This window comes from Ostrea edulis, chromosome 2, assembly GCF_947568905.1.
Source record: "Ostrea edulis chromosome 2, xbOstEdul1.1, whole genome shotgun sequence".
Taxonomy (NCBI): domain Eukaryota; kingdom Metazoa; phylum Mollusca; class Bivalvia; order Ostreida; family Ostreidae; genus Ostrea; species Ostrea edulis.
This window is the reverse complement of record NC_079165.1, coordinates 87930740-88002828: the sequence shown is the minus strand read 5'-3', so window position 1 is coordinate 88002828 and position 72089 is coordinate 87930740. Positions and strand designations below refer to the sequence as shown.

The 72089-nt window shown below is 35.7% G+C and overlaps 2 protein-coding genes across 5 annotated transcripts in view; one reads left to right on the top strand and one right to left on the bottom strand.

The window, feature by feature from the left end:
• LOC125681421 (nuclear receptor subfamily 1 group I member 3-like) overlaps positions 1 to 25446 on the bottom strand; it is a 124292-nt gene extending 98846 nt beyond the window's left edge. Inside the window, exons 1-3 of one of the 3 annotated variants that reach the window (XM_056155340.1) lie at positions 25344 to 25446; positions 17829 to 17958; positions 15580 to 15656 (exon numbers count right to left, since the gene is read on the bottom strand). In XM_056155340.1, coding sequence (XP_056011315.1) covers positions 15580 to 15582 — 3 coding nt within the window. In that variant the 5' untranslated portion in view covers positions 15583 to 15656; positions 17829 to 17958; positions 25344 to 25446. Of the gene's footprint in view, positions 1 to 12785; positions 13616 to 15579; positions 15657 to 17233; positions 17311 to 17828; positions 17959 to 25343 lie in introns of those variants that run through there. The other 2 variants (XM_056155342.1, XM_056155339.1) reach the window with 2 other exon arrangements.
• Positions 25447 to 55252: 29806 nt separating this feature from the next.
• Positions 55253 to 71874, top strand: LOC125681420 (NF-kappa-B inhibitor zeta-like). Of its 2 annotated transcripts, none has more exons than XM_048921501.2 (8): positions 55253 to 55474; positions 65631 to 67730; positions 67843 to 67942; positions 68616 to 68730; positions 68864 to 68953; positions 69494 to 69632; positions 69748 to 69872; positions 70158 to 71874. In XM_048921501.2, the coding sequence occupies exons 1-8, from the start codon at positions 55396 to 55398 to the stop codon at positions 70413 to 70415; spliced, it is 3006 nt and encodes a 1001-aa protein (XP_048777458.2). In that variant the 5' UTR covers positions 55253 to 55395; the 3' UTR covers positions 70416 to 71874. The 2 variants fall into 2 exon arrangements, with proteins under 2 accessions (XP_048777458.2, XP_048777459.2); XM_048921502.2 differs by lacking the exon at positions 55253 to 55474 and adding an exon at positions 64692 to 64872.
• Positions 71875 to 72089: the final 215 nt, after the last annotated feature.

Here is a 72089-nt window from a genome sequence, read left to right as displayed (position 1 = left end):
AATAAAATGATATCATATACATTTTAGATTGACTATAGATTTGTTTAATAATCCAAAAATTGTGCTGCACATTAATATAACAAATTTTAATAGACTGTCAATGATTTCTTTTTTCTATCACAGCTAGTGATGGGCAATCGGACCAAAAACCACAATCGATTATCGGCAATAATCGGATACATGTAATCGATTAATAATCGATTATAATCGGAATTGTCATTTAAGTGTTTTCCCCTCAAATTAGATGTAACAGAATCATTAAATGTATGGAAACAACATTTGAATTCTTCTTTGTTTCATTTGTTCACTGGTAAATAAATCAGAATTCCAATATATCAAGTAATGGAATTTATCTATAATCTCATTGTATCAAAGATATCAGAGATAGGCTCCTTTATTTGACTGTTGAATGTCATTGTTGTTACCGTCCTTCATATCTCCCGCCATTTTGTTTGCTTATTTCTGATCGGGTTTGACATAAAGAAAATAAAATTTGAACAAAGTTGAAGTGATTTCCGGATTTTGTTTGGTCAACGATGTCGGCGACTTTTATTTTGTAAACGATTAGTAGCATTGTAGGTCTCTGAACGACCGACAATCGATCATCGGCGACAATCGTTTCATCACTTCACTAATCACAGCTATAAAATGCAGTAAATACAGATAGGTATGATGTTTACAAATGATGACATAAAGTTATACAAAACTTGAACAAAATGAAATTTGTACATGCTACTCATTAAAGTTGTTAAGTTTTGTGCTTCCATTAGATAAATTGGACCCAACATGAACCGAATCGAAAAACAAGAGGCCCAAGGGCCACATCGCTCACCTGAGTTACCTTGACCCATATCTGAAGACTTTCCATATATATTTGCATGTAAAACCTTAATCTGTATTGTGGCCCCAACCTACCCCTGGAGGCCATGATTTTTACAAACTTGAATCTGCATTATGTCAGGAAGCTTTCATGTAAATCTCAGCTCCTCTGGCCCATTGGTTCTTGAGAGGATTATTTTAAAAGGTTTTTTCTATTTATTCCCAATTTCCAATGTAAAACTTTGATCCCTTATTGTGGCCCCAAACTACCCCCGGGGGCCATGATTTGAATGAACTTGAATCTGCACTATGTCAGGAAGCTTTCATGTAAATCTCAGCTCTTCTGGCTCATTGGTTCTTGAGAAGATTTTTAAATGATCCCACCCTATTTTTGCATTTTTGTGATTATCTCCCCTTTGAAGGGGGCATGGCCCTTCATTTGAACAAACTTGAAAGCCCTTTACCCAAGGATGCTTTTCGCCAAGTTTGGTTATAATTGGCCCAGTGGTTCTGGAGAAGAAGATGAAAATGTGAAAAGTTTATGACGCCAACAACGTTGCCGACAGACAACAGACAAATTTTGATCACAAAAGCTCACTTGGGCCCTCGGCTCAGGTGAGCTAAAAACCAAATCATGCTGTTCTGAATTGAAACCGAATCGAGCTAATTACCCTGAATCGTCCCAGCCCTACAGTTAAAAATATATAGATAAGATGTAAGAGTTAATGAAAATGTAACTGTTAGTTAAAGGACACATCTCGTGTTTTCAAAGTATACAAAATTATATGCATTTTGTCTTCCATATGCTTATAGAAATTAATTGTAATAGTTCGTTCACCGAAATATTGCAATAATTAGCCACATGTACAATACGGACTTAAATATAAGCCCCGATTTTAAAAAGCCTAGGTAATCACGTGGTACGGTGACGTCATATGCGACCTTCGTTGATCAACTTATTGTAAAAGCAGTGTTAGATATTTTTAAAAACTCAGGTTTTAGGGATCTAATTTATTTAATTACCATGGATAACATTTATTTCGATATTGACAAATTTCCCCAAGTTTTATATCTTTTAGCTACCGCAATGAATACAAATAGCAATCCAAATGTAGCGAGGAAAGCTGGTATGAAATCTGCATTTGCGAGTAAATAATGTTTACATGGGATCGCTGTCTAAACACTATTTGGTAATGCTATTCCTTTAAAAATCTGTAATTAGCATTTTTGTTTTGTTTTTTCTAAAATAAACAGTGCAATTATTATTAAATCTAATTTAAGATAAGTTATAGACAGGCCTAAATTATGATACGATGTATCATTGACAACTAGGCCTAGGCCTACTGTCACGAATGCATTTCGAAGAAAAAAAATGAATATAAATGAATTCAAGCAATTCTATCTATCATTATTTTTAATCTACATGTTATTAGGAAGTGGGAGCACAGCGTACTGTTGTTATTACGTACTAATTGTTTCTTAAACAAGAGATGTTTGTAAAACACATATGCCCCCCATGGTGCAAAATTGAAAATGGTTATACACACACACATCATTTAATTGAGAGTAGTATCATCAATTCAAAATATTGAGCAGACAATATCTTCCTATGTCAAGAGTGGATTGACCATGTGACCTAAAAATCAATAGGGGTCATCAACTCCTGAAGATGTACCAGTGTATCAAGTTTGATGTCTGTCAAGCAAAGGGTTCTCGAGATATTGAACGGACAGTACATTCCTATGTCCAGTTTGACCCTTGACCTTTGACCATGTGACCTCAAAATCAATAGGGGTCATCTTCTCTTGAAGATGTACCAGTGTATCAAGTTTAATGTCTGTCAAGCAAAGGGTTCTCGAGATATTTAACGGACAGTATATTCCTATGTCCAGTTTGACCCTTGACCTTTGACCATGTGACCTCAAAATCAATGGGGGTCATCTTCTTCTGAAGATGTACTGGCGTACCAAGTTTGATGTCTGTCAAGCAAAGGGTTCTCTAGACATTGAATGGTCAGTATATTCCTATGCCCAGTTTGACCCTTGACCTTTGACCATATGACCTCAAAATCAATAGGGGTCATCTACTCCTTTAGGATGTACCAGTGTGCCAAGTTTGATGTCTTTCAAGCAAAGGGTTCTCAAGATATTGAGCGGACATTATATTCCTATGTCCAGAGTAGATTGACCCTTGACCTTTGACCTTTTGACCTGAAAAACAATAGGGAGCCTCTTCTACTCATAACTAACCCACATATGAAATATCATTATCATCAAGTGAATGGTTCTCAAGATATTGAGCGGACAACACATGGTCTACAGACCGACCGACCGACCGACAGACCAACCGACCGACAGGTGCAAAACAATATGCCCCCTCTTTTTCAAAGGGGGGCATAAAAATTAATTAATAGCATTATTATAAATTTAATTCAAAGTTAAAAAATATAATATTTCATTATTTATAATTGAAAGTTCAATTATTTTTTATCTTTAACTTTTTTTTTTAAAACTACCAGTTGGTAGAAACTTCAAGCACAAGTTCTGCCTATTGCCTCTATTTATAATGTTTGCATGTAGGAGTTATCGTTCGTGTGGGACGGTATATATGAACTTCCGGTAAAGAGTATACAAGCACCCAAACACAAACATTTACATTTTATGGTATGGATTTGCTTATTAATACATTACAGCCTAAGCCATTATCTCCTAACACTACCATTGAATACATCACATATTTCAAAAATTGCAAATACAAATATTTTCTCGAGTAAGTCATTTAAAAGTAGCAACAAACTCAAAGTTGCACAACATGTGTGGGACACGGCGGTCCGCTCCATTCTAACAGATAAACACATCAGACATATTGAAGATATAAAAAAAAATGTATTCAGGTAATTGGCCAGAGAAATCGCATGCATTTCCCACATCAGATCCACACCTTATGATAACCTTCGATTTACGGTGCAGGATTATTTTGCTTACAGTTGACCCTTTAGGTCTTAAATTAAATATCGCTGAAGATTGCATCGGAGGTCAAAATTCTACAATAATGTAATATATATATAAAAAATGAAATAGAATAAACTGTAAAAATATAATCAAAATCATAACATATTCTCCCACTAGTACAGTCCCTTAAACGTTCTACTTTACCATTTTTCCGTTCACTCACCGTGCGTTCACCGTTCGCTCTCCATTCGCTCTCTGTTAGTTCACCATTCACAAAGCGTTCATCGTGCGTTACCGTTCACTGTCATTCGGAACACCAAAGTCAAAGGATCGATTTTCATAGCAAGGCAAAAATGAAAAAGGAACTTATGCATAAGAGTGAAAATATATTAAATTCTTATTTTATCAGAAATTTAATTTATAAAGTACAAATATCAGGATTATCAACTGAGAAAATTCAAGGTAAACTGCAGATCACTCATTAATATCAAAGAATAAAATAAATCATTGTTATTATCATTACAAAACACAAATATTGTTTGGGTAAAAAGTGGGAGAAGTTCTGAATGAGAGAAAAATGCAAGAGCCTTCAGTTATGAATTCAACCCTTATACATGTGCATACAGCAAAGAACGAGCAACGAGCGCTGGTACATGTACGAAAATGAGGCAGTTTCAGTTTATAAATACCTCACCCTCACCCGAATTATCATTTTAATATTTTCAAGTATGGACAAAAGCACAAATTTATTACATTTTATTTTGTCTCACTTGACAAGAATTCTATATAAGTTTATCATTTTTCTTAACACCCCCTCTCTCTTACTTAAAAAAGCTATGCTACACTGTATATATGTTTCAATGCACATTCGTGCTCAAATGTCAAATTGATTTGACAAATATTTCTTATTATTTTACGCCTATCTTTATGAGAGACATTGCCAATAAATATATTTACTCCTTTCCCCAAATTTAAAAGTTTTGAACCGTTTGTCTCTAATATAAAGAGAAATATTTCTCGTATATTTCTGCCCCACATACGATATACATATAGTTCAGTACAATAAACAGTTTTATCCGCATCAAAAATATACAAATATTGCACAATCTAAATGTAAATTCATGGTCACACTATTTATTTTGTACATACGTACATTAATTCTGGGAGATTATTTCCTCAGTTCAATATACTATATCTGTATTTACAGTAAAGTGAATTAAGCAAAATCTACGTGGGAATAAACCATTTATACTATTTAGAAGCGTTCAGGTGTCAACACGAGGTACATGATGTACATGTTCTACCTGTGCTGGTTGTTCAATGCATTTATCTCGACTCCTTTCGAGGATGTTTTTTTTAATTGCGTGTAATCCAAACGACCACGCTCGTACATTTTGAAGTCATGCATGTGCATCTGTAAATTCTTGGTGCTAATTACTAGACTATCTTTAATTCACATGCATCATTTATACTCTTGAATTAAGAAATATAATACTATGCATCTTAAGTCAAAATATGTAATTACATGTAGCATACTGAGATAAAGCACCAATATTCATGATTTATGAAAACGTCATGAATTCTAAATATTAATAAATATATGTTTCTAGTTTTCACGTATACATGTATCTGTACAGAATATGTAATACTGTAAACAATGAACATATGAAATTTTCTTTTGTTTGTCCATCATTGTTACGTGCATTGATGTGAAATTTACGATTGTTTTCATGAGAAGCATACATCCAGTATTTGCACAAAATGAACAAACAGATGTATTCATATATATATTCTCTACCTGATTATAAAGTAAGTACAATCCAAGGGAAAAATCCGAAATATACCAAATGAATAGAAAATTTTGCGTTCACCGTTCACTTTGCGTTCACCGTGCGCTCATCGTTCACTCTGAGTGCGTTCACCGTTCGCTCTGCGTGCGTTCATCGTTCAAGTGGGAAAGAGGAAAGTAGAACATTTCAGGGACTGTAATCTTATTGAGGCAGACTTCTCCTCTAGCACCCCCCCCCCCCCATAAACATTGTACGCTGTATGAAAAAGTAAATATAACGAATAGTCATCAATTCTATAAAGAATACAAAAGTAAGTGTTTGGCAAACACGACCTCTGGTGTGTCCAGAGGTGCAAGCACTGAAGATCTTGTTTATGAACACAGCAGTAATATTTAGTTAGTAGGGATGACAATGGGTGAAAATTTGGTAACCAATTAGTCATAAATTCTTTTGACCAATTACATATAATTTACCAGTTAATCGTTAAAACTTATAATTCTCAATTACTGTATTTTTTTATTTTATAGTATGACGAGTGCTTTGATAGGTAAAGACGTGAACAAAAACCGCATGAAAGCAAGAATATTTGTAGAAATTCAAATGTTCACTTTTTGCAACGCCTCGTCAGAATGGTCATCATATGATTATTTTTATTACAATATTTGGCCTCAAGTTTATGTTAAAGAAATAATTCTATTGTCTTCGAAGTTTGTTTACAAGAATTGCTATTGAAGGTGGCAGAAATCCGTTCGGACGGCACACGGCAATCAAGTTACTCAGGACGTGCGAGTACGTTCCACATAACACAGCTGACATTTCATCTCTTTCAAGTATTACTATGCGTGAAACATTGGGAACTAACTCAGAAATATGATTTAGTCTGACCTCCAGGATTTTTAGGCGTACGGGCCCCTCCATTTTTATTTTCATTCTCTAACTTTGTATAATATATCTTTCTCTCATTTCTTTACGCTGACAGTGTCGAATTTATCAGTGTGATACTAGTACTGCTTGGTAGTTTATTTTACGCAAGCATTATATAGAGCCTGACTGGGAACTTTCAAAAATTGGCCCAAAAAGGTTTTACCTACAAATTGAAAATGGATTATAAATATCGGTATTGCATGAAATTTTACTTTGAAGATTATTAAATCTGATCAGTCATTTAAAAAGTTAATATTTAAACATATCACCTAGACTTTTGAATATTACGACACACACACCCCTTTTTTTAACACATGTAATACAGGCACGACAGTATTTCTTTACTACAAATAACCCGGCCAATCGGTTTCAGATTTTCTAATCGTTTAGCATTTTTTCAAACAAGTAATCGGTTGACCGGTGAATCATTGTTATCCATAGTATTTAACACATGCATATATATATCAACCAACCAAGCTTTGGATACATACCGTCCCGCACGAACGACAACTCGTACAAGCAAGAATTATGAAAATCCGGAATATGTTAATTGTTACAAGGTGAAGGTCAGTTGGTACGAGTGTGTATTGAATTTGAAGCGCATATGCCGTAGGCCTACATGTAACAGTGCTTAGCTTCGATAGAACCATTTTCTCGCAGTTTAATTATCTACATCTTCGTCCAAGTGCTTTTTTGAAAAAAGTACAGGGACAAATACTACTGGGTTTTTTATGGCAAAGTCGTTGTGCCAACAAAATATATGCACATCTTTTCCCTCATACCTTCCTTCGAAAATTGAAAAATAAACATTTTAAATCCTCTATACTGACAGCTAGTACACCTTTAAACGACACAAAACACCCTAATGTAGTATTATTTACAAGCTGTTAATGTGATAATTGGGTTTTTTTTCGGTCAATTAAATCTAATCTGTTTATGAAATCGCTAACAACTGTTTTCAAATCTTCTCGCTCGAGGTCGCATATATGACGTCACAGATAATGGCGGGTAAAATATCGACGAAAATATGCTTATCGCAAGATTTGAATTTCATCGCTTTCAAACTCGGAAACTACGCAAACTGTTTCATTTAAAACACATGTAAAGTAGTTTTAGGCATGAAATGAATTAATTTTGCTGAAAAAAATTAAAAAGTTTAGAAACATGCGATGTGTCCTTTAAAGGGACCGATTCATGATTTTCCCCAAAATTTTCTTTTTCACTTCTAATGATTAAAATCTACTGTCTAATGTGTTTAAAAGATTTCACATAATAATTAAGGTTATACATTATAACAGAAGCTTATTTCAGAGAGTTTATTATTTGTTTTGTATAAAACAAAGATTGAGGTATGTTATTGTTTACAAAATTTTCAAAAGAAATGGATGTTGATCTAAGTTTATTATATTTCACATTTCAAGCATTCTTTGGGTAAAATGTGTCATCTAAATGTTAAAATTTGTGACTATGCAAAATTAAGATGCTTTATATTACAAAATTAATATTTTACTAGTTTGTTTGTATACATTAAAAGACCCGAAGGTCAAAATTTTTGCTGTCAACATTAAATGATTTATATTTTTAATGTTTAACATAAAAAATGAAAAATATTTTTTTCAAAAATCGTGAACCAGTCCCTTTAAGGTTAACTAACCTTCGTGCAACTGGGTCCCGAGAAATAAAGATGACATTTTTCTAAGGTGTAATGCATTTTTGATATACTGAGTATGACAACTTAGTTACACCATGAACCCTAGACCCTGGGGTCATGAATTCACAATTTTGGAAAAAGCTTGAGCACTCATCATAATCATACAAACATTTTGCCTCCTTGATGTCCAGAAGTAAAGACATTTTCCTAAGAAATAATTCATTAACTTAACCCCACCCTGCAGCTTGAACACTAAACTCAGGGGTCACGAATTTCACTATTTTGGTAAAGAGCTAAATGCCCATTAATAACCTGAACCGGGATCCAGAGGTCATGAATTTTTGGTAAAGGGTCCATCATGTATTATAATCATGCCACTAGTTTGACTACATGATGTCCTGGAGTAAAGAAGATTTCATTAATTTTAATGGTTTTTGCCACATCCCTTAAGGCCCAGATAGGCAGAAATCATGAATTTTACACACTGTTGACCCATAGATGGTTTCTATAAACTTGGTTGAAATTTGTTAAGCTATTCAAGAGGAAAAGCTGAAAATGTTCAAAAGTTTACAACAGATGCAAAACTAATGGATATTGACTTCACCTTTGACTTGAGCCTCTGCCCCTGGGGTTGCATAATTCACAATTTTGGTATACTCCTTTCTGTTTTTCCTAAATATGCATTTAGTTATTATATAGTTTTAGCAAAATTAAAGAAGACTTTCAAAAGATAAAGACATTTAATCACTATGACCATTTTGGCCTAGCCCTGGTACATGTAGCAAAGCCCCTATTACTGTAATCATGAAATTTTATAAATTACAATTTTTGTTGCAAAGAGCTACCAGTTAGGGCTGTGCGGTGCACCGAAAATTTTGGTGCATCGCAATTCATTCCATTCGATTCGATGCACCGTATACAAATTCCGGATTTCGGTTCGGTTTAGATTTTACATACACCAAAAACAACAAATATGGCGTGCGAGTGATGTGTAGAGCAATCGGAACTCCTCGAATGTTTCGTGCACTCGACATTATAGATCTCGGATGTAATACAATGGCATCCATGAGTGAATTTGATGCATTGCCAACTGCACTCGACATAGATACAGGGCTCGAAATTAGCGAGAAATACTCGCAAAATGCGAGTACATTTGAAAAATAGCGAGTAAAAATAGTGGACACTCGAAAATCTTAGCGAGTTGGGATTTACAAACTATGATAGTATCGTATCCGTTTTATACGGTGATGCGCTATTCGCTTTTCTTAAACTTGCACTCTGAATCATACAAACGCTTACATGAACCACCGATATCAACAACCATTTCTATCTGGATTTTTCTTTTATGATTTTTAAAAGAAAATCAGAGTCAAACAAATGCTTTAGTGGTCGGACATCGCACATCGCATTATGATGGAAAATAGAGACATGTGCCACGAGTCCTGTTTACTTATAGGGGTGATTAAATTAAATTCCAAGTATGAGGTTTTTGTTATTCATTTATCTTTTAAAAAATTGGAGTCTATGTTTTACCAAGTCTTCCGGTAGTTATTTTTAACAGAATCATGAGAATGTCCTATATTAATTTATTGTCATATTGAGGTCAGGTTGTAGTGATGACATGAGTGCAATACTCACCGCGTAGACTATTATTTAAAAAGTTCATGGGACTCATGATCGTGCTGCTTATAAAACCACGAGTCCGGGATTCGCTTGAAAAAATCACTAGTGACAAACCTGATGTGGCATGAAATTGAAAGATTGGATCTAGACCTGCGGTAAATAGGTTGTGGATTAGAGGTGCGATAATCAAGAGACCTGATCATTGCACCATATTACTTACGTAACTTAGTGTCTTGTCCAAACGATGCCTGTTGACCCACTAGGCTCAGTAATGATGGGGAAAACCATTGATTTAAAAAACATGAAAAAAGAGCACTGCTTCATTATTTTTATTTTAGCTTGTAGGTTTTCATTTTAGCCTGTGGATTTTTTACCCACAGGCTAAAATTCGCCTGTGGTAGAAAAAGTTAATTTCGACCCCTGTAGATATTGGATGTAATACGATGGCATCCATGAGTGAATTTGATGCATTGCCAGTTGGCAATGCATCACATTCACTCATGGATGCCATCATATTACATCCGAGATCTATGCCGAGTGCGCGAGACATTCGAGGAGTTCCGATTGATGTGTAGAGCATGTGGATTTATATGCAATAGATTTAAATCACTACTGTGCTGAGGTTTAGCATTTTCACTACTCAGATACCAACAGAATATGGTCCTTAAGATCATTGCAGTTTAATTTACATGACATATAGCATTTCTGTCAGTGCTAGAATGAAATCAACATCCTAGGTAAATACTAATGACACAGATTAAATATTTTGATTATGAGATAAGTAAATGAATAAAGGAGAAATTTTCAAAGACTCTCAATTGATAAAATTGTTGAATTTTTACATATCAATGAAAGCAATATCATATACATTTAGATTGACAATAGATTTGTTTAATAATCCAAAAATTATGCAGCACATTAATATAACAAATTGTAATGGACTGTCAATGTTTTCTTTTTGTTTTATCAATTAGTTATAGAATGACGTTATATTAAAATAGATCTGATGTTTACAAATGACAACATAAAGTTATACAACTTGAATAAAATTAAATCAAGTACATGCTTTTCATTAAAATTGTTAATTTTTGTGCTGTTATTAGATAAATTGGACCTAACATGAACCGAATCGAAAATAATCGAATCGTGCTGTTCTGAATCGAAACCGAACCGCACCGAGCTAACCCTGAATCGTCCCAGCCCTACTACCAGTGCTCCTTCTAAATATCTAGTTATCTTCAATTTAGTATCAATAGCACTAAAGAAGATGTTATTGTAAATGATTTACTAGACATAAATACTATATGCTATGCTTAGTTTAGTTTAGCTTTGCCCTGGAGACAGAACCTCTACCTTGAAGATCATGATATTTACAATTTTGGAAGAGGTGTTCCTACTTAATATGAATATATGTAATTAGTTTTTCTAACAAATATGCAGAATATTTTTTTTAACATTGGTAAATTTTTAAAAGTTTTTCATCCTAGTTGACAGCTAAAGCCTGAATGAACTACTAGACTAAATCTTGCTTCCTGGAGAGAAAAAATAAAAGCACTAATTTGTGTATCTGTGATTTCACTCGGACAGTGCAAGGTGCATAATGTTATATCATTTTGGCTGATGGTGCTGGATAGTCATACGACTCATTATTTCAAGGTATATAGGACACAAATTTATTTGTAATGGCAGATACAAACAAAAAAAATGCTGATATGAGCTATATCATAACTTTGAATTAAACTGAATACCATGACCTTAAAATGAAATGAAATTAAACTACAAATAAAATAAAAAAATAAGACTGAAATAAAATAATTTAAAAACTAATCAAATGAAACCAACACCTAGCCTAACATTTAATTTTATCTATATATATATATATATATATATATATATATATATATATATATATATATAAATTGACGATCAGATGGAGTTCAATCACATAACATTTATTTCTCTACAGGCTGTTTCGTAAGGGGATGGTTTCCCCTCACTCGTCGGGAGAAAAATGACATCTAACGAAAAACATCCGCGTGGCTGAGAATATGTTACACAGAAACATACTGGATAGTTGCTAAGCATGATTACACACAGGATTTTCTCCCGACGAGTGAGGGGAAACCATCCCCTTACGAAACAGCCTGTAGAGAAATAAATGTTATGTGATGAACTCCATCTGATCGTCAATTTATGTAGCTCCGTGAGGCCACGTCGAGCACTCTAGAAGATTATATCGGAGATTTATCCCACTATATATATATATATATATATATATATATATATATATGTATATATGACCAATGATAACAGCAATATAGTCTAACAGTGTTCGAAATTGGTTTAAAACTTGGTATAGACCACGGGTCTATGCCAAAACAAGATGGCATAGACCTCATCGAATTGGCATAGAATGCAACATTGAAAAAAATAACACAAATCTAAAACATTGTTATTTATTTCTAAAGTACTTGGAAAGCATATTTTCTTTCCATTCCATAACAATGTCCTCTTTTCCTCATAACATTTATCAGATGTCGACTTTTGGGATAACTCTACTGCTTTAAACCTAGAAAATCGGCATAGACAAGTTGGTCTATCCCAATTACAATTGGCATAGACCGGTGTCATTTGACATAGACTTGGTCTATCAGCCTATGGTTAATTTCGAACACTGGTCTAATTAACAGTATCCAGTTAATGATAAATAAATGTTGAATGACATTACCTTATCTTTCAGACCCAGTTTGGAATTTTCATATACCTTCACTACAATTATCACTGACACTTGACAACTGGCATTCACTAAAGCACATTTACAAAGATTCTCCTTTCACATTAATAGAACAATTCGAGATTTCTTACTCCAATGATTGACACAGGGACGGCTTTCCCTGCCACATTGTACATTAATCTTCTACTATAGACACTCAATGAATTCAAAAATAAATCGGAAGTTATTCCATTTTCAAAATCACTGAAGCAAAGCAGACTCCGATTATCACACTGAGACTGTCGGATACTTACGAATGGTCTGTCTAAAGAATTTTCATCCTCTAGTTGTCCCTCTTCAGTAGAAGTAGAATTTGAGGGAATCTCCATTCTAAAACTCAACAGGCATGAAGAATGGGGATGCGGAACAATAAATGGCTGTGTAGTACTAAGCCAGAATAAGGCCTACAGCCTGGGCATCCTTCTCCAGTCGATGAATTTCACTACTTTTCCTACCTTGAATTTCAAAAGAGTTCCAAATCCAAGAAAGATTACCAAAAGACTTTATTTTTTTCTCTCGAAAATGGGAGTTGTCGCACTTCCAAAAAGTACAAATCGAAAACTTTTAGTTATTTTCTACGATTTTTTAGTGATTTTTTTTTTCTCGAAAATTTTTTTGAATATTAATTTTTTTAAATTTTTAAATTTTATTTGCAAAAAAATTTAAAATTGATTTCGTGCACGATATGAATATCTAATAGAAACGCGATGCTAATAACAAGATTATGCCAATATCGCTCGCTCCTCTTCCCTTTGAAGCAAACGAGAGAGAGAAAAGTACTAACCTCGGCGATGAAAATTCACTAAAATAACTATATTGTTGCTAATATTGTATACACTTTTCAGCAACAAATTAGTTTCCTTTAAAAATGCATTTAAATTGTTAACCATTTTATATCAAGGGAATGTAGTTTTCTAATGACAGTGTTCCCTAAGACGGGTTTGGTTCACATTTGAAAAATCGCATTATTTCTGATTTGTTTAACCATTTCATTTCAATTTCTTTTTAAAATACATTTGTCCAATATATCTTTTTCCTAACTGACATATTTCTTGAAGAATTTTTCCGTAAATTTGAAAAAAAAAAAAATCTACAAGTTACATTTTCAATTTTTATTTTAAAATTTAGACCGTCTATCTGAGTCGTTTAGGCAATGCATATCATGCATAAAATCACAGCGAAATTTGGACTCTAAAATCTATTTGCAAGTAAAAGATATTTTTATCATTGCGGGGAAAAAATCACCAAAAATTCAAATAAAATAGTTGAGAGGTTGTAACACACTTTAGATGGTGAAATCATAATTCATAAAAGGTGTTTTAATTTTGGCGTAATGAGCAACTTTAATCCTTATTAATCACTTTGCTAGATATTTTATGCAAAGTTGTTTTCAGAGAAATGTCAATGATTTATAGTAGATTTCATGAATGAAGCCAATAATTACAAACTGCCAAAAATCTCTTGAGTGTAAGATATATTGAACATCTCATTATATAATTCCAACACGTCATTTCTTCCAAAAGGAGGCGAATTTAGGTTTTCTCCACGAATATCAACATGGGAAGTACAGATTGGATATCGGATGACCGTAGGTAAAATAATACCAAGACCTTTCAATTCATTTGATGTTTTACTTCCTGTCCACCTGTCTATCTTAACATCCTTCCTCTCTTTTCTTCCTTTCTTTTGTTTCGGCTTTTTGTGTGAGGGAGCTGAACAGTATAGGGAAACTTTGGCGAAATTAGAAAGCTGACAAGAAGACCTGCGATAAAAAACATTCTAAGTCCCATAACTCTGTAAATACAAAGCTGATAAATTTGAAACTTTCTCTGCCTAATCCAATCAAAATTTATGAAAATCTTACCGCATGCCTTAGAAAGTGCTGACGGAAGAGAAGATTACGTGCCTCTGTCCACTGATATTTCAGGAGCATTGCAGTGATTCGCGATTTTAGCAATTCAACGCACACGGAAATTATATAGAACAAAGAAAAATATTCGCGAGACCAACGCAACCTGTATTCCGAAGTTTAAAGAAGATCTGACCAACGTGCACATATAAATTGTATAACAAGCCTGAAGTTTATGGAAAAACGGAGGAAAGGCCAACTAAAGATGCCATCATCAACTTGCAGGAAATTGCATATGAGGACATTTCATTGCCACATATTACAGGCGCTTGTTTCATAGATTTCACAAGTTATGCTAGCGCTGTATAATGATATTTCTATTATACATGAATAACATAACTTGCGAAATCTATGAAACAAGCGCCTGTACCACATATATTCAGATCACAGGCACCTGAAGTGTGGATACCTTGTTTAGATCTGATGCACATTACCCCCACCCCCCCCCCCCTTCTCTAGAATGAAATTATTTTATACGGAACCAAAAATGTATCCGAAATACGTTATTTCCCCACCAATCACCCTCATACGTCGTTCTGAATAGTCAATCTCTACCATCTGTAAGCTTTTGAGATGACCACGTGTGGGATACTAATGTACATATATTACATGTAGTGTTACGCTAATGTACACGAGTTTGTGTCCGTGACTGACGATCGCCGTGTAAGCGTGGACACCGAGGGAGTTGAATTCGCGGAAGAATCACTCGGCCGCATTGATGGCACCGTGGCTAATGGTTAGGTGGACAATATTGTGATCGAGACAGCGCATATAATATTATTGAATTTTCAAAAAGGCAATTTACATGCAGCTGTATATAGACGGATTTCAATCGTGTTCCTAAGCAGATACACCATGTCTTAGACCAGTAGTTGACAATTTCGTGCAGTTTGTTATTACCCCCCCCCCCCCCCCCCCCCCCCCCCCCCCCCCCCATGACAGCTCGGTGGTCTCCAATTAAGTATTACGGACATTTTCATTTTTCATTTCACGCAAGCTATACGAAAGTGCTAGGACAAATCATACATATCTTCTTCCGTACAAATGAGCATTGTCAATATTATGCACCCTATACAGAGTCTAAAATCGTCGTATATTTATGAACATGCACAATATCTAATGAAAATAAGAGTTTTTACCATTGCAAACGCTGTGGAAAGTATTCCCCAAAAATATTCAATTTCTCCGTAGATTGTATGAGGCCTCACCTAAAAAGCTGAATCGAGAAAAGTTTATTGTAAATTTCCGTCAAATGAATGCAAGTGAAAACAAAAATTACATATACATTTTGTTTGTACATTGTATATTGTTCTGCAGAATGCCAGTGTGGATTTTAATTTCACATATTTACCTTTTCAATATTTTTGCCTTTAATAATATTTTTACAATTAATTGTAATGATAGCCATTTTCTCATGAATGCGATGTAGTTGTGTATTATGCGTGTGTATTCCGACAACTGCATCTGATTGAGAAAAAATCAGCCCATTGGGTGAATAGGACGTGTCTTACTTCCCTAGAAAACATCGAAGAAAGAAAGAAAGAAAAAAGAGAGAGAGAGAGATTATGTTAATTTGTTTTCATAAGGTAAAACGTCTGAAGATTTTTTTTTTAAATGAAAGCGCTTACGTTTTACAACTGTTTTACAACGTGTTGTCATATTTTATTTGATTACCAGACACTGAGGAAATTTTTCACATTTGGAGATATATATATATATATATATATATACGAAGTTAAATTTTTTTTTAAAAACTCTAAACACTTTCTAGAAATATTTCGACCGTGTTACCGGTCTTCTTCAGTCGTATTTATCTGTCATTATATATATATATATATATATATATATATATATATATATATATATTAAAGACAACTATATACCATGTCAAGTTGAAATATTTAATTAGGTCAGCAGCCGCCCCCCCCCCCCCCCCATAAATTTTCGTGGTATGTTGTTTAGAAAAATGTACTAAACGATAAACGAAGCAATAATTTCTTGCACTCCCGGAGAAATAAATGACAAAAGCTTTTGATTTCTTGAATTATTTTATTGGAATAACTTAAAAAAATTTCGAAAAACCTTTAAAATTTGCGTCATTTATTAATTTCGCCTTATAAAAAATCATAGAAAATAGTACAAATGACTAAATAGGAGACATATTTCAAGCCCTATAAAATCTGTAAAACCCAGGAGCTTCCGGGGGCTTCGCTCCCCTGGGCCCCCACTTCAAGGCGGTCCCCAGACCCCCTGCCTCAAAAAGTGGCGACCCCGTAACCACAATTCCTGGATCCGCCCCTGTAGGTATCAGTGATACATTTATGTATTACATGTGATATTGCATTTTATATCACAGGAGGAACTTGTTTCTTACAGAGTCACCTCCTCCTGGTTTTAGTAAGGATGGGGAGACCATGTATTACTAACAAATGCCTGCACTTTATATCCTATCACGGATGTTGTAGTTTACGCACAGACACTTGTTTCATGCATGGGTCCCCCCTCCTTACTAGTTCATGTAAGTCTACGCCTGAAACAGTCCTAATGATAAAGCATGTCAATCCACGATATCCTACTCCAATGATAATAACAGAGCGGTGCTGGATCGCTCTCACTTCATTCACAAAGCGTACAACATATAATTTATCCATTGTATATACATTTTCTCCCTTCCTACCTCCCTCCCCATCCTTTAAAATTACCCTTTTTACAACTTTACCCTCTCTGTTACTATGTCATCCCATTCTCAAAACCCTTCCCATTCCCATCCACAATATAATCAAACTAGGTTACCTTTCTGCACTCAGTAGATAGCGTCTTCCTTACAACACAAATACAACCTTGCTACTGTGCATGCGCGACACATTAGTGACTGTTTACGTCCAGTATGTTCTATTGATAGAAAAGTAGTTAGGAAAGGGGGGGGGGGGGGTATGTGTCCTATATGCCTACGATTTGGATACTTAATCATTATTATCATATATTTATATAGTTTGTAAAAAAGAATTCGGTATTTGATACAGTAAATACATCCAATAATAAAAGTCAAGAAACACAAAACTCGAATAACATAATGTTATTCGAGTTTTGTGTTTCTTGACTTTTATTATTGGATATATATATATATATATATATATATATATATATATATATATATATTAGAATAAATAAGGCCTTGGTATAACAAATAAGTTGAATATTTCACGATTATTCCAAGGCACTCTCTCTCTCTCTCTCTCTCTCTCTCTCTCTCTCTCTCTCTCTCTCTCTACGGCTATGCAGTGGAATTTGGGAAACAACAACGTATGTACACATATCGTAGATATGCTTGGGATCGAATTAAAGAGTACTCATTGATAGTAAATTCAAATCCAAGCAATGTAGTTACCTGTGGTACGTATGTATGCCGATGACATATGTGCACTTGAACATGCCTCGTCATCTGTTGTTATGGAAATATCGATTGGCATCTCTTCTCTTGATTGTTGTAATTATCTCATGTTTGTCTGTATTGGACTCTGAATTAAAAATAAAGAATTCAACATTTGCTTTGATATTCATTGATAATAAATACGATAAAGCCAGACTGATGATAATGCTGTGTTTAAGCGCGGACTCTATGTGCTTCGAGTACATTGATTAAAAGAATAATATATAATTGACATTTTATAAACAAAAATATTTTTCAGATTTCATGAAGTATGCCGTTGTAACATTAAATAGTGACCCCGTTGAAAAACGACCTCAGGAGTCATTTCTTAACGTTAAAAGTTGACCCCGATCAAACGTTAAATTTTGGGGGGAAACGGTCGTTGAAAAGTGATCAACGTTAAATTTTGATCATTAATGGGGTCATTTTTAACGGCTATTAAATGTTACACACATAATGTATGAATTTTCAGAGAGAGAGAGACAGACACACACACACACACACACACAGAGAGAGAGAGAGAGAGAGACAGACAGACAAACAGAGACACAGAGAGAGAGAGACAGACAGACAGACACACACACACACACACACAGAGACAGACAGACAGACAGACACACACACACACAGAGAGAGAGAGAGAGAGAGAGAGAGAGAGAGAGAGAGAGAGAGAGAGAGAACTACTCTTTTTTTGACGATTTAGGGAATGTAAAGATATAAACATGGACACATTTTTGTTAAGTTTTTAAATATATTTGCTGTATGAAATATACCATCTGAAGTCACATGCATATTACTTGTCGTGCTTTGCTTTACCCAAGAAAATTATATCCCAAATTTGTATCGTTTAGTACATGTACCACGCTCTATTCAATATATTTTGTAAATACCCACAGCAGGCAAACATATTTTATTCGTATGTACTGTAACATGTACATATTACATACACATGTAAGCAGAACTGTTATATAGTCCTTGGTCATGTTGTTGTACATGGCATAACAAATAATTTTATCCGACTCAATCGACGTTTTTAATCGAAGTGTCTATATTCATATATATGTATGGATTATCAGAGAGAGAGAGAGAGAGAGAGAGAGAGAGAGAGAGAGAGAGAGAGAGAGACGCTCAATGGATTATTGTTTCCTAGGCAAACGAAATTTAATCCCAAACATGAGGTCCATGGGCTACATCACTCACCCGAGTTACCTTGCCTCATATTTAAAGATTTTCCCTATATATATTCGCATATAAAACTTTGATCCCTATTGTGGCCCCAACCTACCACCAGGGACCATGATTTTTACAAACTTGAATTTGCACTACATGTACACTATATACATGTTTGTCAGGAATTTTTCATGAACATGTAAATGTAAACTTCTTTGGCCCAATGGTTCTTGAGAAGATTTTTAAAGATTTTACCTAAATATTCGCATGTAAAACTTTGATCCCCTATTGTGGCCCCATCCTACCCCCGGGGGCCATGATTTGAACAAACTTGAATCTGCACTGTGTCAGGAAGCTTTCATGTAAATTTGTATTTTCCTAGCCCAGTGGTTCTTTCCCTATTCATTACCATGTAAAACATTGATCCCTTATTGTGACCCCAACCTACCCCCGGGGGCCATAATTTGAACAAACTTGAATCTGCACCGTGTCAGGAAGCTTTCATGTAAATTTCAGCTTTTCTGGCTCAGTGGTTCTTGAGAAGAAGATTTTTAAAAGTTTTCCCTATTTATTCCCATGTGAAACTTTGATCCCCTATTGTGGCCCCAATCTATCTACAGGGACCATGATTTGAACAAACAAAAATCTGCACTATATCAGGAAGCTTTCGTGTAAATCTCAGTTCTTCTGGTCCAGTGGTTCTTGAGAGGAAGATTTTTAAAGATTTTCTCTATATATTTGCATATAAAACTTTTATCCACTATTGTGGCCCCAACCTTCCCTCGGGGGCCATGATTTGAACAAACTTGAATCTGCACTATTTCAGAAAGCTTTCATGTAAATCAGCTCCTCTGGCTCAGTGGTTTTTGATGAGAAGATTTTTAAATGACCCCACCCTATTTTTGCATTTTTGTGATTATCTCCCCTTTGAAGGGAACATAGCCCTTTATTGAATAAACTGGAAAGCCTTTTGGATGCTTTTGGCCAAGTTTGGTTGGAATTGGCCCAGTGGTTCTGTAGAAGAAGTAAAAAATGTGAAAAGTTTACAGACGGACAGACAGACAACGGACAACAGGTGATCAGAAAAGCTCACTTGAGCTTTCAGCTCAGGTGAGCTAAAAAGAATTTACTCTCTCGTACTGGTGTCACTTTACGTTACGCTTATAACGTCATAAATTGTGGCAAAAGAATCACGAAAGCAACGTCATATTTTAAACAAATTCATTATCTCCAAGCTGGAATATCATAATTATGAATTCTTAGAAATACTCCAAAGTATACGTATACGTACTGTATTTATTTCACCGTGCCTACAACAGCAGGCATGTCGTATGAAATAAGGGTAACCTTTTCGGTAGGTTTCGTTTCGTTTCGGTAGATTTCGTTTCATTTCGATTTCGTTTCACATTTTACAGGTAACTATCCCATGAAATAAGGCTTGCAATTCTTATGAATGACCTCTGAGAAATTTGAACACAGTAAAAAAAATAAGTTTTGGTTTTTTCTAGGATATATACCGCATGGCTAGTTGTATGTTTCAATTAATTTTTATATTTTCTTTGTGTTTCTTTTTCTCATATTTTAGCCCATTTTGCTCTGTACTTTCTCACCACCTCTGATGTTTGTTTATATTCAGTCTGATTGATAGTTTTGGTTTTATTTTACAATGCTAGCCTTTGTTCTCGGTGTTTTCGGAGTTTCATATAGCCTATCTATAGAATTCAAGCTTTTCCCTTTGTGATATTTTCTTTTGCTCATCCAATTTCTGAAATCCATAATGAAATAACAAAGGTCTTTTTAAAACTATTATAGATTTAAGCTTTTACAATCGATTTTTTGTTGGGGAGGGGGGTCGTCATGCAAGTGAAAAATGATTTAATCATAAGTTCAAACCTTTCCATATTTTTGGAAAAAAAGCTACGAGATTAATTTCGTAGTGTACATATATGAGCACCTATGGCTTATTTATTAGATCAAAACTTATTACCAGCCTGGAGGCGGTCGGTTAGGGGCGGGATCAAAAGATCGATGTGGGATAAAAATCTAAATTCAAATAGTAATGCGGAAGGGGGGGGGTGTTTAAAAACTCCCGTACGTTTCTGTCATCCGACATCGATCACGCTCCAGTGGAAAAAAAATAACCAGCGCATAGAAACTATATATGTGATTTTGCGTTTTATAAATGAATAAAATAATAATAATAACCACGGTGAGTTGAAGTGAGAGTCAAAAACTTCCAAATAATATTACATTTTAACGTTTTAGTGTTCACGTTCATTTGTGAATAAACAGTAGAAAAGGTATACAGAATGTTATTTATACTCGTATGTTTTACTTGTGAATCGATTAGTTTATATATATCATATTTAGTTTTGAGGGGGGTGATCTCGTAAAAACTATGTGATTTTTTTGTCAGACGTTGAACTTTTGATCTCGTCCCTTATATTATATGAAAGTTTGAATGGTAGTGTATATGGCGTGTAAAACGGTGCATTTACACACATTTTGATTTACATGTATATGCTATTTATATTTAATAATCTTGTTATTCATATGCGGAAATTATTTTATTCTACTGTAGAGAGAGAGACTCCTCTATACTCTTCTGGAGTACCAACACATGTGGGCGAAATATTCCAGGGGCAATCGCTCACACCCGCCAGAGATCACATGGGTCCTAAATATAACAGTGAGGTTGTTCAACACGTCACTGATACTCTAACAAGATTCTAGCATGTGCACATCAACATTATCAAATACGAATCAAATATTATGGAATATAAATCGAGATTTAGCCTATATATCGAATAAATAACAAGATTATCAATCTAATTAAAACCAGATCCTCTCTAACAGTTATACTGGAGAATAAATAACAAGATTATCAATCTCATTAAAACCAGATCCTCTCTAACAGTTATACTGGAGAATAAATAACAAGATTATCAATCTAATTAAAACCAGATCCTCTCTAACAGTTACACTGGAGAATAAATAACAAGATTATCAATCTAATTAAAACCAGATCCTCTCTAACAGTTACACTGGAGAATAAATAACAAGATTATCAATCTAATTAAAACCAGATCCTCTCTAACAGTTATACTGGAGAATAAATAACAAGATTATCAATCTAATTAAAACCAGATCCTCTCTAACAGTTGTACAGGAGAAGTGTAACGGTTAAAGAAAATCTGATTTTAATTCGATTGCAAGATTATCGAATATAAATCAAAATTTTCGCATATAAATATTAAGATTATCGAATATAATTAAATTTTTTGCATATGAATAACAAGATTACCGAATATGATTAAAGAGTTTCGTATATAAATCAAAATTTCTATAATATTGCAACATTTTACACACCATAAGTGTATCTGTTCAATACTGAATTTTTATATGCATAAATACAGTAGTACATGCAACAAAATATTGTCTGTATAATTGTCATTTGATAAAGCCAATTACAGTACATGTACCAGAGTAAAACATATCTACGAGATACACATGCTATAGCTTAAATACCTTATATACTGTTTTTAAAAATCATTTTAATTTAAATAATTTAAAAACAACAATAGCAACATTTTACGCTTAGCTAGACGTAGATCGTGTACAATGACGTCGTGTCATTGCGCGACAAAATCACACGGGACATTTATTTGGACATAAGTATCTTTTCGTTTTCCTAAATGGACGCGGGATAAAATGAAATGTTGTATATTCTATATAGTGAATTTTATGTACGTTCTGTGAGTAATATTCATGAAAATATTCGCGTTGGAATAATGCTTAGAAATAAGACATATAATGGTAGATTTGTTTAAAAAGCGCGGTATTTGTAGAATAAGGACATTTCACTGGACACCGATAAAATCAATCTACTTCATGGATATACTCAGAATTATATAATATTGGCATACACTGTGCTCCACGATATATGTACATTATAAATGTAACAAGGATAGTTTGTTGTATGTATTTGATGTATAATTGTCCAAGTTATGATACAATTAATACCAAAACTTTCATGAGTAATATGCAAAAATATAATAACAGACACCTGGAAACAATTTCTATGAAAATTCCTCAACTGGCACTTAATTACAATAAGAAATGGTAAATTTTCTATATATTCCTTATAATGATGCAATTACTTGAGGACCTCAACGTGCTGTGCGCCCTCTGTATTGGGGGGATAACTCGTGCTGTACTGTGAAAAATGGATTCCATTGGAAAGATAGTTATTAAAAAGAAGACACGATTAAACAATGTCCATTTGCAAACATACACATGTAATCACTATGACCATTTGACCCCACCCTGATACGTACCACACCCCTACCCCATTTCCAATTTTGGTAAAAGACAGACCTGTTCCTTATAAGTATCCAATTACTTTAAAGTTAGTATCAAAAGCATTAAGGAAAATGTTACTTAAATGATTTACACATCTACACACTATATGGTAAGTTTGGTTCCCACCCTGGAGTCACTGAATCAGAACCTTAGTCCTATACCCCAGGGACCATGAAATGTACAATTGTGGCAGAGGACTTCCTGCTCTAGTTTTCCTTACAGATTTGCGTTTGTAAAGAAACTTTTTGAAACTGGATAAATTTTTGTTCATCCCCTGAGGCCCCAGGGGTGCAGGTGTCCTGAAATTTACAATTTATTCCCCCTTATCCCAAGGATGCATCCGAATTTGGAATGGTAGTTATCAAGAAGTTAAAATTGTTCAATTGTTAATGTGCAACGCATGACAATAGACACAGAGCAAAAGCAATAGGTCACCTGGTTAACTCAGGTGACCTAATAAAGATGTATATTTGAAATTTGTATTTGGTGATTATCTTTGACATAATTTATTATTGCATACTAGTATGTAACTTACACAAACACTATGATCAGTGGAGTAACGACAATATAAGTGGTGTAACACACACCTTCATCATTTGTACGTACAAGCAAAAATATTCTTGTCAGATTTCTTTTTCATTGAAAGGAAATGTATGAAATTATTCAAAGGAGTGGTATTGATTAGTTTTTAGCTTTACTGTTAAAGTGTTTGGGTCCACTTCTGTTATTTTTATGTCAGTGGTGTAATTTACTTGTCAGTGGTCAAACACATTTTGTCTTTGGTGTTACATGAACAATTTTCTTGATCGCAGACAAAGATGGTCATATTTGTAAGGATATCCTTACAGTTTACAATCCCACACGATCACTAAGATCCGAATCTCTGCATCTTCTCCAGGTACCTCGGACACGTACGAAAACATATGGAGATCGACGTTTGGACAAGGCTGCATCGAGTCTCTGGAATTCTCTGCCTTTTAAACTCAGACAATGTACTTCATTGTCTAATTTTAAAGTGGACCTCAAAACGCATCTCTTTAGATTAGCTTTTAATTTGTGATTATTTTTATATACTTAGTGCTCTTACACACAGCTCTTACAGTGTTGTTAACAAAAAAAAAAAATAAACAAACAAAAAACAAACAAAAAAACTAACCTGCTGTTTGTTATTATACCTATGTCCTTTTTATGTATTTTATTATTCCTAAGGATTGTTTTAAATTGTTTCATATGTTATTAGGGTAATCATATCATATCGCTATATATCAATAATAATATTTATGCATTTTAATTCTGACACTATGAATATTTTATTCACATGTATGTGCACATCGATTTTATATTATCTTTTCTTTCACATTTGTAAAGCGCTTTAGAGAACTAATGTTGATAGGGCGCTATATAAATCTTTTAATTACAATTTTTTTTTTTAATTACAATATATCAGTATCAAACTTTTTATAAAATAAGATTTAAATGAATCTATTTAATCTGTAATAATATTTTTGTGTCATTTTGTAATAATGCAGGTATCATGTTAAAAAGAGAGGAAAGTTTTTAAAATAGTGTCTCAGATATACCATTTTGTGTCAGTTTAATTATAGAATTATTGAGTTTTTTAAACATCAGATCAAAATGTATCAGTTTTAATGCTTTTTTGCAATTATTTATACCATTTTCAAGTATATGGTATTTTTCCCGTTATTATATATTTGTTACACCATTGACAGATTTGTTCTACATATTCACCTCTGACCCCATTTTTTTTGGCAACGGGGCACATTTCATGCTTGCAAAATTTAATATGTTTTACCCTAATGTTTGATAAACATGTTATGTTTTAAAAAATTGGAATTTAGAACTATACATTTCTTGTCATTTCGAACTCTGAAAAATCTGCGAAATTTGATAATGACCCACGTATGAAAGTAACACCAGTACCGTGCGCGACGTCTCAGATGTCTTTTCCTTCGTCTCTCTTCCCTTGGGGTTGAATCTTCTCTGAACTGTAACTTTATCACGATCAGAATAAGGGCATAACACTGTCCAAGTAAAGAAATTTTCAACTCAATATTTTTATGCACATGATTTAAATTGTAAAAATCCTTTGATCATTAGAGAAACAGGAGTACGTATTTATATAAGAGGTGGAGAGGATGCGATTTAGAGAAATATAATCGCTCCCAAACGTGGTAATAATCGAAATTAGTTGGATAACCACTATGCAAAGGAGCAATAGATTGATTGATTGATTAAATATTGTTTAACGTCACTCGAGAGAATCTTTCACGCATATAGAATACTAAGGGTTGTATAACTATACTTGTATGTATAATTTACTCCTTATCACTTTCAAATAAACACATCTATAAATAAGCTAGCTGTCTCGAATACTTGGGGTACAAGACTGCCAGTCTGATTGACTTGGCAAAGGCACCGTCCCTTGGTACCCCCTGTATTCGTGACAACATTTTATAATATTGTTTCATTTTCCTACCCATGTAACATCCTTGTTGTACATCGCATTTTCAATCAGTACTATTAGCCAACTCAAGACCAACATCATGTAGAAATGGTATACATCTGTTTATCGTATTGTGTAGTTCTATTTAATTGTATACAATACTCATGTAAGCTGTCTTGAATATATAACATCTGTATATGGTATGCATGTGTACATATTGTACTTACTTACTTAGGCCTGTCGTTCCGTGAGGAACATAGGCCATCTACGACAGTCCTCCAACGAACACGATTCTGGGCTGCTTTTGTGGCGTCATGCCAGGTCATGTCCTGTGCTTTTAGTTCTACTTCTGAGTCACGCCTCCAGGTGTTTCTTGGACGTCCCCTCTTTCTCTTACCCTGTGGGTTCCAGGTCAGGGCCTGGCGTGTGGTGCTGGAAGGTGGCTTCCTTAAGGTGTGTCCAATCCAGCCCCACTTCCTACGTCTGATTTGTATGTCTATGGGTTCCTGCCCTGCTCTCTTCCATAGTTCTTCATTTGTGATCTTTTCAGGCCATCGGATGTTGAAGATGCGCCTGAGACAGGTGTTGTAAAATGTCTGGATCTTCTGCAGGGTTGTTTTGGTCATTCTCCATGTCTCTGCTCCATACAGCAAGACGGACTTAACATTGGAGTTGAGGATCCGCAGTTTGGTAGTAATGCGTATGTTCTTTGAGGCCCATATGTTCTTTAGCATGGTAAACGCTGCTCGTGCCTTGCCGATTCTTGACTTGATGTCGCGGTCTGTGCCACCCTGTCTGTCCATCACACTCCCCAGGTAGATGAAAGACTCAACTTCTTTGATGGGCTCACCACCAACTGTGACTGGTAATTGGACAGTGGTGTTGATCGTCATCAATTCTGTTTTCTTCAAATTGATCTTGAGTCCCGTTCCTGCTGATGTTGTTACAAGGTGAGTTGTTTTGTCCTGCATCTGACTGTGGTTGTGCGAAAGGAGAGCCAGGTCATCGGCAAAGTCGAGATCGTCGAGTTGCGTCAGGAGTGTCCACTGTATACCATTATTCCTGCCTGATGTGGTAGTCCTCATGATCCAGTCAATAACCAAGAGGAAGAGGAATGGTGACAGAAAACAACCTTGTCGAACTCCTGTCTTGACCTCAAAACTCTCGGACATCTGGCCAGCATGTGTAACCCTGCATGTCATGCCTTGGTAGGTGTTACGGATCAGGGAGACGAGCTTCTCGGGTACTTCATAGTGTCTCAGTATCTTCCACAGTGTCTCACGGTCCACGCTGTCGAACGCTTTCTCGTAGTCGATGAAGTTGATATAGAGGGGTGACTTCCACTCCAGTGACTGTTCGATGATGATACGCAGACTGGCTATCTGGTCAGCACATGATCTGTTGCGTCTAAAACCAGCCTGCTGGTCACGGAGCTTTGGGTCCACTGCCTCTTTCATCCTCTCGAGAAGGATCCTGTTGAGGACCTTGCCAGGCACTGACAGGAGCATAATTCCCCGGTAGTTACTGCAGTCCCTCAGATCACCCTTCTTTGGTAGCTTAATGAGGATGCCTTCTTTCCATTCCTCTTGGACGTTCTCTTCCTCCCAGATCTTCTTGAAGAGGTTGTGCAAGATGTTAACAGCTGTCTCTGTATCAGCTTTGATGGCTTCCGCTGGTATCTCGTCAGGCCCTGCTGCTTTTCCATTCTTAAGTGTGGTAATTGCTCTCCTGATCTCTGTCTTTGTTGGCTTGTCGCAGTCGATAGGGAGGTCTGCATTTGCTGGTTGTATGTCTGGAGGCATATCTGGTGTTGGTCTATTTAATAGCTCTCCAAAGTGTTCTACCCATCTCTTCAATTGTTCTTCTGTTGTTGTGAGAGGGTTCCTGTTTTTGTCCTTCACTGGCTTGTCTGTCTGCTGGAACTTGTTGGAGAGCTTCTTTGTGACCATATACAGTTCTCTCAAGTTTCCCTGTCCCGCTGCTTATTCAGATTGTTTGGCCAGATTGTCTATATGATCCCGTTTATCTTTCCTGATGCTTTTCTTGACTTCTTTATCTGTGGCTGTGTAGTCCTCTTGAGCTTTTGCCTTTGCTGCTCTGTCCGGCTTGTGTTCAGTGCCGCTTTCTTTTCCTTCCTCGCCTCCAGTTTCCTCTTGGTATCAACAGATATCCACTCTTTGTGTTGAGCCTTTCTTCTGCCGAGAACTTCTTCACATGTGTCTCGCCACACTTTCTTGAAGTGCTGCCACTGGGTCTCGATGTTGGTATCATTGTTTTCTAGCTGGTCTTGTAGCGGCTGGAATCTGTTGGACAGGCTGAGGTGGAATGCTGTCCTCACTTCCTTTGTTTTGAGGACACTCACGTTGTACTTTGTCCTCATGTTTGTCATGTTGTTAAACTTTTTGAGGCGTAGTCTTACTGCCGTCATCAGCAGATGGTGGTCTGATGAAACGTCTGCTCCTCTCATCACCCTGACATCTTTCCATGCTCTTCGAAATTTCTTGCTGATGCAAATATGGTCGATCTGATTTTCTGTAAAATGATCAGGGGATCTCCATGTGGCCTTGTGAATCCGTTTATGAGGGAAAATGCTTCCTCCTATTACAAGCTGGTTAAGGGAGCATAGGTCTGCAAATCTCTCGCCATTCTCATTCATGTAGCCAAGTCCATGTGTGCCCATGCCTTCATTGTAGCCAGTGTTATCAGCTCCGATCTTTGCATTGAAGTCGCCCATAAGTATTTTCATATCTTTCTTCCCTGCTTTATCCAAGACTGCCTGTAGTTGCTGGTAAAAGGCGTCTTTCTTTTCGTCATCAGTGTCGTTGGTGGGGGCATAACACTGGATGATGTTCAATTTGATCTTGCTTTTCTTGGTGCTGAACTTAGCTGTTATTATCCGTGAGTTGATAGGTACATATTGTGGTATCATGTATTTATTTTTGTGTATACTATAAATAAGCTGTCTTAAACACTTTGGGTACAAGACTGCCAGTCTGATAGACTTGGCTCAGGCACCGTCCCTTGGTACCCTCTGTGCTTGTGACAACATTTTATGATATTGTTTTACTTTACTTCCCATATAGCACACTTATTGTACAGTACATTTCCAATCAGTATTGTGATGAGAATTCAATACCTATGTCAATGTAGAAACCCTTAACGTGTATATGGTACACATGTGTAAATTGTATCATGTAGTTATAATGTTTAATTGTTAATTTGTATATGCCCCCTGAGGGCCCTTGATTGGTGAATAAATAAATATATATACTATGGAGACGTCACTACTGCCGGTAAAGGGCTGCAAAATTTAGGCCTATGCTCACCGTTTACGGCCTTTGAGCAGGAAGGGATCTTTATCGTACCACACCTGCTGTGACACGGGACCTCGGTTTTTGAGGTCTCATCCGAAGGACCGCCCCATTAAGTCGCCTCCTACGACAAGCAAGGGGTACTGAGGACCTATTCTAACCCGGATCCCCACGGGATAGGAGCAATAGAAAATACTATTGCAAATAAATATCCATCTCGTAAATCACTTAATGGATTATGTACGAAGAGAATGATGAGATCATGTTTCTTTTTTCATGATTTTTACGATTTAAATTTATTCATTCATTCGTCAAAATATCAAATGTTGGCATCCCCCCTCTGCATTAAAAATCGATAACATTTATGCATATCATTTCTTAAAAATGAATAAAACATCCGATCATACTCTCCAACAACCGCCGAATCTGAGTAAATTGATGTTTGACATGCAAATTCTTTTGGATAAATTTTATCCATTCAAAAATGTAATGCGAATAGTGATCATGATTTAATCATGAAAAACAGAATGAATAGACAGGTTTTGGGTGAAGTACTGAACAGTATTCACACTCAGTCGCATGGTGGGCTCTTAGGAGTAAAAAAAAAAAAGGGGGGGGTGCTACATATAACACTAATCTTAAAAATTCAAGTTCGGGGATGACACAATCTAAGTTGTACTTGGTTGTGTTAACTTTGATGAGTTCCTAAGGGGAAGTCCATTTGATTTTGAGGGGGTGGTTGTGGAGGGGGGAGGGGCTGACAGAAATCGGAAATTCATTGTTGTGGTATGTTATTCAATATGTCAAAATCCCCTAAAAGTGTCTTATGATTGCATCACTTTGAACTTCATCCCTCAATAATTTTCTGGGGGAGGACCCCATACCCCATCCTCAATCTATTATTTTAGACAGTAATAAAGTACACGAAGCACCCCCTCCCCCGACCCCCCATTATTATTTTTTTAATTTGCTTCCAATGTAGTCTTAGAGTCTACTAATAATTACACAACACAATGCGTGAATCATATTCATAATCCACACCTTCCTACCAATGGTTATGTTTGATAAAGTTGGTGGCTAAGACGCTGTTTAAAATAAATGATCAATCTGGCCTTGACGTAACTGGGAATAAATTACCAGACCTAAACCATAATGAAAATAAATAATTCGTCCCGTCAAAATTTGCCCCACCCCCACCAGGATCAAATGTTCACCCCAATGCTTTACTCTCCCTGTTTTGGGAGCACAATCCGTGGAATTTTGCGACAGTTTGTCTTCACTTTGGGAAATTTTTCCATATCTATTATAAATTTTAACGTGGCCTAAGTTATTTCCCCATCTCTCCCAATACAAAGGGTCCATGAACAACCCCAATCGACTTTGCTCCATAAACTTAATTTTTATCTTTAGTATTGAAATATGATATTTATCATTTCAAAACATACATGATTTGTCAAATTCGGACCATTGCGCTACGTACTAGACTTTTGAAGACGTGTAGGGTAGAAATGATGATTAGACGTTTTCAACGTCAACATGACACTACATATCTGGCAATGTGTGCATCATTCAACAAACGCATGTACAAATAACTGGTAATTTACTTAATAATGTTTCTACACAATTGTATGTAATGGTATTTACAAATATGAATAAAACCAATTAAGCTCTCTTTTAAATAAATCTGCTGACGTCCCGTTAAAGTTCGTGTCAGGGGTTTAATGAAATTGACCAATGAAATCATAGAAGTCAAAATTTCAGAAAGTTTACTGCATTGTACAAAATCTTTTTTATTATCAACATTTCATTTAGATTTTATTATTATCATTATTTTAAATAACAAATTTATCACGACTTGGCAATGTGTTTTAATAAGACTGCGTATTTGCCAAATAAGTCATTACAAACGAGAGGTCCTGTGAGCAATGCTCACTAAGAATACCCCCCGCTTACCCCAATCTCCCAAAGGGTGTTGGTAATAGGTATAAATTACCTCTTTCCTGAGTGTAGAAAAGAAAGGGCATAACAAAACCTTGGGTAGTCTCTTCTCTAGGAGTGCACTTGACCTTTGACCTTTTGACCCCAAAATTGATAGGAAACATCTTCGTCCCGTGGGTAGCCCATGTGTATGATATGGTGACTGTAGGTGGAAAGGATAACGCTTTAGAGCCCGGAAACCATAATGCTACTTCGATGTCCAGTGCGCTTGACCTTTGACATTTTTACCCCAAATTCGATAGGGAACATCTTCGTCCCATGGGTAGTACATGTGTATGATATGGTGACTGTAGGTGGAAAGGATAAATCTTTAGAGCCTGGAAACCATATTGCTACTTAGATGTCCAGTGCGCTTGATCTTTGACCTTTTGACCTCAAAATCGATAGGGAACATCTTCGTCCCATGGGTAGTACATGTGTATGATATGGTGACTATAGGTGGAAAGGATAACGCTTTAGAGCCCGGAAACCATTGCGTCTACAGATGGACGGACGGACGGACGGACAGACGGACCTGATTCTAGTATACCCCCCACAACTTTGTTGCAGGGGGTATAATGATTGTTTGATAATGATTTATGATTTTATAATGATTTATGTCGCCGGTCAAGCTACACGAAGGAATCGGTGTATTTTGTATATTTGGGGTCATTTTTTAATATAATCCCCACCACTTTAGACCTAAATATGGACTGTACGGAAAATCTTTTGTATATTTAGGGCATTTTCTTAATGTTGAAAATTCCCCCTCACTACCTGATTGAGAGAAGCATTGTGTATATTTGGGGTCAATTTTCAATGTTGAAATATGATCCCACAACTTGCCCGATATGTGAACTGTACAGGAAACATTATGTACATTGAGGGTCTTTTTCAATGTTGAAATTTGATACCACCAGAAATAATCTCTACGGGTCATTTTTCAACAACTGTCAAAATTTCATGCTGTGGATAGTCGTTCATTAGCGGTCTGGGTCAAATTTCAACGTTGAAAGTTGATCAAACATCTGTTGAAAAATGACCTCTGAGGTCGTTTATTAACGGGTCATTATATAATGTTACTTGCTTGAAGCGTGTATTTTCAAAAATGAAAGAACTACATTATGTAGGCACGCTAACTCTGGATTCCTGCCTACATTTTCAACTCGTATACCTTAAAAATCTTAGCAAATTTGCTAATAAGACTTTATTAAATACAAAGTAGAATTCATTAGTAATTGATCATTAACTTTAATACCGGCGTTAATTAATTGCGTTTAATTTCAACTCCATTTGATTAGGGGTAAAAAAAAATCTCCTCCTTGAAACCGGGCATTAAAACGTCATATGCTTATTGGTATGAATATATAACCATTTAATACCTGTAAAAAGGAATTTGTGTTTCACCGGGAGATGTTTTGAAACTATTTTCCGTTTTCCATTGATTTCTATTGTGAAATACGTAATCTTTAACCCAAATTATAGAAATATCTCTCTTTGTTTTGTCAAATAAATTAACTTTTATGAAAATTCACCATACCAATATCTATATTGACATAAAAATCATTTTAGAATGATAACTTTTAAAAATTGAAAGCGCGTAACTAGCGCTTCATGAAAAGCATACAGATGTAATGTGATACAGTTCATACCCTCATGTATTTTTAAAAACGAACTTTATTACTTTTGTATTTACATTCTACTTTTAATTTGTCGAAAGTCCCAACAGTTCAAATAGGCGTGTTATTTATCAATATTCATACGCACTTTGGTTACAGAACAGGCAATTGTATCACTTGGGTTGGAATTTACTATTAAAGAATATTTCGGACCCAAACGATATAATATTGCCCTTGGTTTACAACTGTACCACATTACAACAGGCAAAACATTGGGAAAGTAAATAATAAAGACTTATACCCTTCAACAATATTTAGAGAGAGAAACTAGAAACTAGAAAACACCGCCCACCTTATGAGTCAGGAATGGGCCTCCACTTCTGTGATACAATCTTTTATAACACTACGAGCAAGATCCGCCACCACAGTGTTAAACAAGATCCGTCACCACAGTGTTAAACAAGATCCGTCACCACAGTGTTAAACAAGATCCGTCACCACAGTGTTAAACAAGATCCGTCACCACAGTGTTAAACAAGATCGGTCACCACTCAGTGTTCAACAAGATCCGTCACCACAGTGTTAAACAAGATCCGTCACCACTCAGTGTTCAACAAGATCCGTCACCACAGTGTTAAACAAGATCCGTCACCACTCAGTGTTCAACAAGATCCGTCACCACAGTGTTAAACAAGATCCGTCACCACAGTGTTAAACAAGATCCGTCACCACAGTGTTAAACAAGATCCGTCACCACAGTGTTAAACAAGATCGGTCACCACTCAGTGTTAAACAAGATCCGTCACCACAGTGTTAAACAAGATCCGTCACCACAGTGTTAAACAAGATCCGTCACCACTCAGTGTTCAACAAGATCCGTCACCACAGTGTTAAACAAGATCGGTCACCACTCAGTGTTCAACAAGATCGGTCACCACTCAGTGTTCAACAAGATCGGTCACCACTCAGTGTTCAACAAGATCGGTCACCACTCAGTGTTCAACAAGATCGGTCACCACAGTGTTAAACAAGATCGGTCACCACTCAGTGTTCAACAAGATCGGTCACCACAGTGTTAAACAAGATCGGTCACCACTCAGTGTTCAACAAGATCGGTCACCACTCAGTGTTCAACAAGATCGGTCACCACTCAGTGTTCAACAAGATCCGTCACCACAGTGTTAAACAAGATCGGTCACCACTCAGTGTTCAACAAGATCGGTCACAGCTTTCACGTCGCTCCTGTATCTTATAGGTTGTCCTTCATCTGATCTGCTAATTAACGATGATGACAAACTGATAGACAAAGGAGTGTCCTTATTAGCACCTGATATAACAGAACCATTTAGGGATGGAATTGTTGACAACAGGCATTCAAAGTCTAGATCGAGAGTCATTACTGGTTTAGGCGGAATGGAGCATGTGAGGATTTATAAGAAAATTCTGATAGTCACGTGTTCTTATTCAGCAGCTCAACCAAACATGCGTTATTTGTAAAATAAGATACAAACACATACATGTGTACAGTCATCCACCACAGAACAAAATGAGATTTTAACATTTTTATTTTTTATTTTGATGCGCGCAATAATTGTTTTTGAGAGAGCAATTATTTTCAATAAGAGATATCTTCAGTTCAACGTATCTACCATTGAATTAATTATCTATATAATTGAATTGTTGCTCTCTTCAAAAGAATCCATGTGTATATCAATTCCTTATACAAAATAGTTGTACATAATTAAACATTTCTTCAATTAAAGGGATCATTAAATCATTTATATTGATGTGCGCATCAATTGAATTAATGATGTCATTCATTCAATTGAAGATTGTAATAATTCAATTATGGTGTGCATTAATTAATTGAATTATTGTTCTCTTCAATTCAGTTGTTGGCATCATAATTTCATTTAAATAGAACAGCAATTCAACAGTAGCGTTCATCAATTCAGCAACAATTCAATCAATGCGCGCAATAATTTAGAATTGAAGATAAATACATATATTTAAAAAGAGTAAATCTTATATACAGCGCGTGTTCATTGGACTAATATCTCTATTTGTTACTACACGGAATTCGGAATTCACAACTCACTCGATCATTTTAACCCCACCATCACCCTCGTGATTATGTAGTTAGTATTAGTTTCGAACCTACCGTTCATAGTGCAGGTTGATATACATGTAATGCATGTATACGAAAATACCAATCAAAATAAAACGATTAAAAAGGAAAATATATAAGATTTTTCAATTTTAAAAAAAGCTTGTATGTTTTGTTGTTTTTCTTCTTCTTCAATTTTGCACACGATAATCGGAAATTGGTTGAAATTTTTAGGTCAAGAGCACGTCCCTCCCTCCTACTGCAGTGTAAATCACCCTTTCTTCTATAACTGAGACAATAAAATGATACATTCAGAGGAGGAAAGGCCACGACATAGACATTTTGTAAATGGATTCCGTACCTCTATATACATGCATTTTCGGCGTGGGATGTCGATATTTGCGCGAAAGAAGAGTTCTCTTTGTGTTGTACATGAAAGAGCAATTGCACATATTTGTAGGACTCCAAAGTGCGATGGTCACGCCAAAGTGCGATGGTCCACACTCATGCGCCAAAGTGCGATGGTCTGATATGCCAAAGTGCGATGGTGTGACACGCCGAAATCCATTGGTTTGTAAACGACAGTTCGTACAGACTGAACCAACCGTGTGTTGTTTCACCAAAATATCAGTGCAAAATCCATGCACAAAAAATAAGGATAAGGACTTATTTCATTACCATTTAGTTGTCGTGTTATTGAACACAAAATTTTCCAACGCGAAATCGTATAAAATGTTTTGCATTATATAGCATACCCCCAGAAATTTATTACGCGTACGTCAAAGTAATAAATGATTATGAATTAAAGAATGTTTGGGCGAAGTAGAGAGTTCGACAACAAATGTACTTTGCCGTCCTCACAATCCTCAACAAAGTAAACCTTGCCGTTACTGTCGTCCATGTTGAATTTCTTTGGTTTTATTTTGAAAGACATTAAGAATGACGTCACGTCACAAACGTTACTGAACTCCGCACCATCGGCCTTTGGCGTGACCATCGCACTTCGGGGTCCGTAACGTTAACAAACCATCGCATTTTGGCGCAGACCATCGCACTTTGGAGTGACCATCGCACTTTAGAGTCTTACATATTCCATATTAAATGAACTTCTCAAAGGAAAACAAAACATACACATTTGTGAACTTTTCTAATTTTTTAAACGTACACTTACTGTCGCTGATTTTCAAATAACTATGTTGTCATAACGACTATTTAGGCGTCACATCTCTATTGATCGTTTTGTTTCAGGATTTGGTGATAATCAAACTCAAATATATTGTACCAAGGATAGGTGGGAGGGAGTGGTAATTTGATAAAATCGACGTGACGGCTTACTACACCGGTAGGCGTTTTCGTAAATGTTATTAATTATTCATTACTTCGCATCGTGTGATTAACTCTCTTTATTGCTTAAGATATATGTCTTATCACATCAGTTTCATAAATACATAAAAATGACATTGTATGGCGGTGTACAAATTCAAGCAAGCAATGGAGAATAACCTTTAAACAAGGTTTTCTCGCACTTTAAGTGCAAAGACGTAAATACTTCCCTAAATTACAAAGTTCGTGTACATTATGAACACTTAAATAATTGTACAAATTTGAAAACATATGGTTTTTGCCATTAATACTTTTTGATATATTTTTGACGAAATTCCTCGTAATGAAGGCAAATTAATATAAAGTGGTATTCGTCCTCTACGTCATTTTTACAAAATTTACATGTTCTATTTTCTCTAAGTATATTGTTATGGCGGCCTGTTTTAATTTCAAGATTGTGAGAGGATAGTCTAATTCGATAAAGTGCCTTTTATACATATTAGGTATAGGTTTACAAAGGTAATACTGTAACGAAAAGTGATCAATAACTTGTTTGTAAATAATACTGTAGTGTGCAACCCCAAAAAAATCTATGAACAGTAAGAAGCGGATGGGCACCCTCAGTTAACTTTATGAGGAACTAATATTTTATTTCAATATATACATATAATGATTGGTACAAGAAAAACTTGACAATTTGTCTTGAATTAAGTATGTACAGGATTTCTGATGCAGCTGGTTCTATCTCTCTGAGCTCGGCTCATACAGCTCGGCTATCGTCGCTCTTTCCGACTCTGGCTCTTCGTGGCTCCGGCTCTTTCAGCTCGGCTCTTTCTAGCTCCAGCCCTTTCAGCGCGGTATTACAATTATTTAATATTCATACAAAGCCAGGAAAGACTTGTGCAGTCACGTCTAAGGCTTTGTATAATGTTAAAAACAATTGCAATGTATAAAATAAAATTACCTTTCTAATTCCACATCTTCTCTCTGTGCCGTCACTACATCAACAGCTTACCGCCCGAAATCTCCCGCTTATATACTACTTACAAAAACGCCATCTAGCGGGAAAACTATAACATTTAGAATACCCAAAGGCGGAGTAGGAATTTCCGAATTGTCACAATACATTTTGAAGAACAATTAATTTGTTCAACTAAACTTTGAACAAACATATCAGTCAAACTCTGTTTTATAACAGGAAAGAAAAGTTTAGAAGTTGCATTCTCTTGATAACACCAAATATATCCTAACTCTATCTCGTACAATTTTGTTTAATGCAAATAGCCCCAATTTTTGCTATAAAACTACCAACAGTAGCGTATCGAAGAATAAGAGGAGATATGATAGAACTCTACAAAATAATTCACCAATACCATGGCCCAGAAGTAAGCAAAATAACACTTTGGAAGAACGTCAGGGGAAAGGGGGCAAATCACTGAAGATATAGCCTCAACAACGTAACTCAGAGCCAAGAAAAAGTACTTCACTCTACGTATAGCAAAAATTTGGAATAATTTACCAGAAGAGATAGTGACAGCACCATCTAAAGCACCTTTATAAACAGACTAGACATATATTGGAAGAGATAGTGACAGCACCATCTAAAGCACCTTTACAAACAGACTAGACAGATATTGGAAGAGATAGTGACAACACCATCTAAAGCACCTTTATAAACAGACTAGACAGATATTGGGAAGACTAGGAACTCCTATACGACGCCAACATTGACACGAGGAGTGGCGACATGATCATTATAATGGAAGAGGACAGATAGTCTGGTGAGGAGGAGAGATAATCTGGTGAGGTGGAGAGAGAGTCTGGTGAGGAGGAGAGAGAATCTGGTGAGGTGGAGAGAGAATCTGGTGAGGAGGAGAGATAATCTGGTGAGGTGGAGAGAGAATCTGGTGAGGTGGAGAGATAATCTGGTGAGGTGGAGAGAGAATCTGGTGAGGTGGAGAGAGAATCTGGTGAGGTGGAGAGAGAATCTGTTGAAGTGGAGAGATAATCTGGTGAGGTGGAGAGAGAATCTGATGAGGTGGAGAGAGAATCTATTGAAGTGGAGAGATAATCTGGTGAAGTGGAGAGATAATCTGGTGAGGTGGAGAGAGAATCTGGTGAGGTGGAGAGAGAATCTGGTGAGGTGGAGAGAATCTGGTGAGGTGGAGAGAGAGTCTGGTGAAGTGGAGAGAGAGTCTGGTGAAGAGGACAGAGAATCTGGTGAAGTGGACAGAGTCTGGTGAAGTGGAGAGAGAATCTGATGAAGAGAAAGAATGTGATGAAGAGGATAGAGAGTCTGGTGAAGAGGACAGATAATCTGGTGAAGGGGACAGATAATCTGGTGAAGAAGAGAAAGAGTGTTGTGAAGAGTACAGATAATCTGGTGAAGAGGACAGAGAATCTGGTGAAGAGGATAGAGAGTCTGGTGAAATGGAGAGAGATTCTGGTGAAGAGGACAGATAATCTGGTGAAGAGGATAGAGAAGAGTTTGGTGAAATGGAGAGAGAGAGTCTAGTGAAATAGAGAGAGAGTTCAAGCTTTTCAAGTCGCTATTGAGGTCAGTGCTGTTATATGGAAGCGAAACATGGAAGGTGACAAAGTCCGAGGAGAAGAAAATAGATTTCAGTTCAAAAGCTTGCGGAAGATCCTAGAAATAAGTAGCTGCAGAACTGTAGCTCTCTGAGAAAATATTGGGACAGATCGAACCCTTTATAAAAACAAAAAATGCGCACGGTTGAGGCCTTATATAGTAGGAAAATATGTTGGGAATTTTTTGATATTAAATTTATGAGACGGCAATACAAGAATACAACGATATGAGGCCTCAACCGTGCGCATTTTTTTGTGCGCCGTAAATCGAAAGTTTTTATACGTGTTGGATATGTAGCTCTCTGATCTGTCCCAATCTCAGAGAGCTAAAGTTCTGCAGCTAAGGCATAAGGTGACAGCAGATGGAGATAAACAGGGAAGCGGCAGACAGGGTGGACAGGAAAGCAAAGAGCTGAGGAGACGCCGATAGAACTGGATAGGATACATGCTGAAGAGATATTGTGACAACGACTGTGAGGCGGTGTTAGGGTTGACAACAGAAAGGAAAGGGCACGACAGAGAACAAAAACAACCTAAAGGGCAACAGAAGGGAAAAGAAGGATTGCAGGATGGAGAAGCTGAAATAAGGTCAAGGTGGTAGTGAGAGACAGAATGGTTTGGAAAAAGACGTGTTAATACTTTTACTGCATGGTTTGAGAATAGACCATTTCATTTGGATGAATTGTATGTGGAGTTACCTTATGATAAATCTCAAGTTTTGTCAATATATTAAGCATAAGCAACAGAAGTACTAAATTTGCTGCTCAAGACATCCATTGAGTTTCAATATTGTTCATCAAATTCTAGATTATTGGCACAGATTATATATAGGTAACATTTATCCCTTATTGAAGACCGACTTCTCAACTTCTAAATAAAATTTTGACAGAAATAGCCACCATGGTTTGGTTTGATTGATATTGTCAGACATTCAGACTTCCACTAACACAGTCCAATTTGAGTGTATCCACATCAATGCAAACAACTTTTTCTTGAAACTTGATTCAAGAGAAAAGCAAGTGTCTTTGAGCGGAAAGTTGGACAAGTGTCGTACAAATCAACAAGACTTTGGTCTACCACCATATTTATCAATTCTAAATAATTTTGAGCGCAAAGCGAGAACTTGACAAAATTTAGAATTTCCTCCGATAAACTGAAATGCGAAGAAAGAAATAGACGTTCTTGGCACACTGATTTTGACTGCGGATAACTCCGTTTACCTGATCAGGATATAGGGCTCACGGCGGGTGTGACCGGTCGACAGGGGATGCTTACTCCTCCTAGGCATCTGATCCCACCTCTGATGTGTCCAGGGGTCCGTGTTTGCCCAACTATCTATTTTGTGTTGCTTATTAAGAGTTATGAGATTGATCAATGTTCGTTATCTTCACCTTTCACGATCAAATAGATTTTTTAAAATGTCCATAAGCATGCACTGCACTTTCAAATAAATCCCAACCCCCTCCCCTCCCATCATTTCAGCAAATTGTCTTCTTTTCAACGACAGACATATTCCAGATAATTTGATATTAGTTGATGAATTGTGCATAAAGATGAAATGTCTTAAACAACCTTAGTAGATTCATATTTGGAGAATAACTGTACAGTCACTGGATATCAATGTGAAAATTACATGTTGACAAATCTATGCATGGAAACGATATTGTATATCCTACATTGGATAAAAGTGGATAACTCGCAGCCTTGCAGCAGCGTCTCTTTTTAATTACTATAATTCACACTCGCAGAATTGATCTGTTATATGCCTATAATATGTGCTTGTTATAGGTAAATATGAGTAGTGGTTGATTTCCATTTCTATTTACATTTTGATGTATTATATGTTTGCAGTCCTTACATATGGTATAAGCATTAAATGTATGTGGCTGTATGGAAGTGTGTGATGAAGTTAATTTTTAGTTTTTGTGGTGTTGTCTGTAAATAGTTGTTTATGCTTGTAAGGTGTTTCCGTAGTGTGAGTGTTGGTCGATAAGGCTATTTTTAGTATACCGGTTTGGTCAGGCAGAGTAGCGGCTGTTTGTCAAGCGTGCGGCCATGTTTTCATGTTGTCCAGCAGGGGTCTTTTCTTGGCGAATTCCAGAAGTTAGTCTGGGTAATGGGTAATGGGTAGCCAGAGAGACAAACATTTTACTGTGTGGACATTGGTTTTTCCCAGCCGGTAAGCTATTTTTTGTGCGAGTTATTTGCGAGGTTTCGGGTTAATTTTCTCGTGTATTGTGTTTTCAATTTTGTTGTTAACCAAGTCGCTTTGTGTATAGGGTTAAGTAATTGCTATTTCAGTGCAGAGGTTTTTTTTAAAAGAAGCTATCTGGGTCATATCAGGCAGTACTCTCAGCGTTTCAGAAGGTGCTCAGCGTGGGAATCAGAACGTGAGACAGCGCTGTACATGGGTGTTCCACGTTGTGGACTCGGCAATTATTTTGTGGGACTAGTGTTGCCATTGGTTTGAAGTCGGCGTTATACCCAGTATCGTTGTTCAGTGAGAGACCTGTGAGTCCGGGACTTGAAGCGGAGGGGCTGTTCCCGCTGTATGGAGGCCTGGTGGTGCCAAGTGTGACGTGGCGTTAAATTGAATTGTGCTGAGTAGCCAAACTTTCATACTGAGTTTCAGTAAATTAACATTTTATCAAAAAGGAATTTGAGAAATTTTGTATTTACAAAACGTAATTTACTACTGTTTAACTTTTTCTGTAGTTATCAAAATTTGCTACTATTTGAACCATTTTGTAATACATTTATTACCAGTTACATTTTCAGCCTGGAATGACATATTTGTTGTATGGACTATTGAATTGTCTTGACAGTTATACGTTATATTGATTGTCAATATTGCCAGGTTTATTTATACCAATTTATATTTTCTTTCTCGGTGAGAGAGTATGGGTGTGTGTATGTGAAAGTGTGATTTCTTTGTGTTTTTTCAAACATCTCTATATTTCTTATCTTATTGTTAAATAAATTTTCTTTTTATTTATTCTACGATTTATCATTTTCTCTATTACCGACACAAAATCCAAAAGAACTTCATTACAAAGTGGATATTGGGATAAGCATTAAATGTACAGTGTATGTGGTTGTATAGATGTTGATATTGGTATAAGCATTAAATGTACAGTGTATGTGGTTGTATAGATGTTGATATAAGCATTAAATGTACAGTGTGTGTGGTTGTATAGATGTTGATATTGGTATAAGCATTAAATGTACAGTGTGTGTGGTTGTATAGATGTTGATATTGGTATAAGCATTAAATGTACAGTGTGTGTGGTTGTATAGATGTTGATATTGGTATAAGCATTAAATGTACAGTGTGTGTGGTTGTATAGATGTTGATATTGGTATAAGCATTAAATGTACAGTGTATGTGGTTGTATAGATGTGGATATTGGTATAAACATTAAATGTACAGTGTATGTGGTTGTATAGATGTTGATATTGGTTTAAGCATTAAATGTACAGTGTATGTGGTTGTATAGATGTTAATATTGGTTTAAGCATTAAATGTACAGTGTATGTGGTTGTATAGATGTGGATATTGGTATAAACATTAAATGTACAGTGTATGTGGTTGTATAGATGTTGATATTGGTTTAAGCATTAAATGTACAGTGTATGTGGTTGTATAGATGTTGATATTGGTTTAAGCATTAAATGTACAGTGTATGTGGTTGTATAGATGTTGATATTGGTTTAAGCATTAAATGTACAGTGTATGTGGTTGTATAGATGTTGATATTGGTATAAGCATTAAATGTACAGTGTATGTGGTTGTATAGATGTGGATATTTTACATGAATTGATTCTGTCCTACAGTACAATCTCTTGCTATCATCTCCATTATATCAATATGTTGACGGTGCTACTGTTTGGCGAGCACAGCTAGATCCCCAAATTCTCAAGCATTTGTATCATAATCCTATTTATCCAATACGCTTTAATTCTGTTCATCTGACGAACAAGTGAAAATAACGAACAGTGATCAATCTTATACATCTTATGAAAAATACAAAATTAAGAGAAAGGCAAACACGGACCCCTGGGAATACCAGAGGTGGGATCAGGTGCCAAGGAGGAGTAAGCATCCTTTGCTGACAGGTCACATTCCGCCATGATCTCAATATTTTGGTGAGATAAACGGATTAATCCGTAGTCAAAATCAGTATGTAAAGAGCGACCTAAGAATTGGTATGAAACACGTCAGAGAGCAATCGACCCATCGATAGCTTGTATTTGCATATATCATTACAGCAACCATATAATTTGCAGAATGGTGACTTTAAATGAGACCTCTGGATTCACCACTGCAAATCAAAGGAACAAGAAAAAAACCTATTAGTTCGGATCTGGTTTTAGTCTTTACAAAAAGCTCAACCATAATCGTTCTAGATTGTCACCGAAGGCTGAGTACATGCAGATACATATATCGTATACACACATATATATAATATATTTTTAAATATCTTCAGCATGTGAACATAGACGTAAACTTTTAATAGACCTTTTACAACGATTATACTAGCACAATCATGATGATGTATGCTGAGTTCTAAATGGTATTCCATATTTTTGTAATGGTACAGTATATATCCGGTCTTAATTACTGTTGGGCTAATTCCCTACTTTATATGCATTTATTTCATGGGTATTTATTTCTGGCAACAATAAAACATGCCAATGATGCATGTGTTTGAATGATGAAGTACAGGTAGCGACTGTTCTGTCTATTTCTAGCCAGAATCTTTTAGTAATTTTACTCTCATATGGAATGAAACTTTTAAATATGGTAGACTTATGATTGACAACGTCTTCCTGTTTTAATCTAATACTTATCATTTTGTAAATATGTCATGTCGGTCTAAGGCATCCCGGAGCTTCTATTTCAATTCAGATACGACCTTCAAAATTGAGATGTCTTGTTGCAGTAGGTGTTACATATCAAAGAATCATACCGGTTCTCGGAAACAATAATCACGAAGCAGGACTGTACAATTTCAGGATTTCATTTCCTATGGGTAATTAATAGTCTACTGTTATATAAAGAGCAGCAGAGGTAAGAAGACCACACCGTCACAGACGAAGATCAGAAAAGACGAAGGAAGCTGCGGGACAAGGTTGTGTAACGTGTAGCGGTTACCCAGCCAAGTGCTGATCACGCTCGCCGAACGTTGCTTTACTTGAGTGATCAAGAGGGAGACTGTACCACATCACTAGAAAAGCTAGCTCACTAGCGAGGCAATGACAGTGATAATATCTTTATTCTCTTAAACTGAATTACAGTGTAGAGAAATACAAAATGAACATGATATAGATGTACATGTAAGTCTTGGGTAAAGGTACATTGAGAGAGAGAGAGAGAGAGAGAGAGAGAGAGAGAGAGAGAGAAACAAGAATACAATGTTGTCAGTGGGTAGATTGATTAGGCAGTACAAGTTCCCTCTATCGTGTCCGCTACAGTTGGATGGTTGGTTGTATTGCTCGAGGATTTTTCACTCATATGGATAAGTCACCATTGCTGATGAAGGATTTCAAAATTTAGGCCTATGCTCGGCGCTTATGGCCTTTGAGCAGGAAAGGATCTTTATCGTGCCACACCTGTTGTGACTAATCTCGGCTGAGATTCGGCTTGGCTGAATATTTAGACTGATGCCATCACCGAAACTCGGAGCAGTCCTTCATAATTCATGTCTGGAAATTTACTTTCAACTTCGGTCGGTTCTAGCAATTATAATGTGCACTTAAGTGACACTGCCGTTTGCTTCATATAAGTGATTTGACTGTTAAACTAACTCTCTATCACTATTGATTTTGCATTGCTTACCGTTTAGGTATGAAACTCCTAAAATTTCCGTTCAAATTATGACTTCCATGGCACAATATCATTTTATCTCCTGAAATTGAAGAGTTCCTAATAGGCTCTATTATCTAGTTACTGATACAGTATATCTTGTATATCGCTAATTTAAAAAACAAACTATTGGAACTCTTCAATTTCGGGAGATAAAATATTACGCTATGGAAGTCATCATTTGAACGGAAAATTTAGCAATAGTTTATTTTATGGAATTTACATACTTAGACGGTAAGTTGCAGCATTAATAGTGTAACAAATTTGGTTTAATAGTCAAGTAACTTATTGAAGTGAACAGCAGTGTCACCTAAGTGCACATTAATTGCTAGAATCGGCTGAAGCTAAAAGTAAATTACCAGACATGGAATAGGTCATCGGTACCCCTTGTCGTTTGTTGTAAGAGGCAACTAAATGGGGCGGTCCTTCGGATGAGACCACAAAAACCGAGGCCCCGTGTCACAACAGTAATCTCGACTGAGACTCGGCTTGGCTAAATATTTGGACTGCATGACACCTTCACCGAATCTCGGATCAGTCTTGAAATCATAGTTTTAAAGTATCTATAGTATTGATTACAGTATATACATAAAACATAAATAAAGTATCTATAGTATCTACATAAAACATGGATCCCACGACTCTGCCTGTTGTCAGTCTCAGCTACGAGTAGGTCCTGCTAAACGTCTGCCATATATCATAACCGCGGGAAATCTCTTCGTGCTGCCGGAAGTCGCTCCTCTGGTAGCAGGGGACAGTTTCGCACTATAGGCCCGGTCAACTTTTTCAAAAAATGGAATTACCCCGTATTTGAAGTGATATTACATGTGTAAAAATGTATACAATAATTTTAGGATGCATGTCAAATGTAGCTGAGTGCTTAGTAAAAATGTTGATATACAACATGTAGGTGTCACCATGATTCCTAGCATATAGATGGGTGCAAATACGAAACTAAGACACATGGTCAGTTGCTGAAGAAATTCCGGTGAAAACCTGCAGGGTCTAGCAAAAGGTCTGTAGCTGTGAGGGAAGGTGGATGGCCCCATATGAAAGGTAGATTTTTGAGAAGGGCAGATAGGGTTCTTGATTGTGCACAGTGTCTAAATCCCCATGTTTGGTACTGTGATGGTGTGGGGGTGGTGCGGATTAGCCCAAATGAGGGAAAATCAAAGCAAAAAAGGGGAACCTGCTCAGAGCATGTTTTGTGCACCAGCACCAGTATTTATAGATTACATGTAATTTAGGGTCATAATTTATTAATTACACTAATATGAAATACAAGTATTGACATAAAATGGAAATGTGATTTTTCATTAGTCTGTCATAATCTGACTTTGGTGTATACCCCCTATCCACATGTTTCAAAACCAAAGAAACTGTCCCCTGCCACCTCTGCAATTCGGGGAATGAACAAGTCGTACTGGGGAAGACTCCCCAGATACTACAGTTTCTGTAGACATTCGAGGAGTTCCGATTGCGGAAAAGTAGCGGGCCTGACGAGATACCAGCGGAAGTCATCAAAGGTGACGGAGACAGCTGTCTTACACACGCTCTTCAAGAAGATCGGGGAGAGGAATAGGAAGAGGACATCCTCATGAAACAGCCAAAGAAGGGATCTGACCTGAGATCTGAGGGACATCGGCAATTACCGTGAATCATGTTCCTATCAGTAACGTGACTTTCCCCGGAAAATTGCTCTTCCATACACAATATAATACATATTACTCATTCTAAATCCACCAAAACAATGCGGATGGTTTCCTACTCGCGATTTACATCAGACCCAGGGGAACACGGAGATAAAAACCGTTATGGCAAAAAATTACTCTGAAACTGGGCAAGATATAAATCTTTGTCTACAAAATTGTCTGTGTATAAAAGAAATTATACAAATTAAAAAATTTTATATCAAAAGCACGAGAGGTGGCTGGAGAATGACCAATTCTTGTGTTCTACACTGACCACTAACTTTCCTAACATCTGATTGGCTAAAGCCAATAGAAACATTCATAACAATTATAGAACATTCGGAACATCAATACAAATTTTTCCCACTATACTACGAAACGCGGGAAAATGTTAATATACACAGGACGTGTCTCTGCTGTCTGCAGAGTTCCTGTGGTCATATAGTGTTTGTATGATACATATCCCTAACGGTTGCTGTCATACAGTCTACATCCACCCCTTCTCTCTCTCTTCCTCTCAGCCATTGGCTCAATGAATAATTTCTTTTATGAATATAGAGCTATCAGAAAAAGATAATATAGGCCCTAAAATATTTCAATTTGTATAAGTTTTAGAAATTACAAGTTTTAGAAATTAATGTGCAAATAATTGTTTGGTTTCTGATTGTGCAATTTATAATATATGTAAGAATTAATATTTTACTGATCTTATTCTGGCAGCTCGTAACTGGGATGGGGGGGGGGGTATCTACACGTATTGATTTATATACATGTGAACCTGTGTCAAATTCTAATCCGTAGATTCATTATATTGATATCCATATGAATAACATGATGTTCTGATGTCAGACATTTTTTTAAAGCGCAATTGTACCCTATCTGTCGTATTCTGTAAAACAATGCAACAGGAAACACTTTGACTCTCTCTCTCTCTCTCTCTCTCTCTCTCTCTCTCTCTCCGACATTTTTGTCAGAAAAAAGGCAGAGCAAGGCTCTACCGATAGAAACATTTGAGATAGATTGCACATAATATCTTATTGTGATCACAGCAATAGGCAATCCTACCCCGGACTTCCTTGATGAAGATAAATTCCACCTCTCTGGTAAAGGGACATCTGTGTTAGCAGCCAACATAAAGCGAGTCATCCACACTGTGCTGAACATTCCGATACAAGAACGTGGACGATCCAGGTCGAGATTTCGTTACAATGGTAGAAGAGGTCGTGGTCGCGGACTCAGCAACAAATTTTAGTATTTGGAATTATGATCTGTATAGCTCACTGTAGCATTTTATCATGTATTCATTACTACATAAACAATACAATGTTCAGTCTATTCGTAGAAAAATTGTCATATTTTTTGTCCATTACCAATGTATTATTGTGTTAAACTTGTTCAGTTTTCATGTAGTACATTCAACTTTTCACACATCATTTTTTAAGGTCTTCCGTAACAACGGAGGACCTTCTATTGATTGTGCTGGTTAAGATTATTCTTATTATTCTTTTTTTCTTCTTTTTCCTAGACGCTAACTTTGAAGCTTCATATCTCGCCCATTTCTGCATGGATTTTGCTCAAATTTTCAGGGTTTATAAAATTTACAGAACAATTTTATAATCATGTACTACATTTCAGAAATTCCTTTCTGTTCACGAGTTATTCCCCTTTGAATGAAATTTTAGGGGCTTTGGTTTCCAGACAAAGGCTCCGAGACTGTATAAGCTAGAGCAGAAAATGCATTGAAAATGAAAAGTAGGAGCATTGTAGTTGTGCACATCGTTTTTTGTTTTTTGATTACAGCGTTCGAAATGGTGGTTGACAGGGTTAAAAAATTAGGACGCCTAAAGGAGCAAAAAATTACACATATTTTCTTCTGTATCTTTTAAACTAAAAATATTTTGTTATGACGTGTAGAACAAAAGTTGTGCAAAATGTTAAGAGCTTTCTTTTGATATCCCTAAAAAGGGGCTGGTTTCTTAAATTAGGGATCTGGGGATCTTCAAAGTTTTCGCTTTATAACTCAAAAACGGTAAATATTTCGATATGGCTTTCGCTGGAAAAGTTGTTCTTTATCATCTTATTGATCTCATAAACATAATATTTTGCTCGAGTATTGTGTTATATATGAGTAAAACGTGTGAACCAGGGCATGTACACAAAGTAAACATTGTCGTCCTAAATATAACACAGAATGTTATGTTTTTGATCATATTGGATTTTTCGAATAATTCAGTCTTTCCGGGGATGTATATACTTGTGTATACATCCCTGGTCTAACGTTTGATTTGTTTTAAATTCAAAACTCTAGAGCATTGAGTCAGGCATCAATTTTGAAATCTGCAATTTAATATACAGTTCGTTTCTCAATCATGTCTAATTGAATGTGTGTTTAATATTGAAGATTCATCGCTGCTGGACTAGCGATCTGTGATTTCACACTACTTTAACTGAACACACAAGCTTTACTCAAATTCTTCGTTGTGAAAAAGAAAATGGATACATTTTACAAACATAACGAATTATTTCTGAACATGTTTTGAAATCAAATTTTATAATCAAGATTAAACCAAATCTAAACATGCGTATAGGATATTCAGAAACCCATGGCCGACCAGTCTCATTTCAAATGATTTGTTGTTTTATTGTTTAAAAACAATGACTTTGATTAAACATTGATTCAGAACTCCTGGTCCAAATTATGTAACTTCGACACATGCCCCTGGCGTGAAATTCATACGCGACTTCTGTGCGCACTGTGTACATAATATACCTACAATAATATACCTACATGTATTTACGCAGAGAGATATTAAAGTTTAATAAAATATTCAAGATTTGAGAGCAATTTATTGGATTTGTATGTATAAATAATTCAAACTCGATGAATTATTCTCTTCAGTCTGAATATTATGCTATCATAATTTTGTTGTATGATAAAATATTGGTAACAGCTATAAACCTTTATTGTATGTCCTGAGCCATAAATTTCATAAATTTGAATAGTAATTTTTTCTTCATTATTGGGACTGAAAAGTTAAATGCTGAAAGAATTTAATCCCACATACACGTGCGCCTCAAAAGACTGATTCGTGGAATGAGATCATACACGCATGTACTTGAGTAGTATAAAGTAGTATAAATTTATTAAACACCTTACGATAAAAATTTATAGTACACCTTTATAGCTTCATTTCAATGATATATATTAAATTCTCAAACTATTTCATAATTACATACGAGAAGTCAGAATCGCCAGCGTAGCTAAACTACTTATATCGTTACAGTACTTATCTTCCCGTCACAGTTGATTATTTTCTTTTTAAAAACTTAACTTGTATTCGTCTTTTGTAAAATCACTGGATAAGTATTTCAAATAATTTTTCCCGGGGTGATGTTACGTATAACATATCAAGAGGGAAAGAAGGCGAAAGTTAGATCCCACACACACATACTCATGTACGGTAATCATTGTCTTATGACATATGGTCAAGTTCAAGGTTTTTATGTCACACAGCTCCGACGGAAGACCTCTCGTTGCTTTGCAACGAGCTTTGCTCTAGTTTAAAAAAAAAAAAAAATTTAATCAGTTAGGATAGTGTTAGTATTGCAACTTTTTGTTAGAATTAGCAAATACCATTCTTGTAGGTATTGATAGAAAGCTAAGTATAATAAAATATGTAAACAGATTAGAAAATCTGGGTACTTCTTTTCCTCTACTAAATGCTGCATACATGCAAAGTAAGCATAATGCTTGTACATTAAAATCGCAGTCATGGTATGGTGTGGTGCAAAAGTTATTTGGAATTGTTGGAATTAGAAACAATCATATTGCAATCAATAACCTATCAATTTTTAAGAAAAAATGTAAGGAATTGTTATGCAATCATTATTTGAAAGAATGGGGACATATCAGAAGTTTACAATATGGAAAACTTGAAACTTATGTTAAATTTAAAACTAATTTTGTTTTTGAAAACTACTTAACACTCTTACCACCTGCACAACGTAAAGCACTTGCAAGATTACGTACATCAGCGCACAATTTACCAGTAGAACGAGGTCGTTATTCAGGAATCCCTAGACATTTAAGATTTTGCACAAAGTGTTCTTCTTGTAAAATTGGTGATGAAATTCATCTAATTTTTTAATGTTTAACTTATAACTCACTCAGGCAGAACATGTAGGAAATTATAAAACAACAATGTGAACATTTTTCCAGTCTTGACAACATGAATAGATTAATATGGTTACTCAGTTGTGAAAATACTGATCTACTCGTAGCCCTTTGCGATTTGATTAAAGAAGCAATATAAAATGAAACATGTGAAAGTTCAAACCACACTGAAAAAAATACCTAGTTAATTTAACTAGGATGCCTCGTAAAGACTTGCTCATGACTAGTAAGTAATGTATTTACTAAGCAAGATAGTGATGTAACTAGAAATATGACGTCGTAAGCATCGTGACCCGTGTTGCCCGCGAAAACTGCAGCAAGGTCTACTCTGCGAGACGCCATTTTTTATTGGGATGCTGGATAGGGAACATTGACTTAAAAGGTTTGTCATTGAACTTATGACTGTTTTTTTTTTTTATTCTTGATGTTTATTTATTAGAAATCCTAAACACAGCTTGATATTTTTTAATATGCAACTTAATACATTTAAACACACTGTTCTGTTTTTGTTTATTTAGATGCTGATGACTGTTTGGCAATCCTGTGTAAAGAAGAGTTTGAGAAATCCTGATTACAGGTTCAAGAAATTCCACAGAAGATACATCCCCCATCGTAATCAAGATTGACCAGAAGATCATGTCGACTTTTAACTTCAGATTAAAGTTCTTGATGTTATCTTCTGTATTCAATTTTTTGAAGGATTAACGGCGATTTTACTTGTCCTATCAGTTAAATTACTAGAATGCTAGTAATTTTGGCAATGCAATACATTAATGGAAAATTAGTAAATCTACTTAATGCATCTAATATTTACTATTGACTGAAGTAATATTTTACTGTCTGATTAGTTAAATTACTAGTTAACAAATAGTAAACTTACTTAACACCTAGTAAAAACTACTTTTAAAGTAGTGATTGTATGGACAGTAGTTTTACTAGTTTGCTTAGTGTATTTTACTAGTTATTTTTTTCAGTGAGCAATATGTTTATACATAATTATGCACTCCTTGTAAACATGACATGTTGACTTAGTACCAATGTACCGTCCCGTGGTATCTTTTGCATTACATTCAATCATATGTACTTGTACTATGTGCCTATTACTATTATTATGTGTCATTGCATATGTTGTTATTATTTTCTTCCTGTGTGCATTTCTGACTGTTTTGCATTAGGATACACGGTGGTACTTACATATATTACATCAAGTAATGTCTCATGTTATGTACATTGTCTAAGCTCATACTACTAGTATTACTGTATATTATGTGTGAACCATATGAAACCATATTGCACATATGTACTCATTATAAACATGACATGTTGATCTAGTACCAATGCACCGTCCTGTGGTATCTTTTGCATTACAGTGGAGTTAATCGTATGTACTTATACTACCTTTACTATTATTACATGTACATGTAGAGTTGTTATGTATATATATATATATATATATGTGTGTGTGTGTGTGTGTGTGTGTGTGTGTGTGTGTGTGTGTGTGTGTGTTTCCTATGTGTATTTCTGACTGTTTTGCATTAGGATACACAGTGGTACTTACATATAATACAAATAAGTATTACACCTATTCTCAGAATAAGTTGCAATTTTCAAGTTGGGAATGCAAAATTAAAATGATCTTTTTCTCTTCAAGGATTTAAATTTATTGTATAGTGTGTTGCTTCTTCTGTGGATACAAACATTTTGAACACTCGGGGATAATGGACCGAACAGTTATGATTGGGCAAAAAATACTCTTCGAAATTCGAGTAATTTACGTTGCTACAATTTCATTCCGAATAAACCTTTACATAATTCATTTGGAAACAATAAACATATAGATTGAACATGTTATTACGGGAAATTGAACTATATTCTTCGAAAAATATACAATACTTGTTAAACTAATCGCATCTAAAAACCACACAAAACAATCAAAGTATATCAACATTTATTCAGAATGATTTGTTTTCTTTTGTTTAACTTGCGTTTCATTACAAAACTTCAAATACATTCTATTATAGAAATTAAATCAACGGAAAGTTAGTAAGAAACCTATTCAAAGGAATTCCTAAACATGGATTTATTAACTCTAACGTCAAAATAGAAATACCTAATAAAGTATATGTAACGTAGATTACAGAAAATGCAACGTAGATTACAAGAATATCATTACACAAGTGAACCTTAAAATGCTAAAACTAAAAATATTTAGATGACCTATTGAAGATAAATTCACCTAATGTCACTAAAATATCGTATTTTGATCTTCACTTTATCAAGTTAATATCATAACGTAAATTACAATATTTTTTCATTAACTCCAATACTATTATTTAGTGCCTGGGATCCTTTCACAACAAAACATCAGTTTTAAAATCTATAAATCTGACAAAATAAAAGCAATAGAATGCCTCAGAATTGATTCAAATAATACATGATATGAAATATGTATCCTTTCAAGTAATCTACGTTATAATTATCAAACATCAGACATACACTGTATTATCTGTTTCATTTCCTTACTTTCAACGCAAACTTTGCTGTTGCCGTTTCGAAATCTTCTTGTGATATTTCAAAACTTCTTCCCGTTCTACCATGCTTAGTTGGTTCAGTGATTTTGCACAAAATTTCATTTGGTTTCACCCAAAGCTCATCAGGATTAACCGGCCATTTATACAAGGTCCGTGTTCCAGGTAATGTTTTCTGGCTTGGGCGCAAAAATGTAATGAGAATTTCATCATCATCTTCGTCGACCTCAAGAATTTTCCCAACAAACCAATCATTTTCGTATCGGGTAGCAACGTACTGACCAACATTAACTTCTTTAGCCCAAGAGCATTCTTCTGAGTCATTAACATCAGAACGACCTTCCGACCCAGGGTTGTGTTCTTCATGTCGAGTATCATCAGCTGATTCATTATTAACTGCCACATCTTTTTTATTTCCCTTGAATAGAGACGTTTCTGCTGTATTGTGGTATTTGCATTGAATGCAGTCGGAACAGTAGCAAGAGGTTACCGAAGTTGCTATTTTGCCCTTTTCTAGCCCGATGACACAATGTAGTTGCATTGTCCCTTTTACTGGGTGAAGATGTCGGTTTATTTCTGTCAATTCATCTCGCTTGGTTGCACAATCTTCAGATTTTACAAACACATAACTAGCACTTGTGTGATATCGCTGTACCTTGTCATGATAATCAAATGCATCTTGGACAATTATTTTGCCCTGCTTTATGGCGAGATCAGCTGTTCGCTTAGATGTACCGCCTATTCCGTCGCATGGCCCTTTGCCGTGTCCGGATTCAAAGAAGTTCCAAACAGCTGTGACTCCAAAAATGTTCTCGTGGTCCGAAACGATGAAAAATGAACTCTTGTTTCGATATTGGGAACTTGGACTGTCGGTCCAGTAGTGTACAGTTTTCAGGTGTGGGATCTTCATTTTGATCATTGGCATTAACTTGTCTAGAATTGCATACACAGTCCCGAAATTGTGTGCCAAATCGTCTGAGACGAAAACATAGTTATTATGTGTCAATTTTCCGTCCGATGCCCTATAGTATGTAACTACAGGGTGTAGGGTAACTGCACATGAATTCCAATACGCGCTCTGCACTTCTTCTGCTGATGAACATGTGAAATTTTCAGCGAAATCCATTTGTATGATAGCGTGTCCTTCTGGCAAATTGTCTTTCAGATTATGAAGTGCTTCATATTGCAGTCGTACCCTAGCGACGTGTTCCTGAAATTCACAGATTTGGGTTTGTACCACAGTTACAAAATCTTCTTTTGTAATCTCCCTCTCTACAATCTTTGTTCTCTTTCTCCCATCAGGCATCTCAATCTTCTTCCACTGCTCATATTTGACGTTTTCTGAACTTATCTCCAGAAATATGTCATTTAAGTTGATACTACTTTCCTTCAGCTGCCTGGCAAACTCATCAGGACTTGTTGGGACTTTAACTCCAACAGACTTCATATTCTTCAACGCAAGGGCCATATTCTGGTGCTTCTGGCATAGACAGGTATTTCGTGAAATAAATTTCGTGAGACAAATGTAATTTGGCCTTAGACGACAAAACGTGGCGAGAGAATTTTTTCCAGATGTCTCTGTTACAAACTTCATGTGCAAGCAGGCCATACTGTCATTCAATACCCGTTTTTGCATGTGTCCACTTTGAGTTCTCTTTTTGTCGTTTTTCCCCGGCATCATCCGGCTGTTATCATCCCTTTCTAGAAACTTGATAATAGAATTTCGAAGGGTTTCTCGTGCCTCTACTTTCTTCCGAATGATTGGAAATGCATTAAAATATCATGTTCAAATGTCTCATGTATGAACATTGCTCATACTAATAGTGCATATTTTACTCTTGTTTTTTTTTTTCTTTTCTTTTTATCGTCATTGCACATTGAAATATTAATAATAATGTATGCTGTATGCCCGAGAGGGCCCTAATTTGGAAATAAATCATATTCTATTCTATACTTATTTTTTCTAATTTAGAACTTACTATCAATAATGTCTATCTTTACAAATGTATTATTTTTGTATAAGATTCGATGCTACTCGGATTTTGAACAGTTGGAAATTAGATGCATAACAGAAGAAATATTTCGAATTATCAGAGTTTGATAAATTTGTGGATCCGCTCACTTGTCGTTTTCAGGGAAGCATTTTAATTGGTTGATACTAATCTGACGTTGAAGGACGAGATGGGTTTCATGGAGGGGAATTCCCTTGTGATGTCACATTCTGCCTGACCAATTAAATTATCTTCCGGATGTGTATGTCTTGCAGAGGAAAGAAGGGAAACACGGAGAAAACGATATCAAAACTATTTTCAATTTTGGAATTATTAAGCAATCTTGAACCAAAATGAAGGATCCTCAAGTTGATCCGAAAAGTCTTCAGAGTCTGCGGGCTCTCCCGGTGAGCGATAGCAAGTTTTCAGAAGGTAAACCTCTTTTTTTAGTGATCGGCCGATGTTTTTATTGTTGTTTTTTGTTTGTTTTGTTTTTTATTGATGATACGTTGAACCTTGTCGCAGTTTCAATTTTGAAGAAGTCGTATTTTTACTAAAGGTAGGCCGAATTTGATAAAAGAAACAGTGGATTCTTTCTGAGAGTTCATTGACCAAGTTAGCAATATGGAAGGACAGGTAGCCTGGCCTGGGGCCAGTGGGGGTTAGGCACAGTGCCCTGTGGTGGCTGTCATGCAGTCATAAGATGATCAAGTGATATTGAATAAACCTTTTGCTTATTATCCATACTTTCTGAAGATATGAAATAATGATGCCAGTACACTAGGTTACAACTGTCTTATTTCTCCTTCATAACGCATATATTTACTCATGACTGCAAAATATTTAGTAAAAAAAAATAATTTTTATGCCCGTTTCATTTTTTCCCCCCCTATTTACTGCAGAAAGTTTTTTTTTTGTATGTCAGTTAAGTTTTCCTTTGATAGCCTCAGATAGTTTGATGACATGTTCTTTAGGAAGTCTATAAACAAAACAATGTTGAATTCATTAGCATAAACCTGTCATGATATAATGTATTAACATATGATTGTTGAAACAAGTAGACTTGCGGTAAGAGAGATTTCAAAATGAAAATGAATTACGTATAATATATGGAAATAATGATATTAATTACCTGATATCATGATTGTGCCAGCGCTAGAAAACTTTGTGACGTAAGTAACAGTCTTTTTGTGAGAAATTGAGTCACTATACAGCACAGGACCTATAGGCTTTGAATTTAATGAAACAACCAAATAATTGGAATACTGAGCTATGGAGAACAAATTGGCAAGAGATGGTTCCCTTTTTCCAAAAGGTAATTTATTAAAAAGAGTAATAGTAAGCATTAGGGTTGTGTTGTTTGGAACCAGTTCTTATTTGCAGCTGGGCCCATGTAAAATGGCTGCTTTTGATTTGACTTTAGCTGGACCCATACAAATCTTGCAAATCCCTTTATACACATAGGTTCATGTACATTTGGCTCTGTCAGTTTAGTTCCCTTCAACTGGGTTCACAGAAATCTTACTGCATTTGACATCCTTCTGTGGGGTAAATCTACACAATACATAACAGCCTCTGCCTCCAAATAGCTAGCTACATGTAGGTCCTTGCTTGCCTCCATTTTAATAGCTAGCTAGGTCTGGGTAAATATGACTGCCATTGTCTTCATTTAGCTAGCTAGGTCTGGGTAAAATTGGCTGCCCTTGCCTCTATTTAGCTAGCTAGGTCCACATAAATATGGCTGCCTTTGCCTCTATTTAGAAAGCTAGGTCTGGGTAAATATGGCTGCCTTTGCCTCCATTTACCTAGCTAGGTCCATGTAAAAATGACTGCACTGCAGCCTTTGCCTTCATTTTGCTAACTAGCAAACATATGACTGCCTTTGCCCCCCCCCCCCCCCCCCCCCCCCCCCCCCCCCATGTGTCCCATGTATGTGTAGCATATTGGCAATTGATAAGACACAGTGAATGCTATTGTCATATTAATGATGAGTCAAAGTTCATGCATGCGCTTATGCCATCAAGCATTCACATGATATACCTGCATATTTATTTACATGTATAGTACCTAGCTGGCATTCGTGTTTCCTTTGTCGTTTAGCCATTTTTAAAATGATACATGCCGATCCGTGATCTTGTGTGCTCAGTATTTCTTTGGCACGACATTATAAGAAATACACTGTCCAATAATGATAATTTGTACATCAACTTCAAGTACTTGTAAATAAACATCTGTAACTTAATTCCCAGTCATTTTAATACACAATTTAAGGAAATGCAGTAGAAAATTTTTATTTATAGTAAATAAACACACCAGTAAAGAGATTAAAACAGTTGAAATCACCACTTGAAATGTATAGACATTATGCATATCACTTCACTTGATTCAAGCATTGGAGAATGCCGATTTGTTTTGTTTTTATCCTAAAATCAAAGTGTCTGTTTTCATGCCAGTCTTAAAATCCGCATAATTTTGTATCCTGCAAGGACAAAAAGGAAATTGTCAATCCATATCTTTGGCTCCCTCCAGCTGTGTCCCTGTGAATAAGATAGCATTGGTTCCATTCAGCTGGGTCCCTGTGAATAAGATATAGCATTGGTTCCATTCAGCTGGGTCCGAGAGAAAATTTTAATAATGGTACTCAGTCTTCAGATTATGCTGGGCACGTTTGTATGATTTAAAAGAAACAGTGTAAACAGTGTAAACGGTCATCACATTAAAAGAAACAGTGTAAACGGTCATCACATTAAAAGAAACAGTGTAAACGGTCATCACATTAAAAGAAACAGTGTAAACGGTCATCACATTAAAAGAAACAGTGTAAACGGTCATCACATTAAAAGAAACAGTGTAAACGGTCATCACATTAAAAGAAACAGTGTAAACGGTCATCACATTAAAAGAAACAGTGTAAACGGTCATCGCATTTTCTTTTGGCAGTGATAAATCGTCCTGCACTGTCCGCTGGTATGGATCCAATGGATTATCTACTGTTTGCATAAATAATTATTACCTGTACATCATGCACATAGACGCCCTACATGTTACAATTTACATATTAAGACATCAATTGGGGGTTTTTGAAATCAACAGACTCCCAGGATTGATATACAGCAGATTTTATGTGTTTTCTGAAATTCTCTCTTCTGAATGGCTTTGTGAAACTCACAATAAAGTGATAATGCTTGGTTTACCAAAAAGTTTACAATTTGTTTAAAATCTGCTTTCTCATTAATTACATATGAATCATTGCCAGGATGCTTTTATGTGATCTTTTCTTATAAAAATGGCATCAGACTTACATATTCAGTTGAAACTGTTAAATCTGACACTGTTCAGTTTGCATCACTGTGAATTTCAAACCAAATACACATATTTTTGTTCCCAAAATGGCCAATGGTCTGTTTTCCATATTCTTTGCACTATGCAATCCAACTAAAAATTGTTTCTCCAAAAGCATATGTTGGATTAGACAGAAAACTATCTTGTCATTTTACAAGTTTAATTGTTTTAACATTAATGAATGGTGGTGTACATGTATGTCAACATTTCTCAGGGATTTGAAATTTCATCTCTATTTCACTTGCCCTTACATTCTAGATTCTCACATTAAGGATTATGAGGAGGGGCTCATTGATGACAAAGTTAAAAAGAAGTCATATTTACTTTGCGTCAGAACCCACAGGTTTTCTCTCCGTTACACTGCATTGAATTACACCAGTGTGTGTAATGAAGAGAAAACCTGTGGGTTTTGACACTGCTTTGTTGGTGTTGTGTCTGTTGAGAACAATATGGCGTAAGCCCCTACATTTTGCCAGGCCTCAAGTAGTGATGAAGTATTTTAGTAATTCTTCTCCAGTGATATTGTGATTAGCCAAACTAATAGGGCTTTAAAAGACTACACCTTTCATTACTTGTTCTATGGGACAGGTATTAGACAAATAGTTCACCTAAGGACAAGAAATGATTCATGCCGTATGATGGAGGGTTCCCTTTGACAGTTAGCTGCACTATCACAGATTGTCCTCTATGCTTCCTTTCCTTGTTACTGTTGAAGGACAGCTTGTTGACATCAATTCCAGCATTAGGCATGCATAATTTGGCTTTATTAATTATGTTAATGTTTCCCTGATGCATTAGCATAATTCAAGATTGTGTGAGTGATTTTATTAAAAAAAATTCTTGAAAAGCACCTGTTGTGTGACCATGCAATGTAGGAATGGAAATAATTTCTACCCATTTTATAATATATAATGGAATTTGGGATAGTTTACACTTTATAAACCACTTTGTTTTAAAAAAAAAAAAACACCCTGTAAACTGTCCCAACTTACTTTATTTAAGTAATGAATGTTCCATTTTTGAAAATATGAAAATCATGAACTGCATGTAGAGCGATACGCTGGATACTTCATGAACCAATCGCGTGCTTCATGAAAAGTATGCCAGAGTGAAGTGTCGCAGTTCATATCCTCATGTATTTTCAAAAATGAAATTCATTTCTTATATTTTCATTCTGCTTTCTTTTTGTCAGAATTCCCAGCCATTAAAGTAGAGATACTATATCAACATTCATATATGTGCATTGGAAATGGCTATCATTACAATTTGTAACAATATCAAAAATGCTGGAAATGTAAATGCATGTGTGCAATGTGTATGTGTGTGGAGAATATTGAACATGAAAGCACATTTTTAAACTCTTGGGGACAATATTAAGATTGAAAATTCCAGGATTTTTTACTCAAGGAAACTTTTTTTTGACGAGAAATATTGCACTCAAAATATCTACCAGAGACAACAGAGCGCATTATTAAGTACATTTGAAGTAATGTTTAAATCTTGATATGGTTTTGTAAAGTTTTCAGGTTTTCTTTTTATTCCCACTGACCAGCCCTAATTTTCTTTTAAAATTTTATAAACAACAAAATAAAAATTTATGACCTAAATATTGAACTAGCAAAGGACTATATCACTGGCAAAAGAATTGTATAAAACAAGAAGTAATGACTTTCATATCCTACAATTTAATTTAATGTAATTTGACAAATAATTATGATATGATGGGGAGCATTAATATTGCCGTAACAGCAAACTCAGTTTATTTGATGTTGATAAGGTAAAATGAACCAATTAAATTGCATTTCACAAGCAAAATTCACTGATTCTAGTGTGTAACAGCAATTTGCTCTGATGGCACATTTTCTGCACCTATGTTAATAACTTAATGTGAGTATAGATAAACACTTCTCACAGTTCAGACTTCTGTGCAGCACCAGTATATATTGTATGTTGTAATCCAAGGTCAAAGTGTAAATGCTAATTGTGAAGGATTGATCCATTGTTTGGAGTCCTTGTTACAATTTGAGTGATGTTTTTTCTCCAGGCCTCTCTAGTTTACCCCTTGTTTTTAGTTAGTGGAATGCGGTTTTAGTTTAAAATAATATTTTATTCAATAGATAATTGAATAGGATCATAGGCAACAGTAATGATAAACATAAGGAAGTAAATTATGTTACTACTGTTGATTGTTAAGAGAAAGAAAGATAATCCAGCTCACTGAATAATTAAGTAATAGGGAATAATTGTGGAGATGTTGTGTTGTTTTTGTGTGTGGAATAATTGTGGAGATGTTGTGTTGTTTGTGTGTGGAGTGATTGTGGAGATGTTGTGTTGTTTGTGTGTGAAATGATTGTGGAGATGTTGTATTGTTTGTCTGTGAAATGATTGTGGAGATGTTGTGTTGTTTGTGTGTGGAGTGATTGTGGAGATGTTGTGTTGTTTGTGTGTGGAATGATTGTGGAGATGTTGTGTTGTTTGTGTGTGGAGTGATAGTGAAGATGTTTTCTATGTGGAATGATTGTGGAGATGTTGTGTTGTTTGTGTGTGGAGTGATAGTGAAGATGTTTTCTATGTGGAATGATTGTGGAGATGTTGTGTTGTTTTTGTCTGTGGAGTGATAGTGAAGATGCTTTCTATGTGGAATGATTGTGGAGATGTTGTATTGTTGTATTGTCTTTGGAATGATAGTGGAGAGTGTAAAATAAAGAGTTTCAAAGAAGTAGAGTTTTTTCCTAAGTAACCACTGTAAATCATTCTCTGTTGGTACAGAAATCTTTCAGTCATGCATTAGAGGCTATAGTTGTGGGAAACTGTAAATTCAGGATCCCATCACAAGAGCTAATTCCATGAAGATGCTTTCATCTGTCCACATAAAGGTAGAATACGTGTCAAAAATTTTGGTTAAACTCAAATTTAAGAGAACTTTTTACAAATGGACTGACAAGTTGCACTCTTTGGGTGTAATAATTTTAACGCAATTGAAGCCATTTGTCTTTGTCGTTAGTTCTGCTTCTATGAGCAGACGCAACACTAAAGATTTTCCAGAATTAGACGGATATAAGCTTTTGCTGAAATAGGGTGTACTTCATGGTGAAAGGAAGAAATTATATGATTTTAATATCTGGAAAGGTAACTTCACACATTATTCTTGAAGAAATACATGTGTTCATCATACTGATTTACTTAAATGTAGGTTTTATTATGGACTAACATGTAGACAGCTAGTGCTTCAGTGTTCAAATGTTGTGAATTTACTTTCTATTGGACCAAGTTTTGGCCTATTTCCATGGAAATAGTTGTTTAGTGGAAAATTAAGTCCTGGGCAGGTAAAATATTTCATGAAGTATATAACAATGATAAATCAACATGAAGTATATCATGAATAATGATAAAATCAACATTTCAAGTATTTAATAATGATAAAATCAACATGAAGTATATAATAATGGTAAATCAACATGAAGTACATATAATAATGATAAAATCAACATGAAGTATATAATAATGGTAAATCAACATGAAGTACATATAATAATGATAAAATCAACATGAAGTATATAATAATGATAAAATCAACATGAAGTATATAATAATGATAAATCAACATGAAGTATATAATAATGATAAAATCAACATGAAGTATATAATAATTATAAAATCAACATGAAGTACAATGTATATAATAATGATAAAATCAACATGAAGTACATGTGTATTTAATAATGATAAAATCAACATGAAGTATATAATAATGATAAAATCAACATGAAGTATATAATAATGATAAAATCAATATGAATGCATGCACATGTGATTTTTTGTAGAACTTACTTTAGATATTTTAAGGTGTTGAGTAACTTTAGATTCCAAATTTCATAGCATCATGCAATACATGTATATTCAGGAAGGGAAATTTTAAGAAAGAGGTCAAGAACTGAAATGTCTGACTTTTTCAGTCAGATTATGCCATCATACAGTAAAATATCTCTATCTCGAAGTCCGAGGGACCTCGAAAAAAACGTTGAGATATCCGGGGGTTCGATATATCCAAAATCGATCTTGAATATTTTTTTGAAGGAGGATATTTGATGCATAGTATGAGATTTGCATTATAAACAACAACCCCGTTGCCGTTTCTTATTGTTTAATGCAAGTTGATAAATTGATATTGTTGAATTTCAAAGACAAACATTTTGGGGTTTTTTTTGAAGTATATATAAAAATCCCATTGAAATCACAATGTGTTTCAAAATTAAGATGATCGTGCTTGTATGCTTACTTTAAGTTGACTAATGTCTAGGTTCGACTGAGATGTAGCTATTGCGTTGTAGTGAAAGAACCTATCCCGTAAGAAACAAAAAAGACGGATTAAAAAAAATCAACTTTTAAATGTTAATTAAATAAATTTTCGTGTTTTCTCTGTCCTAGTTTTAATGATGAAGCGTGTATCATGAAATGCATTATCGTTATTATGAGCATTACCTTCAAGCGCACTTCGACAATTTTGTGCGTTTATCTAACCCACATGTTAATGGTATTGAGTGTCATTCAAGTTCAAGTTCATTTTATTCACTCAAACCACATATACATTCAAAACACCATCCCTGGAATCGGGCGTGTTAGTTCATAATTGGCAGTGGACCGTCAACTCGGAAAAGGCGAGCGTGGATTAGCGGTCATTAAATATACATTGTAATTGGTGTAGCCGCTGGTGTGAATTTGTGACTTACGACGCCAGGTATGGTTAGTAGAGCGGGAAAATGACTGCATTTCGAGATAAACCAGGTGAATTTAGGGCATGGGACCTTGAAAATACTTTGACATAAGTGGGGTATTCGAGATTAACGTTTTCGAAATATCAGAAGTTTTTAAAGTCATTTATATAGGGAAAATGGCCGGGACCGGCGGTCGACTTTGACTCAAGCGGGGTATTCGAGATAAACCATATTCGAGATGCAGATATTTTACTGTAATTGATTGCATGGCTTTCAATTCAAGTCAGGTAGACACACAAGCAAGTTAAAGATCATGCAGCTGTGTGTAGGTTTTACTTGACATATTTTCATATTCCATGTGTGATTAATACCATGGTAACCACAAATGTACTAACGAGAATGTTGAATTCTGATTGTCTAGAGCTAACTGATAATATGTGCACGAAATCACCAATTTTAAATTTCCTTTAACACAGCGTTATATATTTTTATGTAACTTATTCCAAATACCAATTTGTTTTCCTTGGTGCCTGATACAAAGTAAAATTATTACAGAGTGAATAATTATTTTTTAGTTAGTATCTTTGGTTACACAAGATCAATAACTTTACATTAAGAAACAACTACATGATGCATGTAGCTTGCTCTGTCCAGAAATTCGTAAGAAAATTTGTTCCATGTATTCCAATATAACTCTTAGCTCTTAAGGGTATATTGAAATATAACCAGGGAGAAATTATTGTACACTACTAATTAAAAGTATGTGATTAGATATATTTATATTTCCAACTGTTTTTACCTTTGATATCGTTACAATATATATTTATGTACTCGTTTCCCTCAGCTGTTATGCCCTCTGGGTTCAAAATTGGAATAAACTTATATCTATAGCAATCTCCTCATGAATGCATTGCAGTTGTGAACATTGTACTTATAAATTTTCATAGGTATGTATAGTATGTCTATATTAACAGCTGTGAATTCTGACAGAAATGAAAGTAGAATGTATATATATATATATATATATATATATATATATATGTATGTAAAATAAATTTGATTTTAGAAAATACATGACAATATATGAACTGCAACACAGTGTTTTACTTCACACAATCACTGGGGGCCGATGTCCTAAGATGACATGAAGAGTCAGTATACACTGAGCCGGCCTCATTAGCTTTACTCTACATGCTTTACAGTAGTTCTATATATAGTTTTGTGTGTATTATCAGGTTTATTACTGACGAACGCTATCTGATTGGTTGTTTAATGACAGAGTAACTTCATTTTACTGTACACGCGACCTTGGCTTAGCTAGTGAAGCGTGATTTTTTACTTCCAAGATCTCAGCTCTCAAGGCACTTAACTATACAAAAATAAACAAATAGTGTGTTGGATTTTATAACATTTCATTTCAGGTAAGTTATATGAAGGTTATATTTAGTTTAAAGGGACTGAGTCTACTTTATTGTGTCACAGATTTCCCTGTGTGAAGTCATGAAGTTATAAATATCAAGGTGGTATATTTGCCAGAAACATGAGCTGTAGTACAATGGGAGTGTTTTGATTGGCTGGAAAATAACCAATCACAACACAGATCAGGGTTGTGATCTCTCCAGGGATATTCCTTATTATGTTCAAAGTAGTTTATTCTTGAAGGAACTAAGATGAGTTTGGAATGATATTTGTGTGGAAGAAAGATTATTAACTTCAAAATGCAACTGTGTAATGTGCCTTCAGATGCCAGTGGGTTAAGAGTATCTGATAATGGTAAGCCTGTTAAGTGTTGCTGGTTTAATTGAATGACAACTGAAAACTCATAAGTCTTCTATTTGAGAAATACTATTACTGGCTTCCTGATCAATTTTGTTGACATTTCCCATAATGTGCGGCTGTTGTGATGCATACATTATTAGTTTTGTGCATGTGGATGCGGAAAATGTTGCATTGTGTCAAAGGTAGCTGCATTTTTAATTACATTAGCCTTTTCAATCCTTTCTTGTCTAGGTCATTTATAATTTATTGTATAGAATTACCTTAAATATTTTTATCTTTATGGAAGAAAAGTGACTTCAATGTGTCATCTTCGGGTGAGGATGACAAAATACTCTGATGATAGAGCTTTTAGAATCACACCAGAAGCAAATCAGATATTATCATTGATTTTTGTTCCCTTCAATTAAATTAACAACTTACAAATATGGGGTATTCATTTAAAGTCTTAATTACTTGTTTACACATCTGATTTCAAAAATAAATTGCAGTGTAAATTTAAACACATTTCTAAGTCTGCACTGGATGACATGAGATTTAAATCTATATTTATGCTGAAATGTTGCTGATATCTGGTTACTAAGATACAATATAAATTGCCACAATACACAAGTTTCATTGATTTTCTTGGAGTTGATAGACCTGTTGATGCTTCCTATGGGGTCTTTATTTTTAATTTCATGCTGTGTGTTTATCATTGCAGATAGTATAAAAGACTTGAGATTTAAACTTCAGGTTCACTTTTATCTTTTTAGTTGCTGGACAAAACAACTTGGACAAAGGTTCAGAAAAGATAAATGATTTGTCTAAGGATGACGGTTTAAAGAAGGCACCAGTGAAGGAGGAAAAATCTGACTTGCACCAGAAAGCCATGGAAAAGGGAGAAGAAGTCAAACAAAGTCCACCAACCAAGGAAGAAGACAACATTACCGAGAAGAAGGAGGAGGCAAAAGAGGTGGACCTCAGCCGGGAGTTTGCCAAAATGACTGTAAATGGTGGTGTCAATGGCGGCCTTATTGATACACCCGACAATCTGGGTGATTCCGTTAAAGAGATTAACACAATGACCAGCAACTTATCTCTTGAAGATGGTGTTAAACTCAATGGAGAAGTCAAATCCAGAGGCCCTAGTGGTGGAGTGCCTAGAGTTCAGATGTCACAACCACATGCCTTCAAATCCAATAACCACTTCGCTTGCCAACCCAACGATGGATTTAAGGGAGGAAAACGCACAATGGATCATGATGAGTTTTCCTATCAGAAATATGGAAAGCCATACGACGATTTTTTTCCAAATTCAGGACTGAATCATGAGCTACAGAACAACATGGATATCAATGCTTTCCAGATGTCGTACTCCGTTAATAAAATGTCAGCAGGAAAATTCATGAACACGAAACATGTGCCTCAGCAAAATTATGAGAACCAGCAAGCATTCAACACTGACCAGTTCCTGGACTCCTTAGGTCAGCAGGACGCCACAGCCAGCTATGGAGGAAGTAACTTCGTCAGCGATACCATGTTTAGTGATTTTGGCCAAGATCCCATGCCAAATGGGATGTACAATCCGGGTAGAATGCCAATGATGCCTGGACCAAACAGCTGTATGAATGCCAACTTTAGCAACAATGAGCTGAACAACCAGATGAACAATACATTTTCCCCAGAACAGAGTTTTACCGAGAGACAGAATGAGAAATCAGATTACAGTGAGACTGAATCAGACATGGAGAAGAGTCCCTATTCCTTCGCCACTAACTCCCCAGCCAGTCAAATGTCGCTGAACTCACCCCCACCTTCTGTAGACAGTGGATATGGTGGATACGCAGTTCCCAGTCCTCAGTCAGATATCAAATCTCCACAGTCGCACACAGGCACCTCCCCACCTAGCTCTGCCACTAGCCCAATGCCAGTCCCCCAATGTGAGTTAGACAATACTTCAGAATACATAGACAAAAATATGGACAAGCTGCATGACGTGTTGGAAATTCTGGCTAAAGATCTGAAAAATAAAGACCCCTCAAAGCCACCGTATCCAGCACATCCACCTCCGCAAGAAAATTTTAAGACTACAGCTTCTGTGCCCAGCCCCACGTCAAAGACCTTCAGCCCACAGCAGGGTAAACCAGTGGTGTCTGCTACCAAAGGTTTCCCTCAAACTTCCATTGCAGGTTCTCAACCAAACATGGCAATGAATCTTCGGCATCAGATTCCAACACAGGCTCCACCTGTGCAGGTACAGCAGAACATGCCAAACTTGTATATGGGCTCCCAGCAACCACAGACATCTCCAATGTCCAAAGGTCAACCAGTCCGGATGCAGTCCAGTTATGTTCCACAGCCCCAACAAGTTAATACTAACTGCCTCTCTCCCACCACCCCCACCAGTAATCAGGTCATCATCCTGCCCCCTAACACCATGAGTCAGTCCATTCTGAGCCCCACCCCAGGTATTGTTAATGGCCATGGAATGGTCAGTCACACCAACCCAGGGATCGTTCACTCCACTCCCGGGCTGGTTCCCAGTCCAGGTATTATGAAGCCAGCAGTTACCACCAATCAGCCAATCACCACAAACTCATTTGTCATCGTTAACAATGCTAATGGTGGATCTCCCATCACTTCTATGCCAGTTCCCATTCCTGCTGGGGGAACCAGTCAACAGCCAAACACGATCATCATTGTGGCACCACAGCAGCCAATACCCGCTCCAAAACAAGAGAAAGTCAAGCTACGAGAGATTCGACCCAAGATCCCTGGCAATGACAAAGCTGGACAAGCCAATGGGGTTAGACCTACAGGAAAAATTCAGGCTAAGCCCCAACCAAATCCTCAGATGAACATGCAGAGAAGAGGTAACATTGATATATTTCAAATTTAGTAGTGGTATAGAAAAAGAAATGGACTGTTGCATAGAGAGTGAACTTGAATTTATGTTTTATTGATTTTTATCATTTTTCTTTTCAGCAATGGAGCAAAAGAAACAAAATTTGATCAATGTTGCCAGACGAATGGTGGCAGAAATTTCCAGGGAGCAACTTCCATTCCAAGACGACGAGGGTGACACGTAAGTTATATTCCTCTCCCTTATCTCCACCATAAAAAATAATCACTGAGTTATGATTGACATAGAGAAGAAAGAAAATAAAAATTCAATAACGTTTCACAGCTTGCCTCTACAAGATTCCATTTAATGGAACTTGGAATGACGTATTGGATGTGAGACCATTCCCCGTGGATTTGTACGGGCCATTTTTTGAGGAGTTAATTGAAAAGTCTTGACAACAGTTTAGTTGTTTTATAAGTTACGCTGTGAGTTTATTGATCAGTCAGTGAAAAGATAATTACAGAATGATGTGCACGTTTTCAGGATATTTTGTAAAACTTCACAACTTAATGAAGGCAGATTTATATGCCTTCTTTAGTAGATTGTTTGTTCAGACAGACTTATCATCCGTATATTGATTTTTATTGGATCCAGCAAAGAATTGTAAAACTCTTGTTTTTATTGCCGCCTATTTTGATCCATCCACTGTAACACAGCAATGTGAAAATTTACCCACAAGACAGGGACTCTGCAGACAGAAAACTGTCTCTTTATGAGTCATTTAATTTGATAAAATTAAAGGACAATAGGTTGTTGAATTTCATTTAGAGCAATTATTGTCTAATAAGATTTGACAGGAGATATTTATGTAGATTGCATTTTATTTGTAGTAAAGTTGTTTGTCTGTCTGCAGGTATCTCCATGTAGCTGTATGTAAAACGGACCCCAATATGGTGTTGGCTCTGCTGGAGCGACTCATGCGTGAAAATTTGTCTCAGATGATCGATGTTGAGAATAAACACAGACAGGTAGAAATTAAATTGAATGAAAAATTTGTGTTCTAAAATATTCAAATTTTAATAAAAATACATCTTTTATTTTAAGAAATCAATTTTTTTTTTTGTAAAATTGAAATTCAAGAAGTATTTGGTTCTTTTTCAGACTCCTTTGTATTTGGCAGTGGTTGCCAATCAGCCCCAGATGGTGACCATGTTTGTCCAGAGAAATGCCAACCCCAACAGCATGGCTCAGGTCAGTTGTCTTACTGATTGGTCAGTTGCCTATTCGTTGGTCTGCCCTATTAGTCAGTTGTCTGACCCATTGATTAATTGTCTGTCTCACTGGTCTGTTGTCTGTTCATAGTATAAAACATTGTAAACTTTAAGATGGTACATTTCTTAGATCCTAAAAATCAGGTACATTAAGCTTATCTTTCTGTAATATTATTTTAAGAATACAACTTGATATTTGAATTTCATTTCTAATTATACTCATGGAATTTTCATAGATGCAATGAATTAAAGAAAATGTCTCTCATGAAATATGAACCCCTAACTTTATTTTCCATGTTTTTAATTTCCTATAGTTAGCCAATGATTTCATATTATTGTCATGGATAAGATACATGTATATGTAAAAAGGCCAGCATAGAAAATTTCTGGAAAAAGTTGAAATTTAATGATAAAAACAAGCGATTCTCATGTAAGACTTATCGGACATTGCTAAAGGATGTACATCATTTATTCGTGGTTTTTAATTATATTTATAACTTTGACGATTCCTCCTTTACAGGTCGTATCACAAGATGGAAAGTCCATGGAGGTCAAGGCCCCAATTCATGTGGCATCGTCCAATGGAGTGGAGTTTTTAAACACCTTAAACGAGCTGCTGAAATCTCAGGACTTATCCCTAAACATTGCAAACTCAGAAGGTGAGTTGGGGAGGTCGTACTCTACTGTTATTCTGGTAATTGGTTGGGTTTTTTTTAAATCTCAAAATGTTTTAAAATCATACACGTACGACTAATGTTCATTTTTTTTATTTAGGTCACACTGCCTTGCATTGTGGTATTTTAGCCCACGGCCGTCCTCAGAGAAATGGGCCTGGTTACATTAACAGTCTGCCCATTATTGAGGCGTTGATCAAAGCTGGTGCTGATCCTAACTCACAAGTGAGTGGTTCAATCAATAAGCAATGTTTGGTAACTGATGTTTTTCCGCAATATGATACTTGATGTGTAGGTTACCTCGCTTGATTTCTTTGACTGCAAAATGTAAAAAAAAAAAAAAAAAAAAAAAAAAAAAAAAAAAAAATTAAAAAAAATGAGTGGAACTACTTTTGGGGGGGGGGGGGATTTTTTCATATTGATAATTCTTTGGAAATGAAATAAATTAATTTTGAAAAGTGTTGTTTCATGCTAGCAATTTTTTTGGACCAGAATTTGCTGCTTTTTCAGGATAAAAAGAGTGGTAAGACTCCGCTGATGTACGCTATTGAAAAGAAGGACTACAACCTTGTGGAATCAGTGCTCCGATTGTTTGAACCCTCCAAGCTCAAAAACATAGTCAAGTCTGCCACGTTTGATGGTAGTTCATGCATTAAAATTGCTGAAGGACTGAAAAATGACTATCAGCCAGATATGTGGAAAAAACTGTGGAGCTTGCTAAACAGTGCTTATAATGGCCAGATTCCTGCCAGTCTGCAAGCATTCTGAGTCGATGAGGACTGCCCTCACAAAGCAGCTTAAAGCAAAGATCTTGCAATTTTCATATTCATTTGTGTAAATAGACACGACTCATTACTGATGTGTAAGTTATTTGTTGTTCATTCTGTACATACTGTGATCTCAGTCTCATTCGTTTGTTTTATATTCCACATCGGGATGGAATTGAACTGGTGCATTCTCATTGATAATTGTTCAGACATGTTTGTGCAGAGCTGGTCTTTTGTTAAACATTTTGAGTAGTTGTTTTGATTAATTTGTTGTCGGATGTTTATTTCAGTGCTTGTACATTCCACAGATTTGTATTGTAAATCATAAAAAGGAGAATTTTTTTTTGGGGGGGGGTGTTTGTTTTTTTAATATACATTCTACAATACAAGAACATATTTTTTATTACATGTACCTTGGAATTAATTTCATTAAAAACAAATGAAATAAGTACTAGCATTTTAACATTCTGCACAATCAATAATGATCCACGTCCTGTCAAGGAAAAAAAAAAGGAAAAAAACCATCCACTGACTGAATGTAATGATTTGATTGGATATCTGTAGGTATGACCTCATAATAATTATTACTACCCCTGAGAAGCTGTAAGAGAGTGCTTACTAAAAGTACTGTAGTAGAAGATAAATAATTGCTACATTTCTTAAAAATTGTGGAGAAACAACACCCTCAGGTTTGAGTTTTCTCTTGACTTCGTGAATTTTTTTCTTCAATCGTAGCAGAGTAATTATTTCTTAACAATATGTAGTTGGATACCATGACAGTCTGATAACAGACACAATTTCTGTAGTCATTATTTTCGAGATCTACTTGAAATAGGGAAATAATGACTGCTCCTTTGCTTTGTAGATACATGCATATTTGTGTGTCAACATTTCATCATTGCTTATTTTTATGTCTTATAATTTTGTCCAGATTTTTTAATGCTCTGATGGAATTAGAACAAAGTCATATATATATATATTGTTCAGTTGTTAAAATGCTCTTAAAACTTTATATTTGATGCTGCATAAAGTGCTACGTGGTCTGATATTGATAACAGAACTAAGTGCTTTGGATAAGGCCAAAGGTGAAAGTTCAGAGGGAATTCCCATGTGGCCTTGACCTTTGTTTTATAGATTTGCTTGTTTGTTGTTATATGGGTCCTGTTACAGATATATGATTATATATTTACTTATTTTTAAAGAGATAACTTCTTTATATTTATATTGTGATTTTACCAAAGTTTCTCCGATGCTACTGTTCTCTCTTGTACTCTGTAATTATAAAGAAATTGTTCCTCTAATTGCAATTTGATGAGCAAGTAGACACAATTGTAACAAATTTATCAATCTATAGATTTTTTACTGAAACAAAATATGAAAAGAAAACTTGGCATTGCACAGAATGGTTTTGACATTTGTAAATGAGGCAGCAGCATGAAATAAAAAAACCCTGAAACTGAGTTCATTGTTACTTTCCTGGAGCCAGAGCAAATATGAGACAGAAATAGGAATGTTGTTCTACAGGGTGTTCAGCCCTCTAGATCAGGAATAGACTATGCATTTCCTGCACTTGACAAACATTGGGAAAATTTGAAGTATATCGATTTACATCCATCAGATTACTAGCTGAAATGAATCTCCTTCACCCAATGTTGAGAAAATATGATGGTGGTGT

Coding starts and splice junctions, on each gene's coding strand:
- LOC125681420 (XM_048921501.2), top strand. CDS start 55,396: ATGAAGGATCCTCAAGTTGATCCGAAAAGTCTTCAGAGTCTGCGGGCT. Junction 67,731..67,842: donor GATGAACATGCAGAGAAGAG/GTAACATTGATA, acceptor TTTTCTTTTCAG/CAATGGAGCAAAAGAAACAA. Junction 68,954..69,493: donor ACCCCAACAGCATGGCTCAG/GTCAGTTGTCTT, acceptor CCTCCTTTACAG/GTCGTATCACAAGATGGAAA.